Source organism: Malaclemys terrapin, chromosome 13 (genome assembly GCF_027887155.1).
Source record: "Malaclemys terrapin pileata isolate rMalTer1 chromosome 13, rMalTer1.hap1, whole genome shotgun sequence".
Taxonomy (NCBI): Eukaryota; Metazoa; Chordata; order Testudines; family Emydidae; genus Malaclemys; species Malaclemys terrapin.
The window spans coordinates 33,104,192-33,175,605 of record NC_071517.1 but is presented as its reverse complement, the minus strand read 5'-3'; the positions used below and the strand labels follow the sequence as shown (position 1 = coordinate 33,175,605).

Below are 71,414 nucleotides of genomic sequence, written 5' to 3'. Positions count from 1 at the left end.
TGACCCAAAAGACCAATAAGGGGACAAGATACTTTCAAATCTTGGTGGGGGGAAGGCTTTTGTTGGTGCTCTTTGTTTGGGGGTTGTTTGCTCTTGGGACTGAGAGGGACCAGACATCAATCCAGGTTCTCCAAATCTTTCTGAACAAGTCTCTCATATTTCCAACTTGTAAGTAAACAGCCAGGTAAGGTGTGTTAGTTTTTATCTTGGTTTTCTCAACTTGTAAATGTACCTTTTTGCTAGAGTGTTTATCTCTGTTTGCTGTAACTTTGAACCTAAGGCTAGAGGGGATTCCTCTGGACTCTTTAAGTTTGATTACCCTGTAAAGTTATTTTCCATCCTGATTTTACAGAGATGATTTTTACCTTTTTCTTTAATTAAAAGCCTTCTTTTTAAGAACCTGATTGATTTTTCCTTGTTTTTAGATCCAAGGGGGTTGGATCTTGATCCACCAGGAGTTGGTGGGAGGAAGGAGGGGGGATGGTTAATTTCTCCTTGTTTTAAGATCCAAGGGATTTGGATCTGTATTCACCAGGGAATTGGTGAAGAGTTTCTCAAGGCTACCCAGGGAAGGGAATTAGCATTTTGGGAGTGGTGGCGGCGGACCAGATCTAAGCTGGTAGTTAAGCTTAGAAGTTTTCATGCAGGCCCCCACATTTGTACCCTAAAGTTCAGAGTGGGGAAGCAGTCTTGACAAGACTTGTGCACATCCAGGTTTTCTGAATAGTCCTTTATCTGTTCTTTCACCACTGAGGGCTGCTCATCTCCTTCCCATACTGTGTTGCACAGTGCAGCAGTCCAGGAGCTGATCTTTTCTATAAAGACGGTGGCAAAAAAAGCATTGAGTACTTTAGTTTTTTCCACATCATCTGTCACTAGGTTGCCTCCCCCATTCAGTAAGGGTCTCACACTTTCCCTGACCTTCTTCTTATTACTAATATACCTGTAGAAATCCTTCTTGTTACCCTTCACATCCCTTGCTAGCTGCAACTCCAATCATTCCTTGGCCTTCCTGATTACACCCCTGCATCCTCAAGCAATATTTTTATACTCCTCCCTAATCATCTGTCCAAATTTACACTTCTTGTAAGCTTCCTTTTTGAGTTTAAGCTCACTGAAGATTTCACTGTTAAGCCCACCAGTCGCCTGCCATATTTGCTATTCTTTCTGCACTTCGGGATGGTTTGTTCCTGCACCCTCAATAAGGCTTCTTGGAAATACAGCTAGCTCTTCTGGACTCCTTTCCCCCTCATATTAGCCTTCCAGGGGATCCAGCCCATCAATTCCCTAGGGGAGTCTAAGTCTGCTTTTCTGAAGTCCAGGGTCCGTATTGTGTTACTCTCCTTTCTTCCTTTTGTCAGGATCCTGAACTCAATCATCTCACGGTCACTGCTGCCTAGGTTGCCACCCATTTCTACTTCACCTACTAATTCTTCCCCATTTGTAAGCAGCAGGTCAAGAGGAGCACAGCGCCAAGGTGGAACAGAAAGTCCACATTAGCATTCTGTTTCCCCGCACAGTGTCAGATAGTGAAGGCATACTGCTGCAAGGTGAGGTACCATTTCATCAGCCGAGCGTTGGTGGTTTTTATGGTGCCCAACCACCTTAGGGGCTCATGATCGATTATCGTAATTAAGGGTTTTCCAAAAAAATAGTATCTGAGGGCCTCAATCGCCCATTTGATGGCGAGGCACTCCTTTTCTATAACCCCATATTGGCGTTTTCTGGGGAAGAGCTTCCGGGTAATGCAGAGTACGGAGTGCTCCTCTGCATCTACCTCCTGGGACAAGACAGCCCCTAGGCCCACCTCCTTAGCATCCAGGAACTCTTGGTCAAAATTGGGGCTGAATAGTACAGGTTCCCAACACAGGCTCTCCTTGAGGTTTTGGAATGCCTCTTCGTATTCCACTGACCATCGTATTTGAAGTGAACTGTCCTTAGTTAAAAGAGCAGTGAGGGGAGCCGTGATAGATGTAAAATGGGGGATGAAGTGTCAATCGTATCCTGCTTTGCCCCAAAACTGCTTTGTAGTTGGCACTGGGCAGGCCTGAAGGGCTCGGACTTTCCCTATGAGGGGCTGTACAAGGCCTCGACCTCAAATATATCCCAGGTAGGTAGTTTCCTGCCATCCAATCTGACATTTCTTTGGGTTGGCCATGAGGCACGCTTTCTGAATTGTCCACAGGACAGCTGCTACCTGGAGTAAGTTTTCTTCCCAATGGTGACTATAGATAACAACCTTTTCTAGGTAAGTGGATGCGTAGGTGATATGCAGAATTAGGAGGCGATCCATCGTGCACTAAAAGGTAGCCGGAGCCCCATGGAGGCTGAAGGGCATCCAGACAAATTGATACAGCCCTGATGAGGTGGCGAACGCCGTCTTCTTTCTGGAAGGTGGGTCTAGGGGGATCTGTCAATATACTTTTGTGAGCTCAAGTGTGGTGATATAATTGGCAGTTCCAAGACAGTCGAGGAGCTCATCAATCTGGGACATCAGATAAGCATCAAACTTCGAGATTACATTTACCTTCTAAAAGTTGATACAGACGTGATGGCTCCCATTGGGTTTTGGGACCACTACAATGTGGCTGCACTACTCAATTCATGACCACTCGATGACTCCCAATTCTACCATTGTTTGGACCTCCTTCTCCACAATCTCTCACGTCTGCTGTGGGAGGGGGCAGTTCGTTTCCCGGACCACCTGTCCCGGGGTTGCCTGGATCGTGTGCCATACAACGTTAGTCTGGCTGGGGCATGTGGTGAAAGTCTTCTGGAAGGATTCCAGGAGGCACTGAGCTTGTTTCTGCTGATCAGCCAACAGTGTGTCAACAATTGGGGCTCCTCCGTCTTGTCCAACTCAGGCACTTGGGGCCCTAGGACTGGTTAGGGTGGGTAGGAGGTGATTAGCAATCCTTCCTGGGCTTGCCAGGGTTTCAAGAGATTCACATGGTACACCTGTTTCTTCTTCCTCTGGTCGGGCTGGTGAACCTCATAGGTGACAGGCCTGCCGGACAATTTCATACAGGCCTTGCCACCGGGCATTGATTTGTGGTGTGGATACAATAACCAATGTGGCCTTGTCGTTCCCACCTCCCCCACCCCACCCATTATCAAACCCTTTGTAAACCCAGACTTCCTTTTACTAGTCAGCATTGTCAATGATTTCAAGTATTTTTTAATCAATAAAGAATGAATGGATTCATAACAATAAGGACTTTATTTCCTGTGCCAGCTGTGGTCGAAGGGGGGAAGGAGAAATGGTTTACAGGGAAGTACATTCACCAAAGGGGGCAGGTTTGCATCGAGGACAAACACACACAACTGTCACACCGTACCCTGATCAGTCATGAATTGTTTTTCAAAGCCTCTCTGATGTGCAGCTCACCTCGGTGTGCTTGTCTAATTCCCCTGGTGTCTGGCTGTTCAAAATTAGCTGCCAGGCAATCTGCCTCAACCTCCCACCCCACCATAAATGTTTCCCCGTTACTTCACAGCTATTATGGAGCACACAGCAAGCAGCAATAACAATGGGAATATTGATTTCACTGAGTTCTAACCTACTCAGCAAACTGCACCATTGCCCCTTTAAAAGTCCAAAGGCACATTCTACCACTATTCTGGACTTGCTTAGTCCATAGTTGAACTGCTCCTTACTGCTGTCCAGACTGCCTGTATACAGGCTTCATGATCCATGGGAGCAAGGGGTAGGCTGGATCCCCAAGGATAGCTATTGGCATTTCAACATCCCCAATGGTAATTTTCTGGTCTGGGAAGAAAGTTCCTTCTTGCAGCTTTCTGAACAGCCTTTCTAGTAGACATTTTACAGCCCTTTCCTATGCCATCCTTCCTCTCACTTACATCAGTTCAGTTATGGGACTATTAATTTATTAAACCTCACATTTCAGAGGAAAGTTCAGAAACATTTATGTTGGCTATATTTTCTTCATTTCTTTCTTTCAGAGATGAGGAAATGTGTGTTTGAGCAATTTAGCTTACCACTCTCTCTTTCTAGGTTGAACCAGGCACAATTAAAACCTCCCCTATTTTCTAAACTAAGGCAGAGATGGTGGGCAGAGTTAGCAGTGGGGCAGATTAATAATTGGCTCTTCTTTATGTTGTCGCTTGCTACCTGGCCACTTGCAATTTTTAATCAATGATGACACACTCAAAAGGTAACCTCAAAATGTGGAGAAGAAACGGTATGCAGGCTAATAAGCTTCTTGGTGTAACACCAAAAGTGATGCATTTGTGTGTGAAAGAAGAACTTGTTCATGTGTTATGGGCATTTGCCCATTTGTCATTGTAGCCATGTAGCTCCCAGGAAAGCTTGTGTCTCTACCCACCAGAAGCTGGTCCAATAAAAGCTATTACTGGAGTTCTATTGTGTTTTAGTCTCCCTGCTGATTTATTATGAGAATAAAAGATGGACACAATAACTGAGGCAGAATACAGACATAGCATTATGAGAAAACAATGGTGAACCTCAAACTCAGCAGTGTGGGCCATATAGGCAAGTAACCAGCACCCACAATCTTTACGAGCTTTTTTCTAAAATAACTCAGCACACAGTGTGTTAGGCACTAAAATTATTAGCAGAGAAACCCAGGGAGGGCTTGTGCTCCCCCTCGATGTGAGCGGATTGCATTCTGACTTCGTCATGTTTATTATGTTTAGTGAAATATTTTGATGGACCCAAAATGATTGTTTTGTTTTGTTTCACCAAGAAAAGTGAAAAGAAAAAAGATCTTGGGTCAAACTGCAATGTTGTTATAATGTGGGTTAGGTTAGGTAACAAGGAAACAATAAATTGTTTGCACAAGTGTATTTGTCTAAAAGGGAATAGAGGCTGGGCTTTAAGATGCAGATACCCTTATTGTAGTAGTTGGTAGAAGGAAGTTTTGCTTTCCCCATGGCCTCCAAACAATTTTCCACTTGAATTGCAAGCTAGGAAGGAAAGGAAGACTGTTATTGAAGAGAGAAATTCACGGACCAGGAATCAAACCTGGGCCGTGGTGCTGAAAGCACCAAATCCTCTTGAGTTTTCTTTGTGTTGGTCTTGTGATCCTGAGGGAGGAAGCTGAAGCATCATTTGACTTTGTTTCAGTGCCTTCGGTTGAGCTAAGGTTGTGACCCTGAGCACAGGGGTCCTAACCCCTCAGGGGAATGGACAATGGACCAACTTAATATGTTGGAGAGAAAGTAGCCTGAAAAAATCAAATTATGCTTTCGGTTTCTCTGTCAGGATCCCAAGAGAAACACAAAAAATCCCAAGAGGAACAATTCTCTACTTTATTTACCTCCATCGCAATCCTCTCCACCTCTTCTTCTGCCCACCTAGCGGCTCTTCAATAGAAAATCATCATTGAACTGATAGAATTTCTGAGAGAGGGGCTTTGAGAGCTCCTGATAGGATGTTGACACAATATAACAGGGCTCTTGGTTGTAGCTGCCTCCTATCTATGCTCCCTATGTTGTCTATTCCGTGCCCTCATGAAGCAGCCAAACCAGAGTAGGTAGAGCACCTAGTTTAGGACTCAAGCCCAAACCCTGAGACTAAGAGTCTTACATTCCATTGATCAGTGTTTACTGTACTGCTCCCTTCTTCCTCCACCTGTATGTTTAACATCCAGACCTGCAGAACACCAAGCCATGCCAACTTTCTCGTGGGGAATAAACTGGAATTTACCAAATAAGGTGCCTTGAACACAGGGATTCTGAAGGTATTTAAAATTCCCTCTAACTTCTCTTGCCGGTACTCTAACAAAAATCCTGAACAAGTGCTCTTCAAATGTTACCAGCGAGATTGAAAGGTGGCCATTTCTTAAGGTAGAATAAAGAGGTTGTGTCAGGAGTGGGATTTGAACCCACATCTCCTGAGGGAGACCAGAAGACCCAATTGTGAGAAAGACAAAGCCTTGAGTCTGGCGTCTTAGACCACTCGGCCCTCCTGACACTCTCATAAAGCCAGCTCTCTCAAACCTAGTTTTCTTAAATATGTTATGAGCCGCTCAGGGAGGCCAAGACAGCATCTCTCTTTCAACACCTACATCACATCTGGCTTTTAGACACCAACACCCTCACTTAAAGTTGCAGGTTTCCTACAACCCTGTGTGTTCTGAGGTGTTCTAGTCTCCCTGCTCACTTATTAGGGGAATAAAAGATGGACACTAGGATAGAGGCAAAATAGAGACACTTCGCTTTACGACAACCTCAAACTCCCGCGGGGTGGGCCACATAGTCAAGCACCCAGCACTCACAATCGGTACCGGCTTTTTTTGTTTTGTTTTTTTTTTCCAAAAGAACTTGGCACTCAGGGTGTTGAGCCCTTCTGGAAATGTTGCAAAAGGGTTTGGAGCCTGAATGGGAGTTGAGTTCTTATGAAAAGGATGTTTTTGTTTTGTTTTGTTTCACCAAGAAAATTGGGGAAAAATATTAATCTAGGGTGAACCTGGATGTTTATTGCTGTTTTCGGTCAGCTCCACGAGGCTGTTTCGGAAACTGGTCCAGTCCCCATTACAGAGGGTACAAGAAGAGAGAGTGAAGGAACCCCTGTGCTCAGTACCACAACCTGAGCCCAAGCAAAAGCACTGAAACACGCTCAAATTACGCTTTAGGTTCATCCATCAGAATCACAAGAGCAAGTCAAAGAAATCCCAAGAGGAACAGTCCTCTGCTTTCATTTACCCCATCGCAACCCTCTTCACTTCTTCTTCTGCCTACCTAGAGGCTTGTCAAGGAAAATTACTCAGCTGATTATAATTTTGGCAGAGCAACCCAGGGAGGGCTTGTGCTCCCCCTTGATGTGAGCGGATTGCATTCTTACTTCGTCTAAGGGGTCTCTCAGCTTTGGCTTCCCCAGTTTGTGAAATCTGTGCAGGCAGGAAGCAGGCAAAGTGCTAATCCCCGTCCCCTGCCTGGCCTCCAGGTTCATGGTGTTTGGACAGCATCTGCGAGGCCATCTTTCATCTCCTTTCCTCCTCAGTGACCCGGACTCTTTCCCAAATCTGGTTTCATCTGAAGCTGGAGTGACCTAAGAACCTGCAGCTTTCCCTCACTCCTCTTTATTTTACTGCATTTCGGAGTGTTGTATTGTTGTGCCTGGGAGCTGGCAAGGAAATATCCTTGGAAAAGTGGAGTGGATGTGAGCTTTCTTGGTTTGGAGATTTGTCTGTGTTTTGTCTCCTTGTAAGAAGTGGAAATTGGAGCAGCTATTGCAGTGTTTCTCATGGATGTTTGAGTTAAAAAAGAAACTCTTGGTGCACTCTGTTTTCCTGTTCTTCAGAGGGAAACACATATAGCTGATGCCGTGGCTACTAAGAAAGTTCTGTTCAAAGGGCCAAAACTTGGCAGCTCCTGGTTTCTGTAGTGGAGTGGTTATCACGTTCCTGAATCGGACAGAAAGTGTTGTAAGAAAGCCTAGGCTAGCTGACAAGAAAGCAAGCAGCCTCGCTGGTGCTCTAGTAGTGAAGTTTTGACGTTCTCACACGAGGGGGAGGCAATGCAACTTTTTTTCTCTGCTCTCCTCGGCTTCCACAAGCCACTTTCTGTCCAAATTGGGAAACTGGTCCACTCTCCATTCCCCTGTGAGAACAAGAGCAGAGTGTGAAGGAACCCCTATGCTCAGTTTCACAAACGGAACCTTATCAGAGGCATTGAAAAAAATGGAATTATGCTTCCCGTTCCTCCGTCAGGATCATCAGGGAAACACACAAAAATCCCAAGAGGAACAGTCCTCTGCTGTTTTATTTACCCCCAACGCAATCCTCTCCGCTTCTTCTGCCTACCTCGAGGTTCTTCCAGGGACAAAAATCATTGAGCTGATAGTATTTCGAGGATAGAAACTGAGAGAGGGGCTTTGATACCTCCAGAGGGATTGTTGACACGATAGATCAGCTCTATCGGTTTTAGATGCCTCCTATCCTGGCTCCTTTGTTGTCAATTCTGTGCCCTCAGGAAGCAGCGAAAGCAGCGTAGGTAGGGCACCCTGTGTGGTTGCACTCCATACATTTTATGGAAATATGCTTATAAGTATGAGTATGATGTAACTGGAATATGCTTTATGCCAAAGGTCTCTGGAAAGGTATCATAACAAAGGTTCTAACCTAGTGAATTTATTCCTCTTATTTGTATGCATGTATCATTCTTGTAGCTGAAGCTAGAAATATGAAGTATAACTCCAAGGTCCTATAGTAATTATGCAAAGCGTGGGCCACTAGTGGTGGTTTAAAACCTTGATGGCTCCCATTGACCCAGACAATTGGTTGTAAATGGTTTATTTACCTGCAAACCTTCCTGTGTACGTGTGGGCCAACCCAAGAAGAATGGAGACTAGAGGTCTTACAGTGACCATGTCGCATGATACTGGAATCCATCTTAAATTCTGGTATTTTTCCATTTAGAAGGAAGGGTGGGGACCCAGAAAGACAAAAGATTCACGCCTTATGCCAAAGCTATAAAAGGGGGTGAAGCAGGACAAAGGGGCTGACAGTCATGAGAAAACCCCTGCTTAACACCTAAGATGTCTGCTGGAACTAACAAGGACTGTACCAGGGGAAAGGATTGAGCCCAGACTAGGAAGGAGTCTAGTCTGTGAAAGAAGCTGATTGGAACACCTCTCAGGGTGAGCTATTACCTGTAATCAGTTTCTTAATGTATTAGGCTTAGGCTTGCGTGTTTTGTTTTATTTTGTTTGGTGACTTACTTTGTTCTGTCTGTTATTACATGAAACCACTTAAATCCTCCTTTTTATACTTAATAAAATCACTTTTGTTTATTAATAAACCCAGCGTGAGTGCTTAATACCTGGGGGAGCAAACAGCTGTGCATATCTCTCTATCAGTGATATAGAGGGTGAACAATTTAGGAATTTACCCTGTATAAGCTTTATACAGAGTACAACGGATTTATTTGGGGGTTTGGATCCCACTGGGAGCTGGGACTCTGGGTGCTGGAGACAGGTGCTGAGCTGTTTTTAGTTAAAGTCTGTAGCTTTGGGGGCGTTGCCCAGACCCTGGGGCTGTGTTGCAGCAGGCTAGGGTGTCTGGCTCAAGAAGGCAGGGTTCTGGAGACCCAAGCTGGCAGGGAAAATGGGCTCGGAGGTAATTTCAGCACATCAGGTGATAGTCCCAAGGGGATCTCTGTGACCGATCCCAGCACAGTGGCATAGTCGACCAGTCTATGTGCACAGCGGATTGCTTTGAGACACTGGTAGTGATTTTTAAGTGTGTTGTCTGGCGGACAGACAAAGTGCTTATTCGGGAAAGGGAAGATGACTACTTTGATTGCAAAATTGACTGTGAAAGCTCTGGATATATTCCATAAGATGCCTATTGCTGATGCTTCAAACTATGGTATATTTAAGGAATTGGGTTTGAAGCAGTTTCAGATTACGCCTGAAACCTAGAGGGTTAAATTAACAACTCTTTCAACTCCCAGATCCCTTCTACAGCACAGATGATTTGTATACACCTTCACCCTGAGCCAAATTTGCAGGTTTCCAGGAGCCCTGTGAGTCCTATGTTGTTTTAATCTCCCTGCTGATTTATTAGGAGAATAAAAGATGGACACCAGAACTGAGGCAGAATACGGACACTGCATTATGAGAAATCAATGGTGAACCTCAAAATCCAGCAGTGTGGGCCACATAGACAAGTAACCAGCACCCGCAATCTTTACAAGCTTTTTTCCAAAATAACTCATATTTTGGAAAAATCTCTTGAGCCCTTCTGAAAATCTGGCTAAAGATTTTAGTGCCTAACTGAGAGCCTAGTTCTTCTGAAAATCTGGCCCTAGTGGTGGGTGTGAGACCTTCTGAAAATTCTGGCCAATGTGTCTGGAAGCTCCAAGAACCATCACAACTTTGAGCATTTACTAGAACAGGATGAAAAAAGCCTTCCTTCCTTAACCCACAATCACCTTGATTCCAGGTTTAGGTTTCAACCAAATTGATTTTATTCTTAGATGCAATGCAAAACAAACACCATTCGTTAGACATTTGAAGAGGGAGACTGAAATAGACCTGCCACTAAACCACGTTGCTTTCATCAGTAGCCACCTGAGCAACAGGCTAACCACTGGCCTAGAGGTGAAAGGCCCATAGTCCATGCTCAGAAGCCTTCAGCAGCTACATCTCAGGAACGGGAGAGCTTAATGATCTTTCTCCGGGGTGGTTACATCCAAAGACTTGTATAAAGCGCTGGGTGAAAGATTTTTGGGTGAATATTATGTTTAGTGAAATCTTTTGGTGGACCCAAAATGATTGTTTTGTTTTGTTTCACCAAGAAAAGTGAAAAGAAAAAAGATCTTGGGTCAAACTGCAATGTTGTTATAATGTGGGTTAGGCTAGGTAACAAGGAAACAATAAATTGTTTGCACAAGTGTATTTGTCTAAAAGGGTATAGAGGCTGGGCTTTAAGATGCAGATACCCTTATTGTAGTAGTTGGTAGAAGGAAGTTTTGCTTTCCCCATGGCCTCCAAACAATTTTCCAGCAAGTTGCATTCTTCCAGTTGAATTGTAAGTTAGGAAGGAAAGGAAGACTGTTGTTGAAAAGAGTAATTCCCTGACCAGGAATCGAACCCGGGCCGTGGCGGTGAAAGCGCCAAATCCTAACCACTAGACGACCAGGGAGATTGTTTCGAGTGCGTTGGGCTTGACTTTCTAGGCCTACTTTCTGTCCGACTGAGGACATTCGTTCTTCTTCAAAGGAGGTTAAGACAAGCTCTGAGCTCCTCCTTTCCTTACAGTTCCCTTCATATTTTTAGCACAGTCAATTGATATAAAAGAGAAACAGAAAATATATTAAAACAATTTCCAGTATTATTATACATTGATGCCAGTCCTCTGCTGATTTATTTACCCCCAATGCAATCCTCTCCACTTCTTCTGCCTACCTCGAGGTACATTGAGGCCACGTCCTTTTTTAAAAAAATATATATATAGTTTTATTGCTATCTTGTTTTACTCTCCAAGGGCTTACAGAAATGTACGAAGGATGAAATAAGATGTGGTTGGAATCTTCAGCCTCAATCCATCTCCATCACAATGAAGAGGGCTGGTGGAGGTTTTGAGAAAGAAGCAATTATCTCAACTACTGAGCCCTGGCAAAGATATAGAAAGAAGTAGAGAAGCTACAGATCCCTGGGGGGGGGGGGGCAATCAGCTTCTGAAAGGTTATTTTTTCCCTCACTTGCCTGGTTTAGAAGAGACTCAACTCTCTTAGGAGCACGGAATTGTCAATTTGTCTTCTCTTCATGTTCTACTAAAGGTCAGAGACAGCCTCAGATCATCAAGAGGACAGAGAGTGGATTCCATTCTGCCCTGAGAATATAAGGGAAAGAGTGATGTGTAAGACCGCAAGATCAAACGCCCAACGTGGGGCTTGAACCCACGACCCTGAGATTAAGAGTCTCATGCTCTACCGACTGAGCTAGTCGGGTGATGCGTCAAGGCATCGCAAGGGCAAAGACAGTGCAGAAGGAGACCTAAGGAAGTTTCTTTGCGCGCTAAGATTTGTTTTCTGACATTTGTCTTCTTTCCTGGTTGCTTCGCTCTCCAGCTAGCAAATAGGGCCTGTTACAAGGCTAGTTAGATGCTGGTATCTAGACCAGACAAGTGGGGTTCATCTAGCAGCTGCTCAGAGAAACCTGTGCGGGAGGGTGGTATTTAGGATTCTCCCACCAGGAGGAGGTGCTGTTTCTCAGATTAAGCTTCTCAGCGCCCAAACAGGGGGCAGACAAGACAGTTCCCCGCTGGCCGCCAGACACCTATTTTCCCAGGGAATGAGATCCCCGCGGGGTAAAACTCCTCCAAGGGTGCGCGGCTCCAGGAATGTCAGAGAAGGGAATGACTGTTTGCCTTAGGAGGTGGGTGAGGGAATCCTGCAGGTCCTTATGTCCCTCCAGCGTCTGATGAAACCATTTGGAGGGAAGGGGCAGGAGTAGACAAAGACAGGAAAGAAGGGCTTGCAGCTCCTGTGCAAACACCATGTTCCCAGCGGTCCAAGAGAAGCGGGCGGGGGCGGGGGTTCAAGCCCTTTGGCTGCTTCCTGAGAGCACAGAACTCCCAACCTGGCAATGCTCAGAGCCCTGTTAAACAGAGTCAGAATGCTATCAGCTCACAGGGAGGGGGAGCCACACCTCCCTAAGTTTCTATGAAAGAACTCCTATCACCATCCCGAAAGAGGGTGCAGGTAAGCTGCTGAGAGGGTGGCACTGGGGTAAACGAAAGCAGCGGAGGCTTGTTCCTCTTGAGTTTTCTTTGTGTTGGTCTTGTGATCCTGAGGGAGGAAGCTGAAGCATCATTTGACTTTGTTTCAGTGCCTTCGGTTGGGCTAAGCTTGTGACCCTGAGCACAGGGGTCCTAACCCCTCAGGGGAATGGACAATGGACCAACTTAATATGTTGGAGAGAAAGTAGCCTGAAAAAATCAAATTATGCTTCCGGTTCCTCTGTCAGGATCCCAAGAGAAACACAAAAAATCCCAGGAGGAACAATTCTTCTCTACTTTATTTACCTCCATCGCAATCCTCTCCACCTCTTCTTCTGCCCACCTAGCGGCTCTTCAATGGAAAATCATCATTGAACTGATAGAATTTCTGAGAGAGGGACTTTGAGAGCTCCTGATAGGATGTTGACACAATATAACAGGGCTCTTGGTTGTAGCTGCCTCCTATCTATGCTCCCTATGTTGTCTATTCCGTGCCCTCATGAAGCAGCCAAACCAGAGTAGGTAGAGCACCTGGTTTAAGACTCAAGCCCAAACCCTGAGACTAAGAGTCTTACATTCCATTGATCAGTGTTTACTGTACTGCTCCCTTCTTCCTCCTCCTGTATGTTTAACATCCAGACCTGCCCAACACCAAGCCATGCCAACTTTCTCGTGGGGAATAAACTGGAATTTACCAAACTAGGTGCCTTGAACACATGGATTCTGAAGGTATTTAAAATTCCCTCTAACTTCTCTTGCCGGTACTCTAACAAAAATCCTGAACAAGTGCTCTTCAAATGTTACCAGCGAGATTGAAAGGCGGCCATTTCTTCAGGTAGAATAAAGAGGTTGTGTCAGGAGTAGGATTTGAACCCACATCTCCTGAGGGAGACCAGAAGACCCCAGTGTGGGAAAGACAAAGCCTTGAGGCTAGTGCCTTAGACAACTCGGCCATCCCGACACTCTCATAAAGTCAGCTCTCTCAAACCTAGTTTTCTTAAATATGTTATGAGCCGCTCAGGGAGGCCAAGACAGCATCTCTCTTTCAACACCTACATCACATCTGGCTTTTAGACACCAACACCCTCACTTAAAGTTGCAGGTTTCCTACAACCCTGTGTGTTCTGAGGTGTTCTAGTCTCCCTGCTCACTTATTAGGGGAATAAAAGATGGACACTAGGATAGAGGCAAAATAGAGACACTTCGCTTTACGACAACCTCAAACTCCCGCACGGTGGGCCACACAGTCAAGCACCCAGCACTCACAATCGGTACCGGCTTGTTTTGTTTTGTTTTGTTTTTCCAAAAGAGCTCGGCACTCAGGGTGTTGATCCCTTCTGGAAATGTTGCAAAAGAGTTTGGAGCCTGAATGGGAGTTGAGTTCTTATGAAAAGGATGTTTTTGTTTTGTTTTGTTTCACCAAGAAAATTGGGGAAAAAATATTGATCTAGGTTGAACCTGGATGTTTATTGCTGTTTTCGGTCAGCTCCACGAGGCTTTTTCGGAAGCTGGTCCATTCCCCATTACAGAGGGTACAAGAAGAGAGAGTGAAGGAACCCCTGTGCTCAGTACCACAACCTGAGCCCAAGCAAAAGCACTGAAACATGCTCAAATTACGCTTTAGGTTCATCCATCAGAATCACAAGAGCAAGACAAAGAAATCCCAAGAGGAACAGTCCTCTGCTTTCATTTACCCCATCGCAACCCTCTTCACTTCTTCTTCTGCCTACCTAGAGGCTCGTCCAGGAAAATCACTCAGCTGATTATAATTTTGGCAGAGCAACCCAGGGAGGGCTTGTGCTCCCCCTCGATGTGAGTGGATTGCATTCTGACTTCGTCTAAGGGGTCTCTCAGCTTTGGCTTCCCCTGTTTGTGAAATCTGTGCAGGCAGGAAGCAGGCAAAGTGCTAATCCCCGTCCCCCGCCTGGCCTCCAGGTTCATGGTGTTTGGACAGCATCTGCGAGTCCATCTTTCATCTCCTTGTCCTCCTCAGTGACCCGGACCCTTTCCCAAATCTGGTTTCATCTGAAGCTGGAGTAATGTAAGATCCTGCAGCTTTCCCTCACTCCTCTTTATTTTACTGCGTTTCGGAGTGTTGTATTGTTGTGCCTGGGAGCTGGCAAGGAAATGTCCTTGGAAAAGTGGAGTGGATGTGAGCTTTCTTGGATTGGAGATTTGTCTGTGTTTTGTCTCCTTGTAAGAAGTGGAAATTGGAGCAGCTATTGCAGTGTTTCTCATGGATGTTTGAGTTAAAAAAGAAGCTCTTGGTGCACTCTGTTTTCCTGTTCTTCAAAGGGAAACACATATAGCTGATGCCGTGGCTACTAAGAAAGTTCTGTTCAAAGGGCCAAAACTTGGCAGCTCCTGGTTTCTGTAGTGGAGTGGTTATCACGTTCCTGAATCGGACAGAAAGTGGTGTAAGAAAGCCTAGGCTAGCTGACAAGAAAGCAAGCAGCCTCGCTGGTGCTGTCTCCATCAACTCCTCCCCTCTCTCTATTGGACTAGCCGCTCTTCTCTTCTTCCTCACCCTCCTACCTTCAGCCACCACCTGCTGCCCCCCCTCCTCATTATCCAAACACCCAAACCTGTTCCTGAGTTCTATTTCCCCCTCACTAGCCCTCCTTTTCCTTGGCCTGCTTCTCACGGTCACATGCTTCCACTGCCCTTGTCCTCCCCTTAACATTGCCCCCTCACTGTCCTCTACCTCTGCTTCCACCTGCACCCCTGAATATTCCCCTTCAGTCCCTCCTTGCCTGTCCTCCATCAGCTCCTCAAACCCCCGTCTAAACTCCACCAGGGTATCTACCTGTATCTGCAACCCCTTAATCTTTTCTTCCAGTAATGCTACACGGCGGCACTTCATGCAAACGTACCTCTGTTCCAGTTCACCTGCTAGGACTATATACGTACCACAGCTTCCGCAGGCAGCCATCTGCATTCCGTTTGCTGCTGCTTGGCTCATGGCTGCTGCAGTCTCTGCCCACAGCACCTGGGGACACAGAGCACACACCACACCGTGCCCTCCTGCCTCCCCTTCCAAACTCCCACTCAAACTCCCCTGTTAGCCGCCCTGTTTGCTGCCTCCTGTGCCGCTGCTCGCAGCTGTATCTCTGTACTACAGATAGCAGCAGCTGGTGGAAATGCCTATAACTTAGAATGAAGCTCCCAGACTTAACCTTTTGGGCCAAAGTACTAAGTAATAGTGAAGATATCTCTAAGCTAACTGGTTAGGACAAAACCTCCAAATTCCCCATATAAGTAGGGTACAGAAGTGGATAACAGATTGTAATGAAAGGAAGGAATTGAAAGAGACCAAAATGTATAGCTATGGGGAAATACTCTATCACTAGAAAATCACCCCCCATCGAGAGAGACATGGAGTTATATAATGATATAAATAAAAGAATGATAGACAAGATGTCACAATTATATTGATTTGCTTTAAGTGGGGACAATATTGACAAATACATACAGAGGGTTCCAAAAAGGAAAGAACAGAGTCGGAACAACTTCCTGCGTGCCCTCACTCAGACTCAAGAAAGCTGTATGGCTAACTAATTTTGTATCCGTCTTTATGGCTGAGATACACAAGGATTATGCTAGCACTAAATCATGCTTTAGATGTGCTGCCAGCTGCTGTGGCCGTCCTGTCTGACTCCTTATCAGGGCTGCAGGCAACTCACAGTGGGGAGTCTGACAGCAGAAATGATTTTCTTAATGAAATATTACTGCTAACAGCCAGATTGGTGAAATTGGATATAACCAAGGTAATCACATGGATCCTGATGCAGCAGGGATAGCAGGCAAGGAATTGGCTGGCAAAAAGTGCTATTAATCACAAATAAATTGACCTCTGGATCCCCTTAAGCAAACTGGAATTTAAATACCTAATCAAAAGTGAGCTAAGGAAGAAATAGCAAGAACTGTGGGCTATTGAAATGAAGGGGAAAAAATTCCAGGAAGAAAGACCAACAGTTGAAAATCTTGATATACTCCCAGACCCTGAGAGGAGCAGTGAAGTGGCTTTATTTAGAATTCAAAGCAGGGAATTGCAGATTAATTAGTCATTTATTTTTAATTAACAAGCATAAAGGTGGCTTATGTGCAACATGTAAGAGGTACAGGAAACAATAGATCCAATCCTTTGGGATTGTTAAGACTCTACCAATGAAATGAGGTATTTTCTTAGAAATTCAGTGGCCTTAAAGTAACAATATTCCTCGCAACATCTATCAAGAGTACAAGGACAATGGGGACCAATAAAATCAGCTTTTCTGCAATTCTTTAAGAATACTGGAAAGGGTGTGAGACTAAGGCCTGGTCTACACTACGACTTTAATTCGGATTTATCAGCTTTAATTCGAATTAACCCTGTAACCGTCCACACAACGACGCCATTTAATTCGATGTAAAGGGCCCTTTAAATCGATTTCTGTACTCCACCCCAACGAGCGGAGTAGCGCCAAAATCGATTTTAGCAATTCGAATTAGGGTTAGTGTGGCCGCAATTCGATGGTATTGGCCTCCGGGAGCTATCCCACAGTGCATCATTGTGACCGCTCTGGACAGCAATCCGAACTCGGATGCACTGGCCAGGTAGACAGGAAAAGCCCCGCGAACATTTGAACTTCATTTCCTGTTTGCCCAGCGTGGAGAGCACAGGTGACCACAGATACCTCATCAGCACAGGTAACCATGCAGGCTGATAATCGAAAAAGAGCACCAGCATGGACCGTGAGGGAGGTACTGGATCTGATCGCTGTATGGGGAGAGGATTCAGTGCTTGCAGAACTTCGTTCTAAAAGACGAAATGCAAAAACTTTTGAAAAAATTTCCAAGGGCATGATGGAGAGAGGCCACAATAGGGACTCTGAGCAGTGCCGCGTGAAGGTCAAGGAGCTCAGACAAGCCTATCAAAAAACAAAGGAGGCAAACGGTCGCTCCGGGTCAGAGCCGCGGACATGCCGCTACTACGCCGAGCTGCATGCAATTATAGGGGGGGCTGCCACCACTACCCCACCTTTGTTCGTGGATTCTGGGTCGGGGATAGTCTCGACGCCTGAGGATTCTGCCGATGGGGTAGAGGAGGAGGAGGAGGATGAGCTTGCAGAGAGCACACAGCACTCCATTCTCCCCAACAGCCAGGATCTTTTTATCACCCTGACTGAAGTACCCTCCCACGCCTCCCAAGCCAGTACCCAAGACTCTGACCCCATGGAAGGGACCTCAGGTGAGTTTACCTTTTAAAATATAAAACTTGTTTTAAAAGCAAACGGTTTTTAATGATTACTTTGCCTGATTTTGCATTCGCGGTCAGTTCAGCTACTGGAAAAGTCTGTAGCTACTGGAAAAGTCTGTTAACGTGTATGGGGATGGAGCGGAAATCCTCCAGGGACATCTCCATGAAGCTCTCCTGGAGGTACTCCGAAAGCCTTGCCAGAAGGTTTCTGGGCAGTGCATCCTTATTCCCTCCTCCATGGTAGGACACTTGACCACGCCATGCTTGCAGCAAGTAATCTGGTATCATTGCCTGACAAAACCTGGAAGCGTATGGTCCCGGTGTTTGCTGGCATTCAAGCAACATCCGTTCTTTATCTTGTTGTGTAATCCTCAGGAGAGTGATATCACTCCTGGTAACCTGGTTGAAATACGGGAACTTAATTAAGGGGACAGAGGTGGCCGTTCCTACTGGGCTGTTTGCCTGTGGCGGAAAATAAATCCTTCCCTGCAGTTAGCCAAGCGCAGATGGGAAATTGGCCCTGAAGTTTTCCGCGTTTGGCTAGCAGGGATCTTCCCTGTTACCAGCCACGCGGTGGGGGGAGGGTACCGTGATCATCCCAGAGAATTCATGGCGAGGGGGGGGGTCGGCGGCGGGGGGTTAGTTTGGTGCCTGCAGGGATCTTCCCTGATACCAGCCACGCGGTGGGGGGAGGGGTACCGTGATCATCCCAGAGAATTCATGGCGGGGGGGGGGGCGTAGTTTGTTTTCTGGTGCTGCTGAATGTTAACAGAAAAACCGCAGCACTCTACTTGCCTGAAGGGGCCCAGACAAGCCCCCCCACACACTGCCCCCCCCCCAACTGGCTGAGATTGGCCAGGCTTCTGCAGCACTCTACAGGCTATGCTTGGTATGTGGGAAAGGAGGGTGCAGAAGCTGTAAAACAATGGCTTACCATGGCCGCATGCAAGCCGAATTCTGTTGCCCAGACCTGTGATCTCTAGCAGCAAAGCCACACGCACTCAGCATTAAGAGGCAAAATGCGACCTTGCACAGAAATCACATGTGCTATGTAATGTGAACAGTGTTGGTCACCGTGAAAGAGTATAAGCATTGTTCTGCAAAATGTAGCTTTTAAAACAATTCTCTCTTTTTTCCCCTCCCTACAGCAGCTGCAAATTCCTCAAGCCTCCCTCCTCCATCCCGAAGGTTATCACAGATAAGGCGTCGTAAGAAGAAGACGCGGGAGGACATGTTTTCTGAAATTATGCAATCCAGCAGGAGTGACAGAGCTCATCTGAATGAGTGGAAGGAAACAGTTTCAAAGTATAGGAAAGAAGTCAGTGAACGTGAGGAGAGGAGGGACCAACGTGAGGAGAGGAGGGACCAATGTGAGGAGAGGAGAGACGATCGAGATGAGAGATGGCGGCAGGAAGACCAGAGGATGAAGGATGCAACGCTGGGGCTGCTCCGGCGTCTGGTGGAGGTTCAGGAACGGCTGCTGGAAAACAGACTGCCGCTTCAGCCCCTGTTCCACCCTCCCCCCTCCCCATGTTCCGTATCCTCCTCACCCAGACGTGTAAGAACGCGGGGGGGGAGGCTCCGTACACCTTCCCATTCCACCCCAGTAGACAGCCCAAGCAAAAGGCTGTCATTTTTTTAACCTTTTCTTTGTGGCTTTTTCCTTCCCAGCAATCCTCCTCCCAAATACCACCCGGGTTCCCTCCCTCTTTTTCTAATCTATTAATAAAGAATAAATGATTTTTAAATGATAGTGACTTTATTTGGTTTGAAAGAAAGATGGGGGAAGGGGCAGGGTGGGTTCCTTACAGAAAATCAGTCAGTAAAGGGGGAGGGTTTTCATGAAGGAGAAACAAACAGATATTTCACACGGTAGCCTGGCCAGCCATGAAACTGGTTTTCAAAGCTTCTCTGATGCACAGCGCTTCATGGTGTGATCTTCTAATCGCCCTGGTGTCTGGCTGCGCGTAATCAGCAGCCAGGCGATTTGCCTCAGCCTCCCACCCCGCCATAAAGGTCTCCCCCTTACTTTCACAGAGATTGTGGAGCACACAGCAAGCAGAAATAACAATGGGGAGATTTCTTTGGCTGAGGTCAGAGCGAGTCAATAATGAACGCCAGCGACCTTTTAAACGGCCAAATGCACATTCTACCACCATTCTGCACTTGCTTAGCCTGTAGTTAAACAGCTCCTGACTCCTGTCCAGGCTGCCTGTGTATGGCTTCATAAGCCATGGCATTAAGGGGTAGGCTGGGTCCCCAAGAATAACTATGGGCATTTCAACATCCCCAACGGTTATTTTCTGGTCCGGAAAGTAAGTCCCTTGCTGCAGCCCTTTAAACAGAGTAGTGTTCCTGAAGACGCGAGCGTCATGAACCCTTCCCGCCCAGCCCGCGTTGATGTTGGTGAAACGTCCCTTGTGATCCACAAGTGCTTGCAGCACCATTGAAAAGTACCCCTTGCGGTTTATGTACTCGGTGGCTTGGTGCTCCGGTGCCAAGATAGGGATATGGGTTCCGTCTATTGCCCCACCACAGTTAGGGAATCCCATTGCAGCAAAACCATCCACTATAGCCTGCACATTTCCCAGAGTCACTAACTTTCGTAGCAGCACCTGAGTGATTGCTTTGGCTACTTGCATCACAGCAGCCCCCACAGTAGATTTGCCCACTTCCACAGGGCTATCGCCACGCGCTTCTCAACTGTGAGGGCTGCTCTCATCTTGGTATTCTGGCGTTTCAGGGCAGGGGACAGCAAGTCACAAAGTTCCATGAAAGTGCCCTTACGCATGCGAAAGTTCCGCAGCCACTGGGAATCGTCCCAGACCTGCAACACTATGCGGTCCCACCAGTCTGTGCTTGTTTCCCTTGCCCAGAATCGGCGTTCCATGGATAGAATCTGCCCCATTAACAACATGATCTCCAAAGCACCGGGGCCTGTGGTTTCACTGAATTCTGTGTCCGTGTCCGTGTCCATGTCCTCATCATGCTTGTCGCTGCACTGCCGCCGCCGCTGCCTCCTCGCCTCGTTTTTCTGGTCCTGGCTGAGCATAAACTCCACGAGAACGCGCGAGGTGTTTGCAATATTCATGAGTGCTGTCTTGACCTCAGCGGGCTCCATGCTTGCCGTGGTATGGAGTCTGCAGTGTTCACCCACCCAGGAAAAAAGGCGCGAAAATGGTTGTCTGCCGTCCGTTGCTTTCATGCAGGGAGGGAGGGAGGGAGGAAGTGAGGCTGTACCCAGAACCACCTGCGACAATGTTTTTTGTCCCATCAGGCACTGGGATCTTAACCCACAATCCCAATGGGCGCGGGAGACTGCGGGAACTATGGGATAGCTATGGAATTGCTACCCACAGTGCAACGGTGCAGAAATCGACGCTAGCCCCGGTACTTGGACGCACACCACCGAATTACTGTGCTAGTGTGGCCGCACTCATTTCGACTTTATACAACCTGTTTCTCAAATCCGAATTATCTAAATTCGGATTAATCCCGTAGTGTAGACATACCCTAAGTCATGAACACGATCTGAAGTACATGTCATGGAAGTCATAGATTCAGGAAGCAAGTCTGCTATGTCACAAATCCCAAGAAGTGTCCAGGCAACAATGCAGATCCCTAGCTATCTGCCACGCCTGCCCTGCTGCTTTCTTCCTGGACTCCTGGTACTTACTTTGGCTCCGACTTGGATTCTGACTCCTGATTGACCCTTGGAAACATGGCACCAACCATGATACCTGGTATTGATCCTCAGCCCAATTCCTCATTCTGTCTCCATCTCTGACCCTCGGCTTGACTCTTGACCCTGATACTGACTCTGACCCCTGACTTAAGTTCCGGGATCTCCAGCTCCTAGAACTTGTCCTACCTACCTTTGTCCAGCATCCAGACACAGATTATGTATCATAAAAATGAATACTGATACCTCCCACATTCTTCACAGAAGGTGAATCTTATATTGCTAATACTTAATTACTCAAGCACATTAATACCCCAGTTTGGAAGGTGATATATAAATGCAAAGTGGCAGCAGTTTGGAATTGGGTGCTCACTTCTATTCATAGGACAGCTCACACTTGAGTTGATGAATTCATTTCTCAGGATTTGAGACAAGGTGGGTGAGGCAATACCTTTTATTGGACCAACTTCTGTTGATGAGAGACAAGTTTTTGACTACACAGAGCTTGTCAGGGTTTGGCAGACAGGACTCCGGTTCCACTGAGGTTCTTGTCTTTCATCACTCTGCAGAAATGGGACTTTCTCAGTAAAGAGACCTACAGTTACCTGAAGGGATGGAAAATGGGCTTCCCCTTCAATTTAATAAGTGTAAATCCTCTTTCATATTTGTATTCTTTCTTCATGCTTTTCAATACAGTCCCACTTCAACATTTCTCCCACTTGGTTCATTTTGTGTCTCCAAAGCTTTGTAGCTAACAATGCCCAGTGTGACTTACAATTATACAAGTCCCATTGTACATCATGTCTAATATCTAATGATCCTTTGTGGAAAATATTTTAGATCATGAACAAACACCAGCTTACATTTTTGGGAGATGACTGGTCAAGGTGATGGCCAATTATAATGTACTTGCACTACCCCTTTATTAGTATTCAAGTTATGCTGCCATCAAATGGGCATTTTTGAAAGTAGCTGCCCATATCTCACTCTTACAACATGCTGCCACCTAGTGGCCATTTTACAGTATAACTTTCCCATTATTGTATTGGCTACTGAACTCTTGGTCACTAGTTAGTATTTCTGATGTCCCGCTCTCATTTCTTCTACTCTGCTGCCATCTAGTGTCGATTTCCCAGGATGACAGCCTGTTGGTCTCCGCTCCTCTAATGGATTCTTCTTGCTATAGCTGCCTCGTACCCTTTCTTGACTCTCATGTCACCTGGTAGCCATTATTTAGTATAACTAGGGTGAAATATCGGGAGGCCGGGGGGGAGGAGCAGAGCCAAAAAAAAATAAGGCCCACCGGAGCTCCTCGCCCAGCCCCCGCACCAGCTGACCTGCACTCTGTCTCTACCTCCCCCCTCCTCCAGCGCTTCCGCCGCCATACAGCTGATCAGCACAAGCCTGGGATGGATGGGGGAGGAGGAGGACTGAGGCGTGCTTGGGGAAGAGGCGGGGCCAGGGCGGGGATTTGGGGAGGGATCCAATGTGGCAGTGAGGGGGGGGGCTGGAGGCGGAGCTGGGGCGGGGATTTGGGGAGCGATCCAATGGAGGAAGGAAGTGGCGGAGTCGGGGCGGGTGGGGACGCGAGCCCCCTCCTGGCTCCACTCTGCCTGTGAGCAGAGGCAAAATATTGGGACCATTTGCGTCCCGACCAAAGGTAGGTTGGGACGCGGGACAAATAAGCAAATATCGGGACAGTCCCGATAAAATCGGGACGTCTGGTCACCCTAAGTATAACTAACAGCCCATAACTCACTCCATAACATCTGCTACTATCCACAATTCATTACGCAGCATAGAGGTCCTCTTCTCTTCAGTGCTGTCTGCTCAACACTTATACACCATTATACAGCTTCACCTCCCTTTCCACTTCCTTCTGTTGGTCATTTGGCAGCATAATGTTTCCTTTCTTGCCCTTCCACTTTGGCTGGTGTCCACTGGGTCAGTGTTGTCTGTTTAAGTGGAAGAACCAGGGACAGAAGTGGCTATAACCATGGTCACATCAGGGAGTTTTTAACTGGGCACCAGGTGGAGTGGAGACAAAATTTTAACCAGTTTTTTATATCTATAAAAAAGCCTCCTGATGATTGTTTGACAGACCTGACTCTAGGAACAGCCTCAGTTACCCTGTCAAAACCCCCAGCTAGGTCATAAGAACAGCTGTTCTGGGTCAGACCAATGGTCCATCTAGCCCAGTATCCTGTCTTCCGACAGTGGACAGTGCCATAGGCTAGGAACCCTATTCCTGCCCATCCTGGCTAATAGCCATTGATGGACCTATCCTCCATTAACCTATCCTTGGATCTGGACAGTCCCTGTGCCCCTGGCTTTTGAGTCTACCTCTTTGTTTGCCCAACCTCCCCACCTCCAAGGACCCAGGGAGCCTGGAGATATTACTTTGCTGGAGCTGGTCATAGCCAGGTGAAGCCAAGATAAGAGCTATAAAGCTGTTCCTGGTGACGTGTCCAGGGGTCACTGCTGGGCCTAGCAGATTGCATCCGGCCTGTGTGAGTGCAATGGAGGTGGTTGGTTTGTGTAGGCGAGAGAGAGAGCTTGGGGCACTGGGCCTGGTGTAAAACCTGAGGCCTGAACCATAGTCAGCAAAGTCCGGCCACGCCGTGAACCAAAGTCAGGCCATGTATTACAGCAGATGCTTACAAGTTCACTGTCCAATACATGACCTAGGCAAAGATATTACTAGCGTTGCTAACACATAGGCACTCCTAAGAAGCAACAGACACTGGGTATGTGTGTGAACACATTCCAGGAGATTATTATGATTAGTCAGAACATATTATTAAAGATCATTAGTATGATATGAAAAGTATAGGTGGTTAGAATATAGCCCCTCAAAGGATGCAGCATTTTGCTTTTACTGCCATTTCTTCTCCTCTAATGATGCAGCAAACAAAGGTCACACTGATCCAGCATTTATTGATAATGGATTCAGAAACTGGCATAGGGCTAATGAATGTTTTAAAAACCACCAACTGTCAAAATCTCATGTGTTGAGCTGTTCTTCATGGTAAAGTTTTAATGAAGGGAAACCTATTGATATATTGTTGGATGAGGGCAAGCAGGCTTATTTGTCTAAACAAGAAGAAGAATGGTGCCATAATCTAAGTGTAATGGAGCGACTAATTTACATTGTTCTGTGTTTGGCGAAAGGTGGGAGACCATTCAGGGGTCACAATGAAAAAGCTGACAGTTTTGAGAAAGGTTTATTTCTAAATCTTGTCAATATGCTCCAAAAATATGATCCCGTAATGGCAAAGCATGTGCAACAATCTCCTCAAAACGTTACTTATCTGAGTAATTGCATCCAAAATGATTTAATTGTGGCCTTGCATAACGTTATGCAACAAAAGATTGTGTCTTCACTAAATGGAAAAATGGTCTCAATAATTGCCAAGGACACTAATGACTGTGGACACCATGAACAGATGTCTGTTGTGGTGCGGTATTTTGACAATGAAAAACATAGTCCAGTTGAACATTTTGTGTCTGTTCAGAGACTATTAACAGTTGATGCTCAGTCTATTTTTGACCAGTTAAATGATGTCCTTGGCATTCTTAAAATTGACTGGTCATCAGTGATGTCTGTCTGTTTTGATGGCACATCTACTATGTCTGGATGTACTGTGGGAGTTCAAATGAAATATAAAGAAAGAAACAGTGAAATACTCTATGTACACTGCTATGCACATTGTTTGAACCTTGTCCTAGTAGATGCATGCACTTCAAGTAACTGGTGTTATTCAGACTCTTTATGCCTTCATGGAGGGGAGTCCTATGTGACATGCAGTAATGGAGAAGATTTCACAAGAAGTAGGATCCCAGTTGAAGACTTTGAACTCACTGTCAAACACAAGATGTTTGTGGGCTGTAGTCCACGAAAGCTTATGCTCTAATAAATTTGTTAGTCTCTAAGGTGCCACAAGTACTCCTGTTCTTTTTGCAAACACAAGGTGGGCATGCAGAGCAGAAGCAGTGGCTGCTGTAAAACAAAACTACTCCATCATTTTACAAGCTTTACAAGAGATTATCAAAACAACTCGCCTAGCTGATGCTAAAATAAAAGCCAGGGGCCTTATCCATGAACTAAATTCATTCAAGTTCATCTTTGCCCTTCACATGATGCACCCTATTCTCCAGATGGTGGTAAAAGTGAGTAAGGCTCTTCAAGCTCCCAATCTCAACTTACTTACTGCAATGACAGGGGTGAAAAGCTTGTGTAACTCTTTGGCTGCGATGAGAAGTGGCCCAGAATATTTTCAATCTATTTTCAATGACAGTGTGAAAATGTGTGTAGAGAATGATATCGATTCCCCCAGTTAAGAAGAGAAAAACGTTCACTCGTATTGATGATGCGTTTGAGTCCCAGCATCACTTTGATACAAAAGAGGAGCAGGAGAGAATAACTTCATTTTACCCACTCCTAGACTCAATGATTACCGGCATTGACCAGCGATTTGAACAGGAGACTTAAAATATTGTGACTGCAATGGGAAAACTGCTGAGCTTAGACATTGGCGAGGACTATATGAGAATCATTGCCAACAAATTTAAAGTGTTTTTGGATGAGTTGGAAGCTGAAGTCGGATTACTTCGGGGTTATGACAGATCTGTTCCTAAAGGTAGCACTATGAACACCACCAGAGAGTGGTTTGATTGGCTAAAGGAATCGGATCGGTCTTTCATGTTCCAGGCCATTTACAAATCTATTCAATACTTTGCAGGCCTATTACAAGTTGTTCATGTGAAAGCCTTTTCGAAACTAGCACATGTAAAAAACAAACTAAGAAGTACAATGTCCCAACAGCGCCTCGACTCACTCATGATTTTGCATATTGAACAAGAATTGGCTTCATCAGTTAATTACAATGATGGATTGAAGAATTTAAATCCATAACACCTGGTGAGTGACGCCTCATTCTCTAGGACAGGAAGATAAAGAACCCTTAATCTGTTTTGGTCAATTTGGGTTAGCTCATTATCTGGTTAAAGATAAAGATCATGAAAATTGACTGTATCTTTGTATACACCTGGTTATCACTACAGCAAAAATTTGGTATTTTGTGTCTCATTTTTTAAGTTTGCATTTTTAAGTAAAGTTTAGTTGTTAATTTAAAAAAAAACTAAGTTTAGTTAAGTTTTGGTTTTTTTAGTTTGTTTCATGAATAAAAATAATATCCTTTATGATTGAGTATTCAATAAATGTTCGCCTTAAAAAAAAATCCCTGGGTGCACACCCTAATGAAATGTGCTGCACATGTCTATGCTCAGGTTGCTATACAGAGAGAAAGAGAGAGAGAGAAATCTCACCACTCTGTGAAGCTTGAATCTCAGGGTTGCAGGTGGTGTTAGTCGTGGGGGGTCTGGAGTGCTGGAGACCGGTAGAGAGCCCACAGCACAATCAGTCAGAAAGATGAAGTTCCAATGGAATTAATGCAGAGTTTGGATCCAGACATCAGAGCATTTACTTGGGCAGAGGTAAGGGGTTTTTTGTAGGGAAATAACAATGAACACTAGATTTGTTTATGTTTAAACTGATGATTTAAGGGAGTATAGGAAAGTTGTTTTGGTCCAGGCTACACAATAAAAACTGATCATTCCTGGCTATCGGCAGTGTTCCTTCAAGGGAACTCCTAATGCAATTAGGTTGTTTCAGTATTTTGGATATCAATAGAAGATTTATTACTAGAATTGGTCTGATAATTACTGAGCTGGGTGTGTGCAGGCATGGGTTAATTACCCTCTGGAGCAGAGATTTCCCATCATGCAATGCTTCCCTGCTTTCCTGATCCCAGAGTTCAGTATGGTTCATGCCTTGGAATCTCTGTTCTCCATTCTGTATGCTAATGGAGATGCCTCCCTTTCCCATCTTTGAAGCAAATGAGGCTAGGGAGTTTCCTTAATCATATCATCCTTGTCTGGAGGGGCTTAGGTGTGGCTCCCATGGCCTTTTCATTGCTTTTTGTAAGTTTTTCTTCTGATCAGATTTGGTTCAAGCAGAGGCTGGGGGAGGGGGCCTTCGTGAGTCAGACTGCAGAGCTCCTTGACACTGTGGGATGGGGGTGGGGGCAGAGTGGCAGGGGGGACCTGACAGACATAGGTGGAGGGAGACCCTGGACCTCCAAGCCCCCAGCAGTGGTGGGGGCCCCAGAGAGAGCTCAATAGGTGCATAGTGCCTCCACTTTGTCACGGTATTTATAGTAAAAGTCAGGGACAGGTCACGGGCTTCCATTAATTCTTCATTATTGCCTGGGACTTGTCCCTGACTTTTATTATAAATATTTGTGACAAAATTAATGATCTGGATAATGGGAGGGATTGCACCCTCAGCAAGTTTGCAGATGACACTAAGCTAAGAGAAGAGGTAGATATGCTGGAGAGTAGGGATAGGGTCCACAGTGACCTAGACAAATTGGAGGATTGGGCCAAAAGAAATCTGATGAGGTCCAACAAGGACAAGTGCAGAGTCCTCCACTTAGGAAGAAAGGATCCCATGTACCACTACAGGCTGGGGACCGACTGGCTAAGTGGCAGTTATGCAGAGAAGGACCTGGGGGTTACAGTGGACGAAAAGCTGGATATGAATCAACAGTGTGCCCTTGTTGTCAAGAAGGCTAACAGCATAGTGGGCTGCTTTAGTAGGAGCATTGGCAGCAGATCGAGGAAAGTGATTATTCCCCTCTATTTGGCACTGGTGAGGCCACATCTGGAGTATTGCATCCAGTTTAGGCTCCTCATTACAGAAAGGATGTGGACAAATTGGAGAGAGTTAGTTCAGCAAAAGGCAATGAAAATAATTAGGGAGCTGGGGCACATAACTTCTGAGGAGAGGCTGAGGGAACTGGGCTTATTTAGTTTGCAGAAGAGAAGAGTGAGGGGGGATTTGATAGCAGCCTTCAACTACCTGAAGGGGGGTTCGAAAGAGGATGGAGCTCTGCTGTTCTCAGTGGTGGCAGATGACAGAACATGGAGCAATGGCTGAATATTAGGAAACACTATTTCACTAGGAGGGTGCTGAAGCCCAGGAATGGGTTGCCTAGGGAGGTGGTGGAATCTCCACCCTTAGAGGTTTTTAAGGCCCAACTTGACAAAGCCCTGGCTGGGATGATTTAGTTGATGTTGGTCCTGCTTTGAGCAGGGGGCTGGACTAGATGACCTCCTGATGTCTCTTCCAAACCTAAACTTTTATGATTCTGTGAAATGTTAGCCTTACTCAGAAATATTGCTATGGAAACGTAAGAAAGTTGTAAGAGACAACAGTCTGAAACCCAGTAACACTACTTTGTTGTTCTGTGACTGCAGAGGTGTCAAAAGTGCATTGAACATTAAATGATCTTTAACAATATGTTCTGACTACTTGCATTAAAGAAATCCATTCCACCTTGGTTTAGTAGAGAGACCTCTGATTGACCAATAAGAATCTGGTGTTGCAGGTCCCCATAGTGCAATCTATATTTGCTTCTCCATTGTCAGTGCAGCTTTTATTTTGGTGAGTTTTGTACACAGATGCAGAAATGTGGACTTGCACATCCAAAAGTTCTGCAGACACTGATCATCAGTCCAAATCTTCATTTTTGCCCTTGAGAAGGATGTAAGATGACACAATAGAATACACTTACTGAATACACCTCTCCCCTGATATAACATGACCCGATATAACATGAATTCAGATATAACGCGGTAAAGCAGTGCTCCTGGGGGGCAGGGCTGTGCACTCCAGTGGATCAAAGCAAGTTCGATATAACACGGTTTCACCTATTATGCGGTAAGATTTTTTGGCTCCCGAGGACAGCGTTATATCGGGGGAGAGGTGTATTGGTGAATCAACTTCTACACACAGGCAATGAGGTGTGAACATGGAACACTAAGGGCTGGATCCACAGGCAAGATAAATGCAGCAAAAGGCAATCCTCATTGGTGGATCAAATGCAAAGGAATTGCTGAAAACAGGACAGGAAATCAGTCATACTGGAAGTCACACGACCCAACAAAATAAACTTGTGCTATAAAAAGAAAAAAAGGTAGAAATAAAAACTCCCAATTACAAATCAAAGTACAAAAACCATAGCAAGTGCTATAATAGAAGCACAGATGGAATTGCTAAAACTAATTACAACTACTTACTTAACATTTTTTTTGATGAGCATTAGCTATTCATATAAAAAATAAACAGCACAATGACATGCATTGCACAATGATAATACAGATAAATGACGATGTGTTCAGAGTAATAAGCATAATAGAAATAACATTTTTAAAGGAGCAAAACTATCATTAAAATGGATTACAAGGAAGAGAGCAGGGAATCACAGCAGCAGATAAGACAAATTTGTGAACTGTTATGAGACTTCAGGTAGACATATAATGGTAAGACTCTTTTAAATACTCAAAATGTGTGACACAGAGTTTGAGGGACTGTAGGTAAAATATTTCACTGCATCGTCTCCTGTAGCAGTAAAGTAGCACCAGGGGCAGCAGGTTTGTATATTTTTTGGTGACATCCAGAAGAGGTCCAAGGGAGTTTTGCTGTGGGAGGGGGTTTGAGGTGCAGGCTCTGGGAGTGAGTTTGGGTGAGGGGTGCAGGCTCTGACCTGGGGCAGGGGATTAGGGTGCAGGACAGGGTGCAGACATGTGGGCTCTGGGAGGGAGTTTAGCACCTCAGCACATAATATAAGAGAAAGGAACTGCAATGACTTCGTATAGACATAGAAATTGATAGAAGACTCAAAATGTGTGAGGCAGAGTTTGAGGGAGGGAGTGTCTGGACAATATTTCACAGCATGGAGTCACCTAGCTGTAACAGTAAAGTAGCACTTCAGCATTTATATAAGACAGAGAGAAGCTGCGGTGTCTAAGCATTGACAGTCTAGGAATTGGGATGCCTGCGCCTTTAAGAACACAGCCCCAGGAATCTGCCCTCTTCTCCAGCACTGACACACAGTGTCCTGTGAGGAGAACTAAAAAAGCCTCTGTCCCCTGCACACCCCTATATTTGCAAGAACAGCAGGGGGTCAACTGTTAGCCCCTCTCTCCCTCCCTGGATGGGGGTTTTGTCGCTGCACAGGGTCTGGCAGCATCTCCCCCATGGGCTTAACCCAGGCTCCCACCCCCCATCCCGATTTTTCCCCTCCGGCTCCTCCTCTGCTGCTACCTACAATAGCTTGATCCCACCAGCCAGTACATTTCTGCCCCCTGCTCAGACCCTGACTCCCCCGTAGCCCCCTGCTGTGATTTGCCCCCTTTGCCCCTTTTTAATACCTCCAAAGACCAGACAGCAAAGTCTGACTCCAAGTAAGGGCAGAGTGAGGGCAGCCGCAACAGCGGATGTTACTGCACCTGCTGAGTTCTGGTGAGCATGCTCAGTAGGGAATTCAGAGTGGGAGCTTTTTGTGTCATCACCGGCCATGCCGTGAACCAAAGTCAGGCCATGTATTACAGCAGATGCTTACAACTTCACTGTCCGATACATGACCTAGGCAAAGGTATTACTAGCATTGCTAACACACAGACACTCCTAAGAAGCAACAGACACTGGGTATGTGTGTGAACTCACTCCAGAAGATTAGCCCAGGCACATCCTGACCTAACACCAGATAAGAGGGTTTGACAGAAGTCATGAAAGGGGATGTTTTGCCTGAGACACCTGGAGCAAAGTACAAGGGGAGGTAACAAGCAGATGTCATGAGACACGTGAGGTGGGACGTAAGTTGTTTGTCTCAGTCTATAAATGTCGGGGTACCTCAATTTAACCCTTTGTGTGGCCCAGGGGACAGCAGAAATTCCTGCTGCTGACTGAGCTGCTCCTTGGCACTGGGTACGCGTGTATTAGTGTATCTGTAACCACAGAACCAGGATGCTAGAACTGTGCCTTGAGGGCAATAAATCTGGCTGAGTGCCTTTGTCACCAAACTATGCCTGTGGTCTTTCTTTCTGGGTAGTACTATCGAGGTCTGCTGAACCAACTGTCTGGGCAGGGCTGGAACAGCATATGGAGAGAGCAGGCAAGCACGCCGACTGACAGCAGTTTGCAGAGTGCTATGATGGCAAGGAGCACAATTTCAGGGGCGGCAAATTTTCCAGGCTTACATCCCCACCTATGCCGCACGGGAGCTACTATTTTTATTGTCCAAACATTTATTTTGATCAAAAATTGCTTTTTATGGATATAAAAAATTGGTTAAAAATTGGTCTCCGCTCCACCTGGTGCCCAGTTAAAAACTGTATGATGATACCATGGTTATGGCCACCTTCCTCCCTGGTCCTTCCACTTAGATGGACAACAGTGACCTGAGCTCTGGCTGGATTCTGTGTTGTATCCTTAGGGCCATAAGAAACGATTTGTAGCAACAAATATGATGATGTCACCCATTGTGTTTTGTTTGTATTAGACTGTCTGAATTGGATTACAAGACTTTATTATCTTACATAGAGAAACAATGAACAGGGGATATACCCAGGGATTTGCTTTCATCGTTAGTGGATTTTGTGCCTTACACAATGTCAGCTCTGTGCAGTTTCAGAGGCTGTACACACTCCTCACAGAGGGTGAACATTTAGTCAACACCCTGGAGAAAAATACCATTATACTGTGTGTATCAGTGCTGAACATGAGAGAGTGACACAGCTGTCAACATCCTCACTTTCCTGGAAATTGTGTTACATGGACACAGCAGGAGACCACAAAGACTGTCTCAGTAACTCCATGCAGATCATCTCCATTTCTTTTTCACATTAGTGCTGAGATTTTCAATGGGAGTTTTAAACTTAATTTTAATGGGGGCTGACTGCTTAAAACACCCGGGAACCTTTGAAAACCTCAGGCTAAGTTATTCTCTAGGAGTCTCTGCGTGTTTTGGTGAAAGCCACATATTTACTAACTGCTTTGCACAAGGCTTCTTTGACCTCTCTGTTTCTCAGGCTGTAGATGAGGGGGTTTACCAGGGGAGTCAGGACCGTGTAGCAAAGAGAGAGCACTTTGTTCAGGTTTCTCAGTGTATCATGTTTCGGTAGCAGGTACACAATCATTATGGATCCATAGAAAATTGTCACCACAATGAGATGAGAGGAGCAGGTGGAAAAGGCTTTTTGTCTCCCGGTGGTGGAAGGGATTCTCAGAATGGTGGTGATGATACACACGTAGGATGTCAGGGTTAGTAGGAATGGAGGCAGGGTGAATACAGAGACTAATATGAAAGCCAGCAATATGGCCTGGTGGGTGTCACTGCAGGATAGTTCTATCAGTGGGATGGAATCACAATAGAAATGGTTAATTTCATTTGGGCCACAGAATATTAACTGTGATAGGAATATGACAAAGATAGCAGTAGCCAAACAGCCATTTAACCATGACCCAGCAGTCAATTGGAGGCAAAACCTGATATTCATAAGAGTTGAATAGTGCAGCGGTTTACATATCGCTAAATACCGATCATAAGACATTGCTGCTAGGAGATAGCATTCTGTACATGCCAGAGAACCACAGAAATACAGTTGTATGATGCAGCCACTGACTGAGATGGTTTTGTCCCCAGTTAGGAGACTGGCCAGCAACCTGGGCAGGATGGTTGAGGTGTAGCAGGTCTCCAGGCAGGACAAGTTGCCCAGGAAGAAGTACATGGGGGTGTGAAGGTGCTGGTTAACCACAATGAGCATCACAATGAGGGTGTTCCCAGCCACGGTTGCCATGTAGATGACTTGGAACATCAGGAAGAGAAGAATTTGCAGGTCAGGGAGATCCCCGAATCCCAGAATGATGAATTCTTTGATGGCTGTTTGGTTTCCCCAGTCTCTGTCTGCCATTGTTTGAGTCCAGGAATAAAACAATGCTGTGCAATTGAATTGGAAGAACATAGAGTTAAAGGTTAATCAAGTTGCATTAATTAATTCCATAAGTATTGAGAAACTCCCCTTCCTTTCCAGATTGCAGGCTGAAATTTTAAACCTAAATGTAGAGGTCAGAGCAAAATGCCAGAATTCTCAATTTGAGAAGAGAACATTTGTATTCATGTAAACCATCATCTGCCATAATCAGAGCAATCACTTCTGAAACAGCCCATATCTCTGGTAGCCGAGTACTGATATAGCGGATCAGAATATTTCTTTATCTACTATGATATTCCCTCTAGTGACATCTTAGAGCTTAACAATGTTGCTTAAATGCTGTATTTCATTTCTGGAAATGACTAGAATCATGCCATGTCTTAGGAATCAAAATCAAACAACTAAAATTGGACTGAGATTTTTCAATGCAGTTTAGAGTCCTTAGGCAATGACCTTCTGTTAGATTTATATCTCTTTATTCTACAAATATATCCTGGTATATTCAGCATTTCAGTGCCCTGTAGGAAAAAGAACAATTTGCATCCCCTCACAAGACATCAGTTTATGCCATAAATTATCAAGTGGAGTAAATTCTCCCTTAGTTTCTCTGGTGGTGATGGTGACATGGTAAGTGACTGGCAATGCCTTTTCTGTTTCCTGACGTTCACTATGTAGCAGTAATAAAAAACAGCTCTTTGTAGGGTGGATCTTAGGAAGGTACAAAAGTAGGTTGATATGCAACCCTAACTGGGGAGTGACCCTCCCCATGCCATAATGATTGTGGGATAATAATACAGGAACAAGAAAGGAATTCAGGGTGGGGGAAGATGCTGTCCCTGAACTTGGAGTCTAGAAACATTCTGGCATGCGTGATTTAGAGTAATAAAGCTCTGTCACCACTCGCCACCCCATTGGGGCACACATGAACCAGATCCCCAGCTGGTGTAAATCAAGGCAGCTCCATTTTTGTCAGTGGGGCAGATCTCCAACTGAGGACCTGTCACAAGATATGGATCTCACGCTCCATCTCTGTGAAAAGGTGCTATGAACAGTAACTGGCACTGCTGTGGGAAGGTGAGGCTAAAACTGTTAATATTCACCTGAAGAAGAGCTATGTGCAGCTCGAAAGCTTCTCTTGTTCACCAGCAGGAATTGGTCCAATAAAAGATACCACCTCACCTGCCTTGTCCTTCTAATATTCACAAAGCACATTCATGCCCCTGTTTGGAAGGTGGTATAGAAATGCAATCAGGAAGACAGTGCTCACCTGAAACCACAGGACAGCTCAAGCTTGAAGTGATGGGCTCTTGTTTCTCAGGGCTTGGGTGCTAGAACTCAGGATCCTCATCAGAGGTTCTTGTCTCTCCTCTTTCTGCAGAAACTGGATTTTCTCAGTAAAGAGACCTGCAGTGACCTGAAGGGATGAACCGGTAGATTTGATCTTCGTTTGGAAAAGGGGCTTCTCCCTTGATTTACAAAGTGTAAATGCTCCCTCATATTTGTATTCTGCCTTCATGCTTTCTAATATGGTCCCACTTTAACCTTTCTCCCACTTGGTTCATTTTGTGTCTCCAGAGCTTTGTAGCTAACAATGTCCCATGTGACTTGCAATTATACAAGTCCCATTGTACATCATTTTTTAGTTTAACGATCCTTTGTGGAAAATATTTTAGATCATGAACAAACACCAGCTTACATTTTTGGAAGATGCCTGTCCAAGGTGATGGGCTGTTATAATGTACAGTAGAACCTCAGAGTTACGAACTGACCAGTCAACCACACACCTCACTTGGAACCGGAACTATGTAATCAAGCAGCAGTAAAGACCAAAAAAAATAGTATTTTTTTTAAATCCAATACAGTACAGTACTGTGTTAAACATAAACTAGTAAAAAAAAATAAAGGGAACATTTAAAAAAAAGATTTGACAAGGTAAGGAAACTGTTTCTGTGCTTGTTTCATTTAAATTAAGATGGTTAAAAGCAGCATTTTTCTTCTGCATAGTAAAGTTTCAAAGCTGCATTAAGTCAATGTTCAGTTGTAAACTTTTGAATGAACCAACATAACGTTTTGTTCAGTTATGAACATTTCAGAGTTACGAACAACCTCTGTTCCCGAGGGCGCTCATAACTCTGAGGTTCTCATGGACTTGCACCACCCTTAATTAGTATTCAAGATATGCCATCGTCTAATGGGCATTTTTGAAAATAGCTGCCCATATCTCACCCTTACAACATGCTGCCACCCACTTTCTCATTATTAAAAAGAAGAACAGGAGTACTTGTGGCACCTTAGAGACTAACAAATTTATTAGAGCATGCTCGGGGGTCGCATAACTAGTTAGCATGCCAGAGTCTCGTTCGTTATCGGAATTAACCAGACAAATCGCTCCACCAACTAAGAACGGGAAACCTCACCCGGCCCGGACACGGAAAGGATTGACAGACTGATAGCTCTTTCTCGATTCTGTGGGTGGTGGTGCATGGCCGTTCTTAGTTGGTGGAGCGATTTGTTTGGTTAATTCCGATAACGAACGAGACTCTGGCATGCTAACTAGTTATGCGACCCCCGAGCATGCTCTAATAAATTTGTTAGTCCCTAAGGTGCCACAAGTACTCCTGTTCTTCTTTTTGCGGATACAGACTAACACGGCTGCTACTCTGAAATTTCTCATTATTGTATTGGCCACTGAAATCTATTGGTCACGAGTCAGTATTTCTGACCTTCCCCCTCCCTCACTTTCTCTACTCTGCTGCCATTTAGTGTCCATTTCCCAGCATGACAGCCTGTTACTCTGCTCTCCTGTAGTGCATTCTTCTTTTTGCTTTCCCATTCTTAGCTCTCATGTCACCTGGTGCCCATTATTTAGTATAATAGCCCATTTCTCACTACTCAACATCTGCTACTATCCACAGTTCATTAGATGGAATCAAGGTCCTTTTCTCTTCAGTCCTCTTTACTCACCACTTATACACCATGATACAGCTGCACCTCCCTTTCCACTTCCCTCGGTTGGTCATTTGGCAACATAACATCTCCTTTCTTGCCCTTCCACTTTGGCTGCTGTCCATTGGGCAGCACCACTACACCTGTCCCATTCCTCTGCCCTCTAGTAGCCCTAGACAGCATAATTGCATCTCTCCTCACTTCTGACCTACTGCTGGGTGTGCGCTGCTCCAAATTCTAGCAACTAGCAACCAAATCACACAACATCATGATTGCAATATTAGTGGCTATGACAGCATGTACAACAGCAGTGTCTTTCAATGTATTAGCAAGGGTTTCCCTTCCATCCAGTGCATTTGTGTTGATGTGTGGTCTGTTTCCAATGGAAACGCATAGATTGAACCTACCGTGACAGAATCCCCATTGCTCTCCAGGCTGAACTTCCATAGACACCTCTGAGAATATAACTGTCCAACTCCCATTTCAAAGTGATTTGGGTGCCTAACTCCTTCCCATTGTGTTGGAGCCCTACCGGTCTCACTGTTGCCCAGCTCCCTTACCTCTGGCCAAGCCCTGACATGCTCCTAGTGACTGAACCAGCACTGCCGTGTTAGGCACCACAGGAGCTCTGCCCGTTGGTAGGCAGTAGCTTTGTAAGGCACCTGGGGCTGACTAGACACAGTATCCTGAGAACTAGCCCTCTCGGGACGGGCACTTGTTGCAGTGAGTTTCGGGGACACTCTTTGTAACAGGTCCCCTCCCTTTGAACTTCTCTGTGCAGTTGGTGGCAGAAGAGCAGCTGCTGCCCTGAAGGGCTGCAGGAAGAGTCCCTCTTCAGGGACTGTTTGACAGACCCAACTGCAGAATTGGCCTCAGTTCTATGTGTGCCTGGCAAAACCCCTGCTGGGTATGGACAATCCCAGTGGACCTAGCACGTGCATCTACTTCTCTTTGGTTGCCCAACCTCCCCACTTCCAAAGGCCCAGTGAGCCTGGAGCAGGTGCTTTGCCAGAGCTGGTCCCAGCCGGGCTTAGCCCAGATAAGAGCTATGAGGCTGTTCCTGGTGAAGTGTCCAGAGGTCACTGCTGGGGCCTGGTTGTTTGCATCCGGCCTGTGTGAGCACAGAGAAGGTGGCTGGTCTGCAGAGGGCTATGCTGGCAATAAGCACAATTTCAGAGGTGGCAGATTTCCCAGGCTTACGTCCCAACATATGCTGCACCAGGACTTAGTATTTTTATTGTCCAAACATTTATTTAGATCAAAAATGGCTTTTTTACAGATATAAAAATCAGTTAAAATTTGGTCTCCACTCTGCCTAGTGCCCAGTTAAAAACTCCATGATGGTACCACGGTTATGGCCACCTCCCTTCTGGTTCTTCCACTGGGATGGACAACACTGAGTGCTGAGATTTTCAAAGGGAGTTTTCAACTTAATTTTAATGGGGGCTGATGGCTGAAATCACTCAGGCAGCTTTGAAAACCTTAGGTTATTTTATTATGTAGGTGTATCTGCACATTTTTGTGAAAGCCACATTTACTGACTGCTTTGCACAAAGCTTCCTTGACCTCTCTGTTTCTCAGGCTGTAGATGAGGGGGTTTGCCAGGGGAGTCAGGACCGTGTAACAAAGAGAAAGCACTTTGTTCAGGTCTCTCAGTGTATCACTTTTCAGTAGCAGGTACACAATCATTATGGTTCCATAGAAAATTGTCACCACAATGAGATGAGAGGAGCAGGTGGAAAAGGCCTTTTGTCTCCCGGTGGTGGAAGGGATTCTCAGGATGGTGACGACGATACACATGTAGGAAGTCAGGGTTAGTAGGAATGGAGGGAGGGTGAATACAGAGACTAATATAAAATCCAGCAATATGACCTGGTGGGTGTCACTGCAGGAGAGTTCCATCAGTGGGATGACATCACAATAGAAATGGTCAATTTCATTTGGGCCACAGAATAATAACTGTGATAGGAATGTGATTAAGATAATTACAGCCAAACAACCATTTAACCATGACCCAGCAGCCAATTGGAGGCAAACAGGGCCGGCTCTAGGCACCAGCAAAGCAAGCAGTTGCTTGGGGCGGCAAATTTGCAGGGGCGCAAGAATCCAGCATGGGAGCTAAGAACCAACAGGGGGCCCTGGGAGCTGTAGTTCCTTAGTTAGCTCCCTGCCTATAGAGTCAGCCCTGGAGCAGGGAAAGAACTACATTTCCCAGCATTCCCTCAGCTGCAATTAACAGGAAAGGGAGGGGGAAGGAGTGTGGAACTGAAACATCATGCTGCAACTCTCTGTGAATGGTAGGGACAGAGCCAGCTCTAGGTATTTTGCCGCCCCCCACCTCATCCCTGGGCTCCCCCTGCACCCCTGTGTTACCCCAGCCCTGGACTCTCCCCCATCCACACCCCCTGCTGCCCTAGCTCTGGGCTCTCCCCCCACTCGCATCTCCTGCCACCTCACCCCTGGGCTCTTTTCCCCCCCACACACCCGCACCCGCTGCCGCCCCAGCTCACCCCCCCCCGCACCTCCTGCTGCCCCAGCCCTGGACTCTCCCCCAAAGAAAGAATTGGGTGGACTAAATGGACAGTGCACCTCTCTATCTAAAGCCTAGCAAGGGAGGTACATGGATCCTACTCGAATTTAAAATGAAAAGTAAGGGAGGGGAGGCTCTCCTAGGACCTGGGCAGCTTTAGATACAGTACCAGACATATAGGAGGATTTACACTTCTGAGCCATGGAAGGAGAAATTGACATTTCTTTTCTAGATTTAGCTAATATTCAGACAGGGTATCTAGCACCTGCCTTCCAGATTTGGACACCCTCAAAATTCAGGAGTGCTCAAGCTCAGTTTGGGCAGTTGTTACTTCATTTCTCCCAAATCATATATACTGATCCACTGTAACTTGCTGTAGAAAAAGTAGAATAAATTGAGCAAGAAATGCTTCCCAGTGGTTATTAGGACTGGAATTGCTATTTTCAACAGCCATTGCATTTTTTTTTTTAGTTTTATTTGTTTAAAAGGAAGACAGTGATATTGCATTGGCAAATTCCCCATAGAAACAAAGAATGGAACAAAAGAATAATAAAGGCACCTCAACTTTTCCTCATTTATGTAGGAGAGTCTTATAATATGCATCCAGATATCCTCCAGTCACACAAGCTGAAAATTGTTCCACTTTACTGCAGTTCTGTAACCATATGGGAACCAATGCTGTCTGTGTTCTGTGCACATTCAAAATTCCTGCTGAATGACCCACCCTGGGAGCGAGTTACGAGTGACCCAGGGCTGGGGCTGCAGGAGGGTGCAGTTGGGGGGTGGGGGGAGAGAGAGAGCCCTGGGCTGGGGAGGCAGCCAAAAATTTTTTTGCTTGGGGCAGCAAAAAACCTAGAGCTGGCCCTGGAGGCAAAATCTGATATTTGTAAGAGTTGAATAGTGCAGGCGGTTACATATCGCTAAATACCAAGCATAAGACATTGCCGTTAGGAGATAGCATTCTGTACATCCCAGAGAACCACAGAAATACAGTTGCATGAAGCCAGCAACCTGGGCAGGATGGTTGAGGTGTAGCAGGTCTCCAGGCAGGACAAGTTGCCCAGGAGGAAGTACATGGGGGTGTGAAGGTGCTGGTCAGCCACAATGAGCACCACGATGAAGGTGTTCCTGGCCACGGTTGCCATGTAGATCACTTGGAACATCAGGAAGAGAAGAATTTGCAGGTCGGTGAGATCCCTGAATCCCAGAATGATGAATTCTGTGATGGCCGTTTGGTTTCCCCAGTTTCTGTCTGCCATGGTTTGAGTCTAGGAACAATAAATCAAGCTGTGCAATTGAATTGGAAGAACATAGAGTAAAATTTAATCAAGTCTCATGAATTAATTCCATAAATATTTGGAAACTCCCCTTCCTGTCCTGATTACAGGCTGAAATTTTAGGCCTAAATGTAGAGTTCAGAGTAAAGTGCCAAAAATCTCAATTCATTTCTCAGGGTTTGAGACAAGGTGGGTGAGGTAATACCTTTTATTGGATCAACTACATAGAGCTCTTCAGGGTTTGGCAGATAGGACTCCGGTTCCACTGAGGTTCTTGTCTTTCATCATTCTGCAGAAACAGGACTTTCTCATTAAAGAGACCTACAGTTACTTGAAGGAATGAGCTGGTGAATTCTTTGATGGCTGTTTGGTTTCCCCAGTCTCTGTCTGCCATGGGTTGAGTCTAGGAACAATAAATCTTTTCCTAGATTGAATGGGTAGGTGTGGCGGGGCAAGTGCCCCACCCCCATGTGAGAGGGGGCTAGAGTAGGCCAGAGAGGGTGTGCAGGCTGGCAGCCAATCAGGAAAGGGCTTACTGAGAGCCAATCAGGGCCCAGATTGGAGGGAGCCAATCAGGACCAGGCTCAGCCCTATAAGAAGGCTGCTCTGGAAAGGAGCAGTCAGTCTGTCCCACGCCTTGGATAGGGGAAGGTTTGTCTCCAGGATGGGAGTCTAGCACCCGGGACAGCGCAGGCCCGGGGGAGCAGAAGGAAACTCCAGCCTGGTGTCTGCCAGGCTGCAGGCCCTGAGGGGAAGAGTCTAGCCGGTGCGAGGGTCCATAGGGGAAGCGGCCCAGGGAAGCAGACAGACGAGGGGAGAGAAGGAGGACAGCGATGCTGCCGCTAGAGGGTCCCTGGGCCGGGACCCAGAGTAAAGGGTGGGCCTGGGTTCCCCCCTTCCCCCCTTGCAGTACACCCAGCCATTGGCTGTAGGGCGTGGCCATTATAGACCACGCCAGATCCCTGACAGGAGGGATCAGACTTTGGGGTGTGTGGTTGACCATGGTGGCTGGACATAGAGACTGCTGATTGACCTCCCCCTCCCCCTGGAAGGGGGTGTGGCTGGACTAAGGGGCACTGCCAGAGGGCAGTGGTCCGGAAGAGGATGCCGCGAGTTGGTGAGCGATGTGGGCTCAGAAGCCAACCGAGGACAAGACAATGGGCGGGATACCACCGAGAGGGGATGCTCCACTGGACTGAGCTAATTCCTGGAGTAACCAGTAGGAGGTGCCACGGTAGTGAGTCCCAACCTTGTTACAGAACGACATAGAGTTAAAAGTTAATCAAATCTCATGAATTAATTCCATAAGTATTCAGAAACTCCCTCTCTCTCCTGGTTAAAGGCTGAAATTTTAAGACGAAATATAGATTTCTGAGCTAAGTGCCAGGAGTCTCAGTCTGAGGACAGAACATTGCTCTGATGGGGAAAATGGTGTTGTACATGGATACCAATGACTACTATAACAGCCCGTTTCTCTGGTAGCCAATACTAATAAACAGAGAAATGATTTTATCTGTCATATCATATACCATCTAGTGACATACCAGAGTTTAACAATGATGCTTAAATGCAATATTTCACTTCAGACAATGGCCAGAATCATGCCATGTCTTAGGAGTCAAAATCAATAAATACATCAACTGAAATCTTGGACTGAGATTTCCAATGCGGTCTAGTGTCTTTAGGCACCGATCTTCTGTAAGAATTAATGGAAATAAATCTAACAATATATCCTGGTATATTCAGCTTTTCAATTCTCTATAGGAAAAGAAACAATTTTCACCCACTCACAAGAAATCACTTTGTCATAATTTATGAAGTGGAGTAAATTCTCCCTTAGTTCCTGTGATGGTTATGTGGTGAGGGACTGGCAATGCCTTTTCTGTTTCCCGACATTAACTATGTAGCAGTAATAAAATACAGCTCTTTGGAGGGTGGGTTTTAGGAATGGGCAGAAGCAGACTGATGTGCAACCCTAACTGGGGAGTGACACTCCCCACTCCATAATAATAATACAGGAACAAGAAAGGCACTGGAGTGGGGGAAAGATACTAGATAAAAGATAATAGAGCAAATAATTAAGCAATCAATTTGCAAACACCTAGAAGATAATTAGGTGATAAGTAACAGTCAGCATGGATTTGTCAAGAACAAATCATGTCAAACCAACTCATAGACTCATAGACTCATAGACTTTAAGGTCAGAAGGGACCAGTATGATCATCTAGTCTGACCTCCCACATGTTGCAGGCCACAAAAGCTGACCCACCCCCTTTCCCTTTACTCAGCTGTTGAAGTCCCCAAATCCTGTCATTTAAGGACTTCAAGTCGCAGAGAAACCTCCAGCTAGCGACCTCCGCCCCATGCTGCGGAGGAAGGCGAAAAACCTCCAGGGCCTCTGCCAATCTACCCTGGAGGAAAATTCCTTCCCGACCCCAAATATGGCGATCAGTAGAACTCCGAGCATGCAGGCAAGATTCTCCAGCCAGACCCTCATTGAGCATTGATACTACACCCTGATAGCTTTCTTTGACAGGGTAACAAGCCATATGGATAGGGGGGAAGTGGTAGTCGGTATATCTCGACTTTAGTAAGGCTTTTGACACTGTCTTGAATGACCTTCTCATAAACAAATTAGGGAAATACAACCTAGATGGGGCTACTATATATATGGTGGGTGCATAGCTGGTTGGAAAACTGTTCCCAGAGAGTAGTTATCAGTGGTTCACAGTCATGCTGGAAGGGTATAATGAGTGAGGTCCTGCAGAGATCGGTTCTGGGTCTTGGTCTGTTCAATATCTTCATCAGTGATTTAGATACTGGCATAGAGAGTACATTTATAAAGTCTGCAGATGATACCAAGCCGGGAGGGGTTGTGAGTGCTTTGGAGAATAGGATTAAAATTCAAAATGATCTGGACAAACTGGAGAAATGGTCTGAAGTAAATAGGGTGAAATTCAATAAGGACAAATGCAAAGTACTCCACTTAGGAAGGAATCATCAGTTGTACACATACAAAATGGGAAAAGACTGCTTAGGAAGGAGTACTGCGGAAAGGGATCTGGGGATCATAGAAGCTAAATATGAGTCAACAGTGTATCACTGTTGCAAAAAAAGCAAACCTCATTCCGGGATGTATTAGCAAGAGTACTGTAAGCAAGACAGGAGAAGTAATTCTTCCGCTCTACTCTGTGCTGATTAGGCCTCAGCTGTAGTATTGTGTCCAGTTCTGGGCGCCACATTTCAGGAAAGATGTGGACAAATTGGAGAAAGTCCAGGAAAGATCAACACAAATGATGAAAGGTCTAGAAAACATGACCTACGAGGGAAGATTGAAAAAATGGGGTTTGTTTAGTCTGGAGAAGAGAAGACTGAGAGAGGAGGAGGGGAAAAAATTGTTCTCCTTAACCTAAGAGGACAGGACAATGAGCAATGGCCTTAAATTGCAGCAAGGGCGGTTTAGACTGGACATTAGGAAAAACACTTAAGTGGTTAAGCACTGGAATAAATTGCCAAGGGAGGTTGTGGAATCTCCATCCTTGGAACAGATTGTACAAACACCTCTCATAGGTTATCTAGATAATACTTAGTTCTGCCTTGAGTGCAGGGGGACTGGAATAGATGACCTCTTGAGGTCCCTTCCAGTTCTACGATTCTATGATTGGGACTCACACTAAGCCGGATCCTCAGCTGGAATAAATCAAGGTAGCTTCATTTGTGTCAGAGGACCTGTCACAAGACATGGATCTCACACTCCATCTCTATGAAATTGTGCTGTGAATGCTGACCGGCACTGCAGTGTGAAGGTGAGGCTAAAACTGTTAATATTCACCTGAAGAAGAGCTCTGTGTAGCTCAAAAGCTTCTCTCGTTCTCCACCACAAGTTGGTCCAATAAAAGATATTACCTAACCCAGCTTGTTCCTCTAATATTCACAAATCACATTCAAGCCCCTGTTTGGAAGGTGGTATAGAAAAGCAGTCTGGAAGATGGTGCTCACCTGTAACTACAAGACAGCTCAAGCTTGAAGTGATGAGCTCTTGTTTCTCAGGGTTCAGGGGCCAGGACTCAGGATCCTCAGCTTGACGGTCCTCTTTCTGCGGAAACTGGGAGAAGGTAGAATGGGGATCTTCTGTTTCCCCTGCCCCTTACTCCAAGAACAAGGGGGGACATGCAACAAAATTAAAAGGTGGGCAACTTAAAATCTATAAAATGAAATACTTGTTCACCCAAAGTATAATTAAACTGTGGCACTCACTGTGATGCTGGCAGACCAAGTGTTAGCTCATGCCAAGGTCCCCCAGTCTCAGCAGGATACTAACAGATACAAAGCAGGAATGAGTCTGGCTCACTTGTGGATTAATATTAATAATATGGGTATTAGAATTATAAGAAAGTGTTGAATGCTTGACAGTTGCTGCCTGCATTAATCTCCCCTGTAATGTCTGTTCCATATTGTAATTCAATATTTGAGCGGTTGTAGTGAGCTTCTGTGAGTATGAATCCCCACAGGAGAGGGACATTAATGAGTGTGAAGAATTGCTCTTCCACAGACATGAAGCCTCTCCTGAAAAAGGAAATCCATCTGTACCAGATCAAGTGACCAGATAGCAAGTGTGAAAAATCAGGACAGGAGATGGGGGGGTGGGTAATAGACACCTGTATAAGACCAAGGCCGGATCTGGCTTTTTGGTCGCCCCGAGCAAAAAAAAAAAACAAAAACGGGGCGGCCACAACGGCAAAGCAAAAAAAACAGAGCGTGGGTTCAGGGGGACCGGCTAGCGGAGGGAGCGGGCGGGAGAGAGAGAGAAAAGGGGGGTGGCCAGGGCTACAGCAGTGGCGCTACCATGCAGCCCCTCCCGCCGCGCCGCCAACTGCCGGAAGGGCTCTGCTCCGGTCGGAGGGGAGGGAAGGACGAGGACTGCGTGCCAGGCTTACTGCAGAGTGCTCCGGTCGTCCGGTCCCCTCCGCCGCCCCCCCGTACAGGGCGGCCGGAGCGGAACGAAAAAAAATGTGGCCGTGCTGCCCTAGGATTGGGCGGAATGCTGCCTCGAACAATCTGCCGCCCCAAGCACCAGCTTGCTCAGCTGGTGCCTGGAGCCAGCCCTGTATAAGACAAAGCCCCCAATATCGGGATTGTGCTTATAAAATTGGAACATCTGGTCACCCTAATACCCTGGGTGTGCTATGGGTGTATATTCCAACTGGAATTTCCCTACAGCTGGATTGAGAAACCAACAACAAAAGGACTAGAGACTTATTGTTCTGCTCTCCTCCTTATGAAGATGAATCATGCGAGTGGTCTGAGTTTGCAGCTCAAAAGGGGCCATTTACCACAGATACGCTCACCTGGGGGGCAGGACAGACCAAGAGGACTTTCTGGGGAGACTCTGTCAAGGCTGTTTTAAGTGCCTGAGGAGTTTGCACTCGGTGCAGTTCGTTGGTGAAATCTAAGTTTAGACCTGACAACCAATGAGGGGTTTGTGCCCTGGTTTGTAACTGTCTGTCCTGAGTTTGGCACTCATACTCTTGCATCCCCATTAGGAGCATCACACTCACTGCCACAAAAAGTCCTTGATATGAAGGACTTAACTAGATTCCAGAAGAGATTGGATGTTCCTGATAGCCATATAAATATCCAGAGTTATCATAATTAATGGCAACAATAGAGATTGGCTTAACCCCCAAAACATGAGGTTTAATATCTATGCCAAACTGAGCTATTATAGACCAACATGACACATGTGAGGAGAGACTATCCCAGAACTGCTATTGCAGTGTTCTGACATTTGCCTCTGAAACAGCTAGTCCTGCTCGCTCTCGGAGAACGGTACTGGACAGGTTGGTCCTTAGGTCTGATCTAATCTGGCAATTCCTATATTAGTACGTTCTCTTAAAGTGATCCAGCGAAACCCCAAATTCCAGCTAGTTCAAGAAGCTACTCTTTTGATATTCAGCCTCTGACAGGCTGTTCCCTGAAAAAAGTTGACCTGGTGCAGATTACTTCAGAACACTTTTTGGTGAAGATCGATACAAAGAAATCATTTGAGAGGAGATTGTCAAACTGTCTATAGGATTGGGACATTAATTCTAATTGGCGATTAGGACATCCAATTCCTAGGTGCCTTAAATCTCAACCACAGCAGCTCTGCAATGTGTATCTTATTTATTCCTGGGTTCAGCTGACTCATGGATTCTCTTGCAACCTGCCTGACTCAGATATAGTGAAACAGTTTTAGTTATTTACTTTTAACTAAAACCATTTGTTCTTCAAATTCCCTCTCATCCTCCTAATTTCATTCTTATACTTCACCCACCTAACATGCCATTTTAATGTTCCTTTCTATCAGCTTCACTTAGTTTTGATTTCCATTATTCTATTCCAGGCTTCACCCTCGTTATCTTGAGCCAGATCCTTAGCTGAGGACCTTTCACAAGACATGTATCTCAATTTCCCCATTGTTAAATGGTGCTATTAACACTGACTGGCACTGCTGTGGGAAGGTGAGGCTAAAACTGCTAATATTCCCAGAGACAAGGTGAGTGAGGTAATATCTTTTATTGGATCAACTTCTGCTGGTGAGAGGGACAAGCTTTTGAGAGTTAGAGATCTTATCTCTCTCTCCAACAAAACTTGGTCCAGTAAAAGATGTCACCTTGTCTCTCTAATGGCCTGGGACCAACACGGTTACAACAACGCTGCCAATTATTTTCACAAAGCACATTCATGCCCCTCTTTGGAAGGTGATATAGAAACACTGTCAGGAAGATGGTGCTCACCTGTAACCACAGGACAGCTCAAGCTTTGAGCTTATTTCTCAGCGTTTGGCGGCCAGGACTTGGTTTCTGTCCCTGAGGTAATTGGGTCTCATCATTCTATAGAAACTGGATCTTCTCAACAAAGACACCTGCATCTACCTGAATGGACGAGTGGCTGCTGTGATCTGTCTTAGAACATGTTCTTCCCCCTCCACTTACAAAGTGCAGAGTCCTCATATTTGGCTGCGTCTCCCTTGATTCCACCTCTGAAGAGATTGAGCCTGGGGAGTCAGCTCTGTGTTTTCTGTGCAGACAGTACAATCCACCAACCTCCCTCGCCCAGAGGAATCTTCTTTCTGCTACCAGCTGTATGAGGTCATTGCTCTGCATGGCTGAAATGTAATGCAACGCCCCTGGAGTCCATGGCCATAGAAAGCCTGAGACTACTCAGCAATCTTTGCTCATGTCAATTGTACCATTGTCTTCAGTGGAACAATTGCATAAGAAAAAATGGCTTAGATGACTCAAGCCTGCTAGATTGGGTGCTGAAGCCTCACAGTTTAACAGACTCACTGGAAACTGAATGTAAAGTAAGTTTAATACATAGTTTGCAACTGAAAGATTTGGATGAAAGAATCTCTCTCTCCCACTTACACCCTGTAGCGAGGCAGTCTGTCCCTCTGCCACCCTGGAGAGGGCCGAGCCTCTCTGGACACCAAAGTGGGCGGAGCCAGCAAACCCTGCACCCACCCCTCAGAGATCAGAGCACAGGACAGGAAGTATAAAAGCCCGACCCCAGATCTCACTTGGAACTCAACCACCAGAGTGACCAGACGCTTGTGGCGTAGCTCCCGGTGGGGAGACCATGGCAATCGACGGCCCACACGAGAACTGGCCAGAGCAGCCAATGCCTGATGGTAGCCCGAGCCCAGAGACGCTGCCAAGCTTACCGCTCACCTGTTACCCCAAGGAACTGCCAGGCCTACCGCTCGCCAGCTACCCCGAGGAGCCCATGGTGTGTGACCCCATGCAGGATGGCCTCAGGACCCAGGTACCTCTAGAGGGGGAGATAGAAAGTAGCCCGGGGGCAGCCGACCCAAGTGTGGCTGCAACACTTCCAGAGCCAATGTCAGTGTGTTGCAGCCAGGATCCCCACTGACACAGCAGCGGGTCTTCTGCCGCTGCTAAGGCCCCGGGCTGGGTTGCAGTGGAGTGGGTGGGCCTGTGTCTCCCCCCCCCGCCAGCCACCTTGCAGGTGGCAGTCTCCCCCTCTCCCCGGCTGCTCAGAGCCAGGAGCCTGGGTTTTGCTTTTGAACCTGTTTGCTCAGCCTCTGCCTGAGGGCCTGAGCTACTGACTGTTTGTTGCCCGCCCTGATCCAGGGCCTGGGCTTGCTACTATTGAACTGTTTGCTCAGCCCTCGCCAGAGCTGCTGCCTGTTTGCCGCACAGCCAAGCTAATTCCCCGACACACCTGACCAAAGTAGCGAGGCGGTCTGGCTCCCCACCACCCCGGAGAGGGACGAGCCCTGACCGAACAGCCTACACACCCCCAATGGAAATATTTTTCCCAAGGAACTTTGATGTTATCAGTAATTATTAATGTTGGTTTATTTAACAATATTCTCACCCTTCTGCTGAGCGGTAGCAGAATTCAGGATCTTGCAGATTGGTTTCCCACTGGAAAACCAGTGATGTAGAGTCTGGGTAATTTCTTAATGTAATGTTTTTGTTTTTACACTATAGACATCAGTCCTGGAACAGAGGTAACTACAGACAACATGCTGGAATCCTCCTTTTAGGGATCTCAGCCCATACATCAGGAGCAGGACTAGCATGCAAGGACCTTCTCCCACACAATACTTTCAGCCCAGGACCCTAAGGATGAAAGCTGGGTTATCACCAGTGAGTGGGAGCTGGGCAGGGCAGGGTACTTCTCTGTATGACCTCTCTGACAAGTGTAGCTGTGATTCTCTCTAAGGCTGTTGCATCATGAACTAACGTCCCATATTTTCCATGCAACAGCCCTCCAGTCTGTATCCTAATAGCTATTGCAATAGCTTCTCTATAGCTCCAGTGTCATTCCTGGGATGTGCCCTGTGGGTGGCCTGACCATTCTGTGTGTTGGATTCTCATTTCTGAGAGATTCCTGCCTCTCCCAAAGGAACAGAAAATAAATCATTTGAAATGGGAAAGGAAATCTTCAGGATTCTCAGTCTACTGAGGTGATGCACAGTGCCCACTTTTGGGAGAAACACTGTTTTAAAGTAAACTTCTTATGTTTTCTGATCTTTGCTTTGGCCAATGTTCATCCCAAGCATCACTGAGTCCTCAAATCTGTACCTGCAAAAGTGCCAGAGATTGTAGAAATGACAGTTTGGAAAAGTTTTCCATAAATGTGTCCTTTTATAGTCAGCTCTTTTTGAGCCCCTCCCTGGTGACAGAATGGAACCTGGACATTTGGAGGCTGCCTAACTAGTCTCCCCTGGTCTTAGTGACTCAAGAGAGAGGGAGTGGGACAATGGATTTGAACTCACGTCCTAGATGGAAATATGTGGGGTGTGAAAAGCAGAGAGAAGCTGTGGTGTCTAAGCATTGACAGTCTAGGAATTGGGATGCCTGCGCCTTTAAGAACACAGCCCCGGGAATCTGCTCTCTTCTCCAGCACTGACACACAGTGTCCTGTGAGGAGAACTAAAAAAGCCTCTGTCCTCTGCATACCCCTATATTTGCAAAAACAGCAGGGGGTGAACTGTTAGCACCTCTCCCCCCTCCCTGGATGGGGGTTTTGTCCCTGCACAGGGACTGGCAGCGTCTCCCTCATGGGCTTAACGCAGGCTCCCACCCCCCATCCCGATTTTTCCCCTCCAGCCCCTCTTCTGCTGCTACCTACAGTAGCTTGATCCCACCAGCCAGTAAATTTCTGCCCCCTGCTCAGACCTGCCCCCCCCCTCAGCCTCCTGCTGTGATTTGCCCCCTTTCCCCCTTTTTAACACCTCCAAAGACCAGGCAGCAAAGTCTGACTCCAAGTTAGGGCAGAGTGAGGGCAGCTGCACCAGCAGATGTTACTGCACCTGCTGAGTTCTGGTGAGCATGCTCAGTAGGGAATTCTGAGTGGGAGATTTTTGTGTCATCACCGGCCATGCCGTGAACCAAAGTCAGGCCACGTATTACAGCAGATGCTTACAACTTCACTGTCCAATACATGACCTAGGCAAAGGTATTACTAGCATTGCTAACACACAGACACTCCTAAGAAGCAACAGACACTGGGTATGTGTGTGAACTCACTCCAGAAGATTAGCCCAGGCACATCCTGACCTAACACCAGATAAGAAGGTTTGACAGAAGTCATGAATAGGGATGTTTTGCCTGAGACACCTGGAGCAAAGTACAAGGGGAGGTAACAAGCAGATGTCATGAGACACGTGAGGTGGGACGTAAGTTGTTTGTCTCAGTCTATAAATGTCGGGGTACCTCAATTTAACCCTTTGTGCGGCCCAGGGAACAGCAGAAATTCCTGCTGCTGACTGAGCTGCTCCTTGGCACTGGGTACGCGTGTATTAGTGTATCTGTAACCACAGAACCAGGATGCTAGAACTGTGCCTTGAGGGCAATAAATCTGGCTGAGTGCCTTTGTCACCAAACTGGCCCTGTGGTCTTTCTTTCTGGGTAGTACTATCGAGGTCTGCTGAACCAACTGTCTGGGCAGGGCTGGAACAGCATATGGAGAGAGCAGGCAAGCACGCCGACTGACAGCAGTTTGCAGAGTGCTATGATGGCAAGGAGCACAATTTCTGGGGCGGCAAATTTCCCAGGCTTACATCCTCACCTATGCCGCACGGGAGCTACTATTTTTATTGTCCAAACATTTATTTCGATCAAAAATTGCTTTTTATGGATATAAAACATTGATTAAAAATTGGTCTCCGCTCCACCTGGTGCCCAGTTAAAAACTCTATGATGATACCATGGTTAGGGCCACCTCCCTCTCTGGTCCTTCCACTTAGATGGACAACAGTGACCTGAGCTCTGGCTGGATTCTGTGTTGTATCCTTAAGGCCATAAGAAACGATCTGTAGCAACAAATATGATGATGTCACCCATTGTGTTTTGTTTGTATTTACTGTCTGAATTTGATTACAAGACTTTATTATCTTACATAGAGAAACAATGAACAGGGGATATATATACCCAGGGATTTGCTTTCATCATCAGTGGATTTTGTGCCTTACACAATGTCAGCTCTGTGCAGTTTCAGAGGCTGTACACACTCCTCACAGAGGGTGAACATTTAGCCAAAACCCTGGAGAAAAGTACCATCATACTGTGTGTATCAGTGCTGAACATGAGAGAGTGACACAGCTGTCAACATACTCACTTTCCTGGAAATTGTGTTACATGGACACAGCGGGGGACCACAAAGACTGTCTCAGTAACTCCATGCAGATCATCTCCATTTCTTTTTCACATTATTGCTGAGATTTTCAATGGGAGTTTTCAACTTAATTTTAATGGCGTCTGATTGCTTAAAACACCCGGGAAGCTTTGAAAACATCAGGCTAAGTTATTCTCTAGGAGTCTCTGCATGTTTTGGTGAAAGCCACATATTTACTAACTGCTTTGCACAAAGCTTCTTTGACCTCTCTGTTTCTCAGGCTGTAGATGAGGGGGTTTACCAGGGGAGTCAGGACCGTGTAGCAAAGAGAGACCACTTTGTTCAGATTTCTCAGTGTATCACTTTTCGGTAGCAGGTACACAATCATTATGGATCCATAGAAAATTGTCACCACAATGAGATGAGAGGAGCAGGTGGAAAAGGCTTTTTGTCTCCCGGTCGTGGAATGGATTCTCAGAATGGTGGTGATGATACACACGTAGGATGTCAGGGTTAGTAGGAATGGAGGCAGGGTGAATACAGAGACTAATATGAAAGCCAGCAATATGACCTGGTGGGTGTCACTGCAGGAGAGTTCTATCAGTGGGATGGAATCACAATAGAAATGGTTAATTTCATTTGGGCCACAGAATATTAACTGTGATAGGAATAAGACAAAGATAGCAGTAGCCAAAGAGCCATTTAACCATGATCCAGCAACCAACTGGAGGCAAAACCTGATATTCATAAGAGTTGAATAGTGCAGGGGTTTACATATGGCTAAATACCGATCATAAGACATTGCTGCTAGGAGATAGCATTCTGTACATGCCAGAGAACCAAAGAAATACAGTTGTATGATGCAGCCACTGACTGAGATGGTTTTGTCCCCAGTCAGGAGACTGGCCAGCAACCTGGGCAGGATGGTTGAGGTGTAGCAGGTCTCCAGGCAGGACAAGTTGCCCAGGAAGAAGTACATAGGGGTGTGAAGGTGCTGGTTAACCACAATGAGCATCACAATGAGGGTGTTCCCCGCCACGGTTGCCATGTAGATAACTTGGAACATCAGGAAGAGAAGAATTTGCAGGTCAGGGAGATCCCCGAATCCCAGAATAATGAATTCTTTGATGGCTGTTTGGTTTCCCCAGTCTCTGTCTGCCATTGTTTGAGTCCAGGAACAATAAAACAAGCTGTGCAATTGAATTGGAAGAACATAGAGTTAAAGGTTAATCAAGTTGCATTAATTAATTCCATAAGTATTCAGAAACTCCCCTTCCTTTCCAGATTGCAGGCTGAAATTTTAAACCTAAATGTAGAGGTCAGAGCAAAGTGCCAGAAGTCTCAATTTGAGAACAGAACATTTGTATCCATGTAAACCATCGTCTGCCATAATCAAAGCAATCATTTCTGAAACAGCCCATATCTCTGGTAGCCGAGTACTGATATAGCGGATCAGAATATTTCTTTATCTACTATGATATTCCCTTTAGTGACATCTTAGAGCTTAACAATGTTGCTTAAATGCTGTATTTCATTTCTGGCAATGACCAGAATCATGCCATGTCTTAGGAGTCAAAATCAAACAACTAAAATTGGACTGAGATTTTTCAATGCAGTTTAGAGTCCTTAGACAATGACCTTCTGTTAGATTTATTTCTATTTATTCTACAAATATATCCTGGTATATTCAGCATTTCAGTGCTCTGTAGGAAAAAGAACAATTTTCACCCCCTCACAAGAGATCAGTTCATGCCATAAATTATGAAGTGGAGTAAATTCTCCCTTAGTTTTTCTGGTGGTGATGGTGACATGGTAAGTGACTGGAAATGCCTTTTCTGTTTCCTGACGTTCACTATGTAGCAGTAATAAAAAACAGCTCTTTGTAGGGTGGATCTTAGGAAGGGACAAAAGTAGGTTGATATACAACCTTAACTGGGGAGAGACCCTCCCCATGCCATAATGATTGTGGGATGATAATAAAGGAACAAGAAAGGAACTCAGGGTGGGGGAAGATGCTGTCCCTGAACTTGGAGTCTAGAAACATTCTGGCATGCGTGATTTAGAGTAATAAAGCTCTATCACCACTCGCCACCCCATTGGGGCACACATGAGCCAGATCCCCAGCTGGTGTAAATCAAGGCAGCTCCATTTTTATCAGTGGGGAAGATCTCCAACTGAGGACCTGTCACAAGACATGGATCTCACGCTCCATGTCTGTGAAAAGGTGCTATGAACAGTAACTGGCACTGCTGTGGGAAGGTGAGGCTAAAACTGTTAATATTCACCTGAAGAAGAGCTCTGTGCAGCTCGAAAGCTTCTCTTGTTCACCAGCAGGAGTTGGTCCAATAAAAGATATTACCTCCCCTGCCTTGTCCTTCTAATATTCACAAAGAACATTCATGACCCTGTTTGGAAGGTGGTATAGAAATGCAATCAGGAAGACAGTGCTCACCTGAAACCACAGGACAGTCCAAGCTTGAAGTGATGGGCTCTTGTTTCTCAGGGCTTGGGTGCTAGGACTCATCAGAGGTTCTTGTCTCTCCTCTTTCTGCAGAAACTGGATTTTCTCAGTGAAGAGACCTGCAGTGACCTGAAGGGATGAACCGGTGCATTTGACCTTCGTTTGGAAAAGGGGCTTCCCCTTTGATTTACAAAGTGTAAATGCTCCCTCATATTTGTATTCTGTCGTCACGCTTTTTAATATGGTCCCACTTTAACCTTTCTCCCACTTGGTTCATTTTGTGTCTCCAAAGCTTTGTAGCTAACAATGTCCCATGTGACTTGCAATTATACAAGTCCCATTGTACATCATTTTTTTAGTTTAACGATCCTTTGTGGAAAATATTTTAGATCATGAACAAACACCAGCTTACATTTTTGGAAGATGCCTGTCCAAGGTGATGGGGTGTTATAATGTACAGTAGAACCTCAGAGTTACGAACTGACCAGTCAACCACACACCTTACTTGGAACCGGAACTATGTAATCAAGCAGCAGTAAAGACCAAAAAAAATAGTATTTTTTTAAAATCCAATACAGTACAGTACTGTGTTAAACATAAACTAGTAAAAAAAAAAATCAAGGGAACATTTAAAAAAAAAAGATTTGACAAGGTAAGGAAACTGTTTCTGTGCTTGTTTCATTTAAATTAAGGTGGTTAAATGCAGCATTTTTCTTCTGCATAGTAAAGTTTCAAAGCTGCATTAAGTCAATGTTCAGTTGTAAACTTTTGAATGAACCAACATAACGTTTTGTTCAGTTATGAACATTTCAGAGTTACGAACAACCTCTGTTCCCGAGGGCGCTCATAACTCTGAGGTTCTCATGGACTTGCACCACCCCCTAATTAGTATTCAAGATATGCCATTGTCTAATGGGCATTTTTGAAAATAGCTGCCCATATCTCACCCTTACAACATGCTGCCACCCACTTTCTCATTATTGTATTGGCCGCTGAAATCTATTGGTCACGAATCAGTATTTCTGACCTTCCCCCTCCCTCACTTTCTCTACTCTGCTGCCATTTAGTGTCCATTTCCCAGCATGACAACCTGTTACTCTGCTCTCCTGTAGTGCATTCTTCTTTTTGCTTTCCCATTCTTAGCTCTTATGTCACCTGGTGCCCATTATTTAGTATAACAGCCCATTTCTCACTAGTCAACATCTGCTACTATCCACAGTTCATTAGATGAAATCAAGGTCCTTTTCTCTTCAGTCCTCTTTACTCACCACTTATACACCATGATACAGCTGCACCTCCCTTTCCACTTCCCTCGGTTGGTCATTTGGCAACATAACATCTCCTTTCTTGCTCTACCACTTTGGCTGCTGTCCATTGGGCAGCACCACTACACCTGTCCCATTCCTCTGCCCTCTAGTAGCCCTAGACAGCATAATTGCATCTCTCCTCACTTCTGACCTACTTCTGGGTGTGCGCTGCTCCAAATTCTAGCAACTAGCAACCAAATCACACAACATCATGATTGCAATATTAGTGGCTATGAGAGCATGTACAACAGCAGCGTCTTTCAATATATTAGCAAGGGTTTCCCTTCCACCCAGTGCATTTGTGTTGATGTGGGGTCTGTTTCCAATGGAAACGCATAGATTGAACCCACCATGACAGAATCCCCATTGCTCTCCGGGCTGAACTTCCATAGACGACTCTGAGAATATAACTGTCCAACTCCCATTTCAAAGTGATTTGGGTGTCTAACTCTAGTAGGTCTCTTTGAAAATCCTTTCCATTGTGTTGGAGCCCTACCGGTCTCCCTGTTGCCCAGCTCCCTTACCTCTGGCCAAGCCCTGACATGCTCCTAGTGACTGAACCAGCACTGCCGTGTTAGGCACCACAGGAGCTCTGCCCGTTAGTAGGCAGTAGCTTTGTAAGGCACCTGGGGCTGACTAGACACAGTATCCTGAGAACTAGCCCTCTCGGGACGGGCGCTTGTTGCAGTGAGTTTTGGGGACACTCTTTGTAACAGGTCCCCTCCCTTTGAACTTCTCTGTGCAGTTGGTGGCAGAAGAACAGCTGCTGCCCTGAAGGGCTGCAGGCAGAGTCCCTCATCAGGGACTGTTTGACAGACCCAACTGCAGAATTGGCCTCAGTTATATGTGTGCCTGGCAAAACCCCAGCTGGGTATGGAAAATCCCAGTGGACCTAGCATGTGCATCTACTTCTTTGTGGTTGCCCAACCTCCCCACTTCCAAGGGCCCAGTGAGCCTGGAGCAGGTGCTTTGCCGGAGCTGGTCACAGCCAGGCTTAGCCCAGGTAAGAGCTATGAGGCTGTTCCTGGTGAAGTGTCCAGAGGTCACTGCTGGGGCCTGGTTGTTTGCATCCGGCCTGTGTGAGCACAGAGAAGGTGGCTGGTCTGCAGAGGGCTTTGCTGGCAATAAGCACAATTTCAGAGGTGGCAGATTTCCCAGGCTTCCTTCCCCACATATGCTGCACCAGGACTTAGTATTTTTATTGTCCAAACATTTATTTAGATCAAAAATGGCTTTTTTACGGATATAAAAATCAGTTAAAATTTGGTCTCCACTCTGCCTAGTGCCCAGTTAAAAACTCCATGATGGTACCACAGTTATGGCCTTCTGGTTCTTCCACTGGGATGGACAACACTGAGTGCTGAGATTTTCAAAGGGAGTTTTCAACTTAATTTGAATGGGGGCTGATGGCTGAAATCACTCAGGCAGCTTTGAAAACCTTAGGTTATTTTATTATGTAGGTGTATCTGCACATTTTTGTGAAAGCCACATTTACTGACTGCTTTGCACAAAGCTTCCTTGACCTCTCTGTTTCTCAGGCTGTAGATGAGGGGGTTTGCCAGGGGAGTCAGGACCGTGTAACAAAGAGAAAGCACTTTGTTCAGGTCTCTCAGTGTATCACTTTTCAGTAGCAGGTACACAATCATTATGGTTCCATAGAAAATTGTCACCACAATGAGATGAGAGGAGCAGGTGGAAAAGGCCTTTTGTCTCCCGGTGGTGGAAGGGATTCTCAGGATGGTGACGACGATACACATGTAGGAAGTCAGGGTTAGTAGGAATGGAGGGAGGGTGAATACAGAGACTAATATAAAATCCAGCAATATGACCTGGTGGGTGTCACTGCAGGAGAGTTCCATCAGTGGGATGACATCACAATAGAAATGGTCAATTTCATTTGGGCCACAGAATAATAACTGTGATAGGAATGTGATTAAGATAATTACAGCCAAACAACCATTTAACCATGACCCAGCAGCCAATTGTTTTAAAGTAAACTTCTTATGTTTTCTGATCTTTGCTTTGGCCAATGTTCATCCCAAGTATCACTGAGTCCTCAAATCTGTACCTGCAAAAGTGCCAGAGAGATTGTAGAAATGACAGTTTGGAAAAGTTTTCCATAAATGTGTCCTTTTATAGTCAGCTCTTTTTGAGCCCCTCCCTGGTGACAGAATGGAACCTGGACATTTGGAGGCTGCCTAACTAGTCTCCCCTCTCCCTGGTCTTAGTGACTCAAGAGAGAGGGAGTGGGACAATGTATTTGAACTCATGTCCTAGATGGAAATATCTGGGGTGTGAAAAGCAGCACTAAGTACAGAGTCTCTGCACGGGGTTGTTCTAAGGTAACTAACCTGTGGGCATGTGATGGTTATTACTAAGCTGAAAAGCATCACCGTTTGGAATGTCAGGAATTGGATATTTACATGGATAATGTTCAGAGTTATCCTGATTAATGACAACCAACTTTCTGGAAATGATACTAAACCTCATGCTTCAGGGCTTGAGCCAATCTCTAAGTATTAAAGATCCAGGTGAGAGCTATATGTTGGGGGGGCAGATTATCCCACCTCTGCCTCCTGTGGTGTTCTAACACCCTCTTCTTAAACATCTGGATCTGGCCACTGTCAGAATATTGGACTAGATGGACCATGTGTCAGATTCCATGTTCCAATTCCTATGGAAACAGAATAGGTGCAACTGGGGTCATCCTGCTCAAAGCACAGACCAGAATCTGAGTTCTGGTCTACTTGAATCAGATACTAGCAGAAGAGGGAACATTTGACAAGGTCTAGCTCCATCCAGTTCTCCCCCCCTCCCCCCACAGAGTTGCTTAAGTTATTTTGATATTGTCTATAGATCCATTCCGTTTCTGCATTACACAGTTCTCCACACACCTGCCTTCCAGAAGCTGGTATAGAAGCACAAAGTTCTTTTTGGTTTAAAAAAAAAAAAAAAAAACTCATATGAACCCAAATAAAATAGTTTGTTTCAGCCTTTGGGCAACAAACCACTTTATATGTATTTTATTATTAGCTTGATTGCAAAATTGATTGGGAAAACAATATTCTCAACTCCTTTTAGGCTTTGTTCATTTAACTTTGTAATAAGGGTGCCACTTTAACCTATCTCCCAGCTGACTAATTTTCTGTCTCCAAAGCTTTTTTTGAGAACATTGCCCAATGTAACTTCTTGATTCCTTATAAAATACTACACATAACGAAACACTAGTTTAAATTTTTCAGAGATACCTGTCCAAGGTGGTGGCCTGTTAAAATGTAACATAATAAAAAAATAATTAATTATAAGCCTATATCTGCTGCCATCTAGCGGTCATTTCAGAAAATAGCTGCCATTTTTTCCTGCTTAGAATATGGTGCTCCCTAGTGGACATCTTGCAGCTTCACTGACCTTTCCCCATTACTTTATCCTGTTCTGAAATCTATTGGTCAATATTCCTGACCCTTCCTCATTTCTTCCAATCTGCTGCCCTTAGTGTTGATTATGCAGCATGGCAGTCTATTGCTCTGTTCTTACCCTCTCCTCTCTTCTAGAGTTAGCTGCAGTGGATGCTATTAGCTGCTTCTTTCCATCGTTGATGCTCTTGTGTTCCTGTTGGTCATCATTCAGTATAACAGCCCATTTCTCATTCCTTACCATATGCTACCATTTCACATTCCTTGTTCCACTGCGGTACACTTTTCCTGACTTTAATGTTGGTATCCTAGGAATGGCTTGGCTGTCTGCCTCTGATTCCCTAATTAACATGACTACAGGGATCCTCAATATCTTCATTTATACATTGCTCACTCACATATTCCTCACTTTGGTTTCTAAAGATTTTTCCAGTTCATTACATAGCATAGCGGTCCATTGCTCCACAAAGTTTTTTCCTCACCATTTACACTGATGCCTTCTAGTCTGTATTGTACAACTTTACCTCTTTCCACTTCCCTCTGCTGGTCACTTGGCAGTATGACTTCCCCTTTCTTGCCTTTCCATTTCTGCAGCTCTACAGTGGCCACTGAACAGCATCACCACACCTTTCCCATTCCTTATCTCCTGTGCCCTCTAGACACCTACGTACACAACCTCTCATTTCTTACCTTTGGCCATGTATGGTCTATTCCATAGTATAGCTGCTAGGAAATGTTCTCAATTTTAATGGAATCAATGAGCCCACAGAGTCAAAGCTGTTCACATGACCTTGTCACTGTACAACATTAAAGAGTTAAATATGGTTTGGGGTTTGGAATACAGAAATCTTAGCCTGCTTAGACCCCTCATAAGCACACTAGAAAATTCATGCAAAACATTGGAATTGTATTGATTAGTGTACAAGTTATAAAGCATGTTGAATCAGGAATTTGCTTGTATAACCACTCATCTCAATTAAAACTTATCTAAGTGCCTCTTTCAGAGACGGGATATTGGTTTGAATCCCTCCTTTTGTCAGAATCCTTAGTGGGGAAGACGGAGTTGTTGTGTTCTTGGATTTTTACTCAGCTGTGAGTTTTGTGGTCACTTTTCCTGCTTGTCAGAAAACAGACAAAATGGGGGAGAAGAGATGGGGCAGCAAAAATAGGGAGAGGGTGAATTTTTATTGACGTTCTCAGGATTTGAGGCAGCTGGTTCATGGAGAGATGCTCTGGGTTGGCAGGTTGGCCACGAGTGCTGTTGCTCAGTGTGTGGGTTCAATTCCCCAGTTTGGGACATCATCTTATTGGTCTGAGCAGAGTCTTCTCTTTCATTGGTCGTTCTGAAGCTGGGCAGGGCTGGATGGGCCGTCTCATTGCACTTATGCTTTGGGATGCAGTTGGACTCATAATCAGGTCAAAAGAGATGGACAAAGCACAGGGCAATGCAGTAAAGTGCATGGTGGGGGGAGATGAGCAAGTGATGAAGGGAGCATATAGTGATTATGGAGAATGAAATGAGTGAAAGGGTGATGGAGAAAAAAGACAGGGTGCAAAGAACGTGTTTGTACGTGCAAGAGGGAGTGAAAGGGACAGACACACATTCTTACCAGAGACTCTGCGTGGGAAATTTCAGCTGAATTAGTTACAATTTGCAAAAGTTATAAGTAGCTGAAAATCTCCTCTGGGAAGTGTCAGGCTACCTGAACTGTAGATGTTGCTATGTGCTATATACACTGCATGTTGTTAAAATGTCTACACTTCTAATTAAAATCCATTGCTTATGATTAAAGTTATGATTTTAGCACAGCTATTTTTAGTAAAAGTCCATTGATTTAAATGTTCACTGTTCCCCACACACTGGGGTGTGTGTCAGACTAGGGGTGTCAAACAATTATTTAATGACAGACACTGAGATTCATGAAGTTAAAGCTTTATAATCCTTATGTAACGGTGCAGGACTCACCCCTGCGGTGCCTCCTGCTGGCGTCCTGGGAATTAGCTTCTCTTCCAGCCCTGGAGCACCCCCTGCAGGCTGACATCTTGCTGCTGCTGGGCCCCCGTGTCCCTCCCGGACCCCAGGGCCCCTTTCCACTGGGGTGCTGCCCCCTGGCAGTAACCCCACTGTCTCGTGGTCTCGCCCTTCCAGGGGAACCCCCACCCTCTATCCCCACCTCGCCTAAGTCTTTGGTTACTGCTCAGTCTCCATCTTGCCCCCAGTCACTGGGGCAGACTGCAGTAGTATATAAGCCATTCATCGCAGGCAAGGGGGGTTTGGACTTGCTGCCTCTGCCTACCCATGGGCTGCCCCTTGCAGCCCCAGTACCCAGTTGGCCTTCCACTAAGCCTGCAGCTTGGGGGGGTTTCCAGGCCAGAGCTCCCCAGCTCCTCTTGTCTTCCCCCAGCCCTGCTCCACCTTAGGTACCCAGGTACACTCCCAGCAGCCAGGCCCTTTTCCCTCTCAAGGCGGAGGGAGAGTGTCTCTGCTCCTAGCCCACTGCCCTCTTATAAAAGACAGGTGTGCCCTTATTGGGGCATGGCCACAGCTGAGGCTGCTTCCCCAATCAGCCTGGGGCTACTTGCCCCATGCCACAGCCCTCTCCCAGGGCTGATTTCAACCCTTTAGGGCAGGAGCGGGTGACTACCCCGCTACACTTAAAATACAAGTTGTCAATATCACATCAAAATACACAAAGTAAATATCCATAAATCAAACTCTAATATGTCCTCAAGAAGCATTTTTCTTACTTTGTCCATCTGTAAATCTTGATTGGTGTTCATAGAAATATTTTTTCGGCAGTTTGTGTGTACAGTGAAATCGAAGATTACCAACGCTTACCGAAAAAATCTAAATCCTTCAAAGCCTATAAATGAGCAGCTTCTAGCAATGCATTGATCAATGTGACTAGTAAGTATGTGGTTCTTTCTCTCCATTTCCTCAGAGAGAACATTTCATGTGGATAATGTTTTACATATTTGTGTAACTAGTTCATGTTAACCTAAAAAAAAACCCCAGTTAGGTAAAATTTTTGAACTCTGAAAAGTAATATATTTCCTAAGAGCTTTCCTCATGGCCTCCTTCACCTCTTTGTTTCTCAGGCTGTATATGAGAGGGTTGACCATGGGAGTCAGGACCGTGTAGAAGACAGAGAACACTTTGCTTAGGTCTTTCAGCCTATGGGTTGCTGGAAACATATAGAAAACAGTTATGGTCCCATAGGAAAGTATAACCACGATGAGGTGAGAGGAGCAGGTGGAAAATGCTTTTTTCCTCCCTGTGGTGGAAGGGATGCTCAGGATTTTGGAGATATAAATGTAGGATGTCACCATTAAAAGACATGGGATCAGAGAGAAAATCAAGGATAGTGTAAAAGCCAAAACTTTCATCAGATGAATGTCACTGCACGTGAGCTTCATCATTGGGACAAAATCACAAAAGAAATGGTCAATTTCATTGGGATCGCAGAAAATTAACTGACACATTGATCGTGTTGATACGATACCAGATAGGAATCCACTTATCCAAGATACAGCTGCCAGCCAGAGACAGGACCTGCTGTTCATTTGGGCTGCATAGTGCAGAGGTTTACATATCGCTAAACACCAATCATAAGACATCGCTGCTAGGAGATGGCATTCTGTAGATGCCAGAAAAACAAAAAAGTAATATTGTGTGATGCAGCCACTAAATGAGATGGTTCTGTTCCCAGTCAGGAAACTGCCCAGCATCCTAGGCAGGATGGTGCAGGGGTAGGAGGTCTCCAAGCAGGACAAGTTCACCAGGAAGAAATACATTGGGGTGTGAAGGTGCTGATCAGGTACAACAAGCACAACAGGAGGATGTTCCTGGACATGATCACGATGTAGATCACCAGGAAAACCAGGAAGAGAAGGATCTGCAGTTCAAGGACATTACCAAATCCCAGAAGGATGTAGGCTTGTTAATTAAATGCCATAACCTAATTCTGTTTATCTAATGGCCCCATAACCAGATCTTTGATGTTTCAAAACCATTTAAGTGCCTAAAACCCATAGGCCCCTTTCAGATCTCAGCCTGATATTTCATTATCTCACCATACAAAGAAAATATCCATTAATGCAGAAACCCACTACCTCTGTAATAAAAAAAAAATCTGTCATTGTTTCATCTATTGGGGTATCCCCCGTCCACACTGGCAGGGCACTTACAGTGCTGTATCTCCCTGGGAACACTGCTGCAGATACTCCACATCTCCGAGAGGAATAACAGCTGCAGCGGAGTAGCTACGACTCACGGGTGTGAGTGTAAACGCTTGCACTGCTGTACTAATCACCTTGTCAAGTGGCCAATCCTCTCCATTGTTGTGACTGGCTGCAGGAATGTGGAAGTGCCGGTTTCAAAGCTCGTACCACAGAGAAAAGCAAACAGTTTGCAGCTTGCTTTGGGTAAGTAAATGAATGAGCAGGGGGGCGGGAGTTTGGAACTTGCAAAATAGAGAGCTGACATGTTCCAAAAAGCACTCTCTCTCCTCCCACACTCCCTGTCACAATCCACCTCACCCCCCCGTTTTGAAAAGCATGTTGCAGCCACATGAATGCTGGGATAGCTGCCCATAATGCACCGCTCCCAACACAGCTGCAAATGTTACAAGTGTGGCCACACCACTGCACTGTCAGCTGTCAGTGTGGACATACTGCTGCGCTTTTCCCTACTCAGCTGTACGAAGACAGGTTTACCTCACAGTGCTGTACAGCTGCAAGTGTAGCCAAGCAAAACTAGGAGAGGAGTGATGGTGAAATGATTTAATTCTATGACAATGGAGACCATGGAAATAGATAATGATTCAAAATTTTAACCTAAAGGACTGGGAAAGGTTTGTTTACCTGATGTAAAATAAAGTTGAGTCTCTGATGTGATCTCTGGACTCTGGAGACTAGGCTATGGGATTCTTTGGCCTTGGACAAAAAGCTGGATATGAGTCAACGGTGTACCCTTGTTGCCAAGAAGGCTAACTGGCTGCTATCAAATCCTCCCTCACTCTTCTCTTCTGCAGACTAAATAAGCTCAGTTCCCTCAACCTCTCCTCAGAAGTCATGTGCCCCAGCACCTTAATTATTTTCATTGCCCTCTGCTGAACTAACTCTCTCCAATTTGTCCACATCCTTTCTGTAGTGAGGGGCCCCAAACTGGATGCAATACTCCAGATGTGGCCTCACCAGTGCCAAATAGAGGGGAATAATCACTTTCCTCGATCTGCTGGCAATGCTCCTACTAAACCAAACGGCAATCACAGAATTCATCATCCTGGGATTCGGGGATCTCCCTGACCTGCAAATTCTTCTCTTCCAAGTGATCTACATGGCAACCTCATCGAGGTGCTCATTGTGGCTGACCAGCACCTTCACACCCCTATGTACTTCTTCCTGGGCAACTTGTCCTGCCTGGAGACCTGTTACACCTCAACCATCCTGCCCAGGTTGCTGGCCAGTCTCCTGACTGGGGACAAAACCATCTCAATCAGTGGCTGCTTCACGCAACTGTATTTCTTTGGTTCTCTGGCATGTACAGAATGCTATCTCCTAGCAGTGATGTCTTATGATCGGTATTTAGCTATATGTAAACCCCTGCACTATTCAACTCTTATGAATATCAGGTTTTGCCTCCAATTGGCTACTGGTTCATAGTTTGCTCACCCCTATCCTGGAGGGTGTAATTTAGTGTTCTCCCACCAGGGGGAGGTGCTGTTTGATTCATTTAGTGGGCAAAAGTCAGAGAAAGGTTCAGAGCTCTCAGAGAGGGGGCAGACAAGCCTTCCCACCCACCCCACCGCAAGACACACATTTTCACAGAGAATCAGGTCTCCCTAGGGAAAAAACTCCTCAAAGGAAATGTGGCCCCAGAAGTGTTAGAGAAGCGAATTCCTACCAGCTGAGTATTCTTCCTGGATGAGCATCTAGTTAGGCAGAAGAAGAGGTGAAAGAGTTGCACTGGGATAAATGAAAGCAGAGGAGGATTGTTCCTCTTGAGTTTTCTTTGTGTTTCTCTTGTGATCCTGACTGCTGAATCTGGAGCATAATATGAGCTCTTTTAGTGCCTTTGGTTGAGCTCAGCTTGTGACCCTGAGTACAGGGGAATCCTCCACTATCTGGTCTTGTCTCCTCAGTGCAGTGGAGACTGGATCAGCCTCCTGAAGTAGCCAGCAAACCTTAGGAAGCCCAGCATAGCTCCAAAAAATGGAGTCCTTGCTCTTACTTACCTAGTGGTTAGGCTTTGGCTCTGTAGGGTTCTATTCCTGGTCAGGGAGCACAGCTATTAAATTTCTTCAATTATCACTCTCAGTTGAAAGCAATATAGCTCCCCTCTCCCAAAATGTGTTGTTATATGGTTGTTTTCTGCTCTCTCTATGAACATGAAGAAAAAGTAAGGATTATAAGAAGGGGCAGAGCTGACTAACCGCCCCTTTCATGCCACTTGTGTGTAGAACTCAAGGAATCTTTCCGTTTCTGGGATGCCCAACAATACTAAAGCATAAATTTAATTCCATGCATATACCTGAAGCGGTATTGTCTAACTAATAGGTGGCTTTTTTGGAAAACAGCCATCTCCACAGAGGTCATGGATTTGTCGGAGATTGGTTGTAACTGACAAAGGGGCACTGTTCATTTTTCTACTAGGAATTAAATGTCTTTGTTCCATTTTATCTGTTGCTTTGGTAGAGCGTCTACCAAAGGCTAAGGTGGGTGAAGTAATAGCTTTTATTGGACCAGCTTCTGTTGGGGAGAGACACAAGCTTTCCTGGGAGCTACATGGCTACAGTGACATCGCAAACACCCATAAAACATGATCGAGTTCTTCTTTCACACTCACATGCATCACTTATTAGCCCACATACCATTTCTTCTCCACATTTTGAGGTTACCTTTTGAGTGTAATGTCATCATTGATTAAAATTCCAAATGGCCAATTAGCAAGCACCAACATAAAAACCAGCCGATTATTAATCTGCCCCATGGCTAACTCCCATCTCTGCCTTACTTTAGAAAATATTTGCACATAGACATTTGCATATAGGGAAAGTTTTAATTGTGCCTGTTTCAGCCTAGAAAGAGAGAGTGGTAAGCTAAATTGCTGAGACACACATTTCCTCATCTCTATGAAAGAAAGAATTGGCAAGAAATGAAGAAAGTATATCCAACATAAATGATTCTGAACTTTCCTTTGAAATATGAGGTGCAATAAATAAATTAGTAGTCCCATAAGTGAACTGATGTAAGTGAGAGGAAGAAGGACATAGGAAAGGACTGTAAAAGCTGGTGGGGCCATGGAGTGGGCAGCCATGGCATTTCCCCATCTGCTGCTCCTGCCAGGGGTTGTGGCTACTTCTCAGCTCCCAGTCCCCATTGACTGCTCACGCAGCTGGTCAGAGCTACCGGGGCAGCTCTGGGCCCAACAGAGCTCTCACACAGCCCTAGATAGGTGGGTGGCCTGCTGAGGTGAGTCAGGGGGTGGAGGTGGCACTCCTTCCCTGGGCCCAGAGCTAGTCAGTCCGGCCAGGCCTTCCCCACCACTCTTAAAATAGAAGTCGAACTATGCCTATGCCCAAGAGTTTCCACCTAGAGCCCCAAGCCTTTCTACAGCACAGATGATTTGTATACACATTCACCCTGAGCCAAATTTGCAGGTTTTCTGGAGCCTTGTGAGTTCTGAGGTGTTTTAGTCTCCCTGCTGACTTATTATGAGAATAAAAGATAGACCCCAGAACTGAGGCAGAATACAGACACAGCATTATGAGAAAACAATGGTGAACCTCAAACTCCTGCAATGTGGGCTAGATAGTCCAGTAGTCAGCATCGACCAACTGTACCTTTTTTTTTTTTTTTTCAAAATAGCTCAGCACTGAGTGTGTTGAGACCTTCTGAAAAACTGGCCAGAAATTTAGGTGCCTAACGGGGAGCTAAATTTTTCTGAAAATCTGGCGCTAGTGGTGGGAGTGAGATCTTTTGAAAATTCTGGTCAATATGTCTGGAAGTTCTAAGAACCATCACAGCTTTTAACATTTTCTGGAACATGATGAGAAAAATAGAGATGTTGTCCTTGACTTACAATCACAATGTTTCACCTTGATCCCAGGTTTCAACAAAATTGATTTTGTTTTTATATGCAATGTGAAACAAACACCTCTCTGTAGACATTTGGACAGAGAAAAAGAAATATATATGACACTAACCCACATTGCCTTGCATGCGTAGCCCCCTGAGCAAGATGGTAGCCAGTATTCTACAGGTGGAAGCTATGCACTATTGTTCACCCTCAGAACCCTTCAGCAGTTAGACTTCAGGAATGGAAGAGACCAATGATCCTGAATCTCTCCAGATGGTTAATTTTGAAGACTTGTCTATAGAGCTGTGTGAGAGGTTTTTGCATGAATATTTTATTTACTGAAATATTTTGATTGACAAAAATAACTTTTTGTTTTAGTTTTGCTTTAACAAGAAAACTGAAAAAAATTTATCTTGGGTCAACCTAGATTGTTATTATTATTGTTATTATAATTTTGGTTAGGCTAGCTAGCAAGCAAAAGAATAAGTGATTTGCACAGCTCTATTTGTATAAAAGGTCCTCAGTGGGAAGAGGCCTCCACAATCTGCTCTGAGGCACCTGGAAGGTTCGATTTTGAAATGGTCTCCAAAGACCTTCCCCAGCATCATGAAGAATCCTGATTTTCTTTCGATTGGAAGTTGAAAAAGTCTGCTTCCCTGACCGGGAATCGAACCCGGGCCGCGGCGGTGAGAGCGCCGAATCCTAACCACTAGACCACCAGGGAGGTCTTACTACAAGCTTTTGTTACCTGTCCTAGGCTTACGCAGTCTACCTTATCTCCAAGTTGTGAATCTGGTCCATTCTCTGTTGCCCAGAAAGGACAACAAGAGGGAATGAAGGAACCTCAGGGTCACAGCCTGCCCTGAGCCCAACCAAAGGCTACTGAAACAAACTCCACTTAAGTTTTAGCCTCCTACACCAGCATCACAAGAACAACACAAACAAATCTCAAGAGGAACAAGCCTCGTCTGCTTTCATTTACACCTGTGCAGCCCTCTCTGCTTCTTCTTCTGCCTACTTAGAGCCTCTTCCAGGAAGACACATGGGGCTGACAGTAATTCTGTCCTAAAAGCAAGGGAGGGGTTTCGATACTACCTCACAGAAGCTGACAGGAGTTTGATTCTGTGTGACAAAGCCCTGCTCCTAATTTGTCAATTCCATACACTCAGGAAGCAGCCAAAGGGCTGAACACCCCTGCTCTTCTCTCCTTGGCCTCATCAGGTGTCCTAGGCCCTTCCCCACAAATACCTTCACCAGAAGCTGGAGGCCCAAGTACCTGCAGGTTTCCCTCACCCACTTCCTAAAGGAAACAGTCACCCCCTTCTCTGACATTCCTGCGGCCAAGTTTCCTTTGAGGAGCTTCTCCCCAGGGGGACCTGATGCCCTGCAAAAATGTGAACCGTCTTGTCTGCCCCCTCTCGGGAAGCGGTGACTTTCCCACATTAGATCAGTTAAACAGTCCCTCCCCCTGATGGAAGAACACTAAATCCCCCTCTCCAGGAGTTCATCTATTTCTAGGGCATGATACTAACAAACAGCACAGAACGGAGCGGTCCGTTCACATTAAACGGCGTCGCAACAGGATGATGGGGGGAAAGTTAAATGACTCGACACCACTTGAGCAAATGAATAATGACGCTCAGTGGCCCAAAAGGTTAATTGTCTTACTCTTTCCTTAGCAGCGGAGATCACGTCTTTTAATGTCTGCAGTGGGAAACAGGTGAATTGAACTAATTCTGTTAGCTGTTTCACATTATTAAAGTTTTATCCCGTTGCATATAGTTCGAATCCAAAACCAGCCCATTTCCCCTAGACCAAGGCAGGACTTCTCCCGTAGGACCCTGCTGGGAAAAGCACCAGGAGCGCTGGTCTGAGAAATTTCCGAATTGTTTTGGTTAGAGATGAGAGGGACGATTTCCCTGGGCGTGAGGGAGACGGAAAGGGGCAGCTCAGTGTTGATGTTGTTTTTATTTCCTAAATCCTTTTGACAAAGAGTTTTATCTGCTACACCCGAAGGCCCCACATCTGCTGCTTGGAGACGTTATTCCATTGAGAGATCTCTCGTGTTAACATAACCAAAGGGAAAACCGTGCTAGTTTAATGAATGAACTGATCTCTTCTTATTTTCTTTTCTGTTCTTATAGGGTTGACTAAAGGAGGATAGAGGAATGTACCTTTTGGGGGGGGTCAGGTTTGTGAATGAAGAGCAGCAGAGAAGCAGAAAGTGAAACTGGCTTTCATTACACTGACACCCCTATTTAAGGCGGGAGTTGGCTTGCGGTGTGTAAAGCAGAGAGGTGGGGGTGATCCAGCATGCTGTGGTTATCGGGTGGTGACTTCCCCCAGCGTCTGGACCCTTGTAACACTCCAATTTCGTAGCTGGAGGGTGAAAGAACCAGAAGGTTACTGTCAGAAAAGGAACCTCAGAGCACAAACTTCCCTAGGGTTCCTTCCCTACTGTTACGATGCATGGGGGAGGTCTACAAGTGCAGCCTGGCTAGCTCAGTCGGTAGAGCATGAGACTCTTAATCTCAGGGTTGTGGGTTCGAGCCCCACGTTGGGTGGTAAGTTTTGCTGCTACAGTATCATTATTTTGGTTATTGTCTCGGCCTGAATTGAAATGCATTCTCTGTTCTCACGATGATCGTAGGCCTGGTCTACACTACGACTTTAATTCGGATTTATCAGCTTTAATTCGAATTAACCCTGTAACCGTCCACACAACGACGCCATTTAATTCGATGTAAAGGGTCCTTTAAATCGATTTCTGTACTCCACCCCAACGAGCGGAGTAGCGCCAAAATCAATTTTAGCAATTCGAATTAGGGTTAGTGTGGCCGCAATTCGATGGTATTGGCCTCCGGGAGCTATCCCACAGTGCATCATTGTGACCGCTCTGGACAGCAATCCGAACTCGGATGCACTGGCCAGGTAGACAGGAAAAGCCCCGCGAACATTTGAACTTCATTTCCTGTTTGCCCAGCGTGGAGAGCACAGGTGACCACAGATACCTCATCAGCACAGGTAACCATGCAGGCTGATAATCGAAAAAGAGCACCAGCATGGACCGTGAGGGAGGTACTGGATCTGATCGCTGTATGGGGAGAGGATTCAGTGCTTGCAGAACTTCGTTCTAAAAGACGAAATGCAAAAACTTTTGAAAAAATTTCCAAGGGCATGATGGAGAGAGGCCACAATAGGGACTCTGAGCAGTGCCGCGTGAAGGTCAAGGAGCTCAGACAAGCCTATCAAAAAACAAAGGAGGCAAACGGTCGCTCCGGGTCAGAGCCGCGGACATGCCGCTACTACGCCGAGCTGCATGCAATTCTAGGGGGGGCTGCCACCACTACCCCACCTTTGTTCGTGGATTCTGGGTCGGGGATAGTCTCGACGCCTGAGGATTCTGCCGATGGGGTAGAGGAGGAGGAGGAGGAGGAGGATGAGCTTGCAGAGAGCACACAGCACTCCATTCTCCCCAACAGCCAGGATCTTTTTATCACCCTGACTGAAGTACCCTCCCAAGCCTCCCAAGCCAGTACCCAAGACTCTGACCCCATGGAAGGGACCTCAGGTGAGTTTACCTTTTAAAATATAAAACTTGTTTTAAAAGCAAACGGTTTTTAATGATTACTTTGCCTGACTTTGCATTCGCGGTCAGTTCAGCTACTGGAAAAGTCTGTAGCTACTGGAAAAGTCTGTTAACGTGTATGGGGATGGAGCGGAAATCCTCCAGGGACATCTCCATGAAGCTCTCCTGGAGGTACTCCGAAAGCCTTGCCAGAAGGTTTCTGGGCAGTGCATCCTTATTCCCTCCTCCATGATAGGACACTTGACCACGCCATGCTTGCAGCAAGTAATCTGGTATCATTGCCTGACAAAGCCTGGCAGCGTATGGTCCCGGTGTTTGCTGGCATTCAAGCAACATCCGTTCTTTATCTTGTTGTGTAATCCTCAGGAGAGTGATATCACTCCTGGTAACCTGGTTGAAATACGGGAACTTAATTAAGGGGACAGAGGTGGCCGTTCCTACTGGGCTGTTTGCCTGTGGCGGAAAATAAATCCTTCCCTGCAGTTAGCCAAGCGCAGATGGGAAATTGGCCCTGAGTTTTTCGCGTTTGGCTAGCAGGGATCTTCCCTGTTACCAGCCACGCGGTGGGGGGAGGGTACCGTGATCATCCCAGAGAATTCATGGCGAGGGGGGGGGTCGGCGGCGGAGGGGGGGGTAGTTTGGTGCCTGCAGGGATCTTCCCTGATACCAGCCACGCGGTGGGGGGAGGGGTACCGTGATCATCCCAGAGAATTCATGGCGGGGGGGGGGTTAGTTTGTTTTCTGGTGCTGCTGAATGTTAACAGAAAAACCGCAGCACTCTACTTGCCTGAAGGGGCCCAGACAAGCCCCCCCACACTGCCCCCCCACAACTGGCTGAGATTGGCCAGGCTTCTACAGCACTCTACAGGCTATGCTTGGTATGTGGGAAAGGAGGGTGCAGAAGCTGTAAAACAATGGCTTACCATGGCCGCATGCAAGCCGAATTCTGTTGCCCAGACCTGTGATCTCTAGCAGCAAAGCCACAGGCACTCAGCATTAAGAGGCAAAATGCGACCTTGCACAGAAATCACATGTGCTATGTAATGTGAACAGTGTTGGTCACCGTGAAAGAGTATAAGCATTGTTCTGCAAAATGTAGCTTTTAAAACAATTCTCTCTTTTTTCCCCTCCCTACAGCAGCTGCAAATTCCTCAAGCCTCCCTCCTCCATCCCGAAGGTTATCACAGATAAGGCGTCGTAAGAAGAAGACGCGGGAGGACATGTTTTCTGAAATTATGCAATCCAGCAGGAGTGACAGAGCTCATCTGAATGAGTGGAAGGAAACAGTTTCAAAGTATAGGAAAGAAGTCAGTGAACGTGAGGAGAGGAGGGACCAACGTGAGGAGAGGAGGGACCAACATGAGGAGAGGAGAGACGATCGAGATGAGAGATGGCGGCAGGAAGACCAGAGGATGAAGGATGCAACGCTGGGGCTGCTCCGGCGTCTGGTGGAGGTTCAGGAACGGCTGCTGGAAAACAGACTGCCGCTTCAGCTCCTGTTCCACCCTCCCCCCTCCCCATGTTCCGTATCCTCCTCACCCAGACGTGTAAGAACGCGGGGGGGGAGGCTCCGTACACCTTCCCATTCCACCCCAGTAGACAGCCCAAGCAAAAGGCTGTCATTTTTTTAACCTTTTCTTTGTGGCTTTTTCCTTCCCAGCAATCCTCCTCCCAAATACCACCCGGGTTCCCTCCCTCTTTTTCTAATCT

The 71,414-nt window shown here is 45.8% G+C and overlaps 2 protein-coding genes, 4 non-coding genes and 1 pseudogene across 6 annotated transcripts; 1 reads left to right on the top strand and 6 right to left on the bottom strand.

The window, feature by feature from the left end:
- Positions 1-10,559: 10,559 nt before the first annotated feature.
- Positions 10,560-10,631, bottom strand: TRNAE-UUC (transfer RNA glutamic acid (anticodon UUC)). Its single transcript has one exon. It is a non-coding gene; the product is annotated as a tRNA-Glu (tRNA).
- Positions 10,632-11,367: 736 nt separating this feature from the next.
- TRNAK-CUU (transfer RNA lysine (anticodon CUU)) lies at positions 11,368-11,440 on the bottom strand. The gene has a single exon. It is a non-coding gene; the product is annotated as a tRNA-Lys (tRNA).
- Positions 11,441-31,981: 20,541 nt separating this feature from the next.
- On the bottom strand, positions 31,982-32,998 carry LOC128848451 (olfactory receptor 6N1-like). Its single transcript, XM_054048461.1, has one exon. It carries the CDS (start codon positions 32,996-32,998, stop codon positions 31,982-31,984), a length of 1,017 nt encoding a protein of 338 aa, XP_053904436.1.
- Positions 32,999-37,276: 4,278 nt separating this feature from the next.
- LOC128848109 (olfactory receptor 6N1-like) lies at positions 37,277-64,333 on the bottom strand (annotated as a pseudogene).
- Positions 51,051-53,371, bottom strand: LOC128848108 (olfactory receptor 6N1-like). Its single transcript, XM_054047891.1, has 2 exons — positions 53,307-53,371; positions 51,051-52,044 (listed from the first exon to the last, which is right to left on the bottom strand). Exon 2 carries the CDS (start codon positions 52,014-52,016, stop codon positions 51,051-51,053), a length of 966 nt encoding a protein of 321 aa, XP_053903866.1. The 5' UTR covers positions 52,017-52,044; positions 53,307-53,371.
- Positions 64,334-66,767: 2,434 nt separating the features above from the next.
- On the bottom strand, positions 66,768-66,839 carry TRNAE-CUC (transfer RNA glutamic acid (anticodon CUC)). The gene has a single exon. It is a non-coding gene; the product is annotated as a tRNA-Glu (tRNA).
- A 1,767-nt stretch (positions 66,840-68,606) lies between these two features.
- Positions 68,607-68,679, top strand: TRNAK-CUU (transfer RNA lysine (anticodon CUU)). The gene has a single exon. It is a non-coding gene; the product is annotated as a tRNA-Lys (tRNA).
- The last annotated feature ends 2,735 nt before the right edge of the window (positions 68,680-71,414 follow it).

Bases quoted from the DNA above. Each gene is read 5' to 3' on its own strand.
- LOC128848451 (XM_054048461.1), bottom strand. From the start codon at position 32,998: ATGTTCTTCCAATTCAATTGCACAGCATTGTTTTATTCCTGGACTCAA.
- LOC128848108 (XM_054047891.1), bottom strand. From the start codon at position 52,016: ATGGCAGACAGAGACTGGGGAAACCAAACAGCCATCAAAGAATTCATT.